Source organism: Euprymna scolopes, chromosome 34 (assembly GCF_053919585.1).
Source record: "Euprymna scolopes isolate OS-2025 chromosome 34, ASM5391958v1, whole genome shotgun sequence".
NCBI lineage: Eukaryota > Metazoa > Mollusca > Cephalopoda > Sepiida > Sepiolidae > Euprymna > Euprymna scolopes.
This window is the reverse complement of record NC_136515.1, coordinates 20486291-20551254: the sequence shown is the minus strand read 5'-3', so window position 1 is coordinate 20551254 and position 64964 is coordinate 20486291. Positions and strand designations below refer to the sequence as shown.

Below are 64964 nucleotides of genomic sequence, written 5' to 3'. Positions count from 1 at the left end.
GGGAGGCATGGACCTTCAATTGGGAAGTCATAAGTGGGTGCCGAAAAAAAAGTAATTCAAAATGCAAAAACTTGCAATGTATAAAAAAGGTGACAAGAGTTCAGCCATGAAAAATGTCATTTATTTTTAACATACAGTGGTACCTCTTGTGATATTCATCAAAGAAGCAAGCGGCCATGCGTTTGTGCCTTGTGTGGCTGTACAAACAATAAATAATCAACACTCACCTCGGAAACGTCCTTATCTCTTTCTGTCCTGCAGGCAGAGAAGAAAGAAAAATCAAAAAGATCCAAGATGCTGTCCGTGATCTTTTAAAGTCCTCGATCTCGCACAGTTCTTGCATGGTCACATGACACACCTGCTAATGAGGCATGCCCGGACATGATAAAAGCAGGAGGAGTTGGGGGGAAGCGTTCAGACCTGTGTACCGTGAATAATGCTCTGTGTCTTGTCAGACTTTTTGATATAACCTGTGTAGTGAAATTTTTTCATTTGATCTAGCAGGTTTTGAACATCTCGGTCAACAATATTGAAAGAAAGTTAAAAATCTAGCGGTTTTCTGGTGATTTTATTTAGCACCCAGGGTAGCCAGGTTGGCTTTTTAAAGGCCAAATTCGTGAAATTTGGCCTTTTTAAAAGCAGTTTGGCCTTCAAAATTTCTGTGTGGCCTTTTTTTTCAAATTTGGCTTAAAATTTAACCTTTTTCTGATCATTTTATATAAATATTTTTTTATGATTTTTTAATATTATTAAAACAAAAGTCATAATTAACTAATTTAAAAAATAGTTTCAAAACTTGTAAGTTTTTTTTAATTTTGGCTTTTTCTTTTTTTTTTCGATTCATGGATTTGCATGAGAAAAACAGCCCGGAATCAACATCTGCTAACATTTGTGATATCAGAAAAAATATCTTTTTCTAAAGCCTTAACCCCCCACCCCCACACGCACTGAAAGAATCTAATACCTAATGTTTAAATTTGTTTTCACACTTACTAAACGTTTATATGGAACCTCTCAGAGAGTTCACAGTTGTAGTAGACTAGTGGATATATCATATATATCCCCCAGTCGTACAAGATAGGAAAAATGAATTGAATTGAGAAAGAAACGAACAACGCGTTTATTGAAATAAACAAACTAGAATTTATTTCGTGAAGAAACAAATGAAAGAAAAGGGTACAGCACGTGTTTAGTTTGGCGTGCGTCTCTCGCTGTTAACTGGTAAGAAGGAACGTCTATTGTCGTAGAGAGAGAAAGAGAGAGTGAGAAAGTCAATCCAGGCCATGGAGAGAGAAAGTGTGTAAGATGTACATACTGTCTGTTGGCTCTTGCCCCACACATAGTAGCAGGGGACGTGATGCGGGAGCGATTGGTCTGTCGACCATCCAGGTTGGAAGCTGAATCAAAAAGAAGGAAACAGCTCAGGTCTCTTGCTTTTGTATTTTGCGCATGTGTGGATTTCCTTTAAAGGGGAAGTGACGTTGCCCATGTGTGCGTACGTGTGCATGTATGTGTGCGTATGTTAGCATGTGTGTGTATGTACATGAATGTGAGTGTATGTACGTGAACGTGAATATATGTACGTGTGTGTACGTGCACACGTATGTTTGTGTGTGCGTATGTGTATGACAAGAAATGTGGCTTGAAATGTGAACGCGTGTTTTGTGTGAGACTAGAAAAGGCTTGCACACAGTTGAGTATGAAACCGTTTTGAAAACTTTTTTTTAGTGCTTAGCTCTGTCCACTCAGGTCACTCGGTCACTGAGTATATCTCCTCTGAAATAATTAATGTTTGTATTTTTCATTTGAAATTCTTTAAACCTAGTACTTTGAAATTAATTAAAGCAATTTATGGAAATTTATGGAAATTTGAAAACTTATAACTGTTAAACTATCTCTCAAATGGCTATTTAAAGTTGTATTTAAAAAGAAATGTTTAAAAATAATCATATACTTTTTCCTGAGTAAATCCCAAAGTTTCATTAAAAATCAATGATTACAGATTTTTCTAACTATCTTGGATTAATAGGCACATTTGTCTTAACAATAATGCATAGATTGTTCTTGGAAACAAAATCTACTTTTAGAGTTAGGACTAAAATTAAATTTATTTAGAGGTATTTTAAGTTTAACCCCCCCTCCCATGAGTACATTTGGTATTGTGGCGACTGAAATAATTCTTCTCTAAGAATAGATAAATAGAAACTCATGTACAAATTGTATCAATGAAAATGGCATGGAAGAATTGGCACTAGTAAAAATGGTAAAATTGGTTAAATGTGGAAAACATAGCAAGAGTGAAAGATATAGACTAAAAATCTCATAATACTAAATAAATGTTACTTCCAAAGCATTAATTATGCCATAATCTTTAAAAAAAATTATAATCAATGCTTACGTTCTGGCACTATACTTTATTTAGTATGTCCTTGGTCAGTGAAAGAAAAATTCTTCTAAACTGGGGCATATTTTTGCTATGGGAGATAAATTCTGTGCTTTTTACTTTTTAAGGCGATTTCATCTGATTTTATGATGTTGTTAGTCAGACTTAGAGATAGAAAAAAGTTACCTACCCTAAAAAGTTATGATGGCCCGAAAATGAAGGATCATTTTATGTTTAATTTATATGCAAAACTAATTAATTATTAAATTTTTTTTTTTTTCGGATGTTCACATGTAATCATTTAAAAAAGTAGAATCACATCTTTAGGAGGTGATAGCTACTTTAGAATATATATATATAATTTAATTTTAAATTGATAAACTTCTTAATGTTATCCTGGTGCTTATCCATAAAAATACACACGTGAAAATATGAAAGTACTGTAGGTTTGCAACAACAGATGACACATACAAATTTATTGTCTTGACTATTAGCAACTATCTTATGTAACTTTAGAACCACATTTTCGACACATTTAGTCGTTATGATAAAATCCTTCATTTCCTCCTAGAAGCAACATCATCACAATCACAGCATCTTTAGAGGAAGTAGTTCCTATTTCCCCCTAAATAATAAGTCCTTCTACCGCCCCCAGTCAAAACTTGGAGGAAAAATACACATTCTACAGATATTGTGCTTGCATCTTTCGTAGCTGGATCATAAATTCATAGACATAACATAAGCTTTTCATTTCCTGATTCAAAAATAATAAATTCTCCCTTCTCAAATTCCGCCCATTCTCATTGGCTGAGTGCTGACAATTCGATTATTCTGAAATCTACCTCTTAAGACATAAACAGACGCTCCAGAAATTTTCAGATATGATGACAGGCAATCGTTAAAAAAAAAATACAAATATAACCTCTCATAAACAGGAAATTAAATACTAATAACCTTACACTTACCTATGCACATATTAACAACACGCTACTATCGCCCCTCCCCCCAACAAAAACAAACTCTTAAAAAAATATGTACAGGTATCATTTTTATTTTTCGGTTTTCGTTTTTTGTTTTCTTTTACATTGCCATCCCCCAATTTTTTTGTTGCTTTGTAGTATTTGTGGGTAGGTATCCTGATAACGATTATCAAGGTTACGCTTTGAGGCGAATACTTTGACCCCCCAGGGGGGGGCACGCTTCCACTGGGCAACACCAGTTAACGAGTCCTGCTAGTATTTAAATAATTTAAGTTAATAATCTTGTAAAAAACATAATTCTATTTATGCTTTTAAAACGTTAGAAATGGGTGATCACCGTATGTATATGCGAGACTGATCTCTCACTCTGAATTCTAAAATAATTGTTTTACCCAAGTTTTTCAAAATATTCAAACATAATCATCTACAAAAGTAGATCTGTTCGTTATTTGCTGGGAGGGGGTGGTGGACGCACCTTAGAGTTCTCACCTACAAATTTACCAACTTTTCCTTAAATTATTTAATATTGAAATAGTACTAAATATTCTTTAACGTTGTCTTGTATAATGTTAAAAATATCTAAACTGTAGAATGTATGGTAATGAAATTATTTGCCTAAATATTAAAAATAAAACAGTTCCTTATTAAGTTAAAACTGAAAAATATGCTTGGGGGAGGAGGCAAAGCATATTTTTCAGTTTCAAGTTCATAGGTAACGTTTTTGCCAAGAAAACACGACAACACTAATACAGAAAAAAACTGTTTAAACACTTCAATATAGTCAATTTTTCTTTAATTTTCAATTTGGCTTTTTTGGGGCCTTTTTTACCAAAATATGTGGCTTCGCGGTTGAATTTGGCATTTTTTGGCCTTTTTACCTGAAAAATTTGGCTTCAAGTCTGGCAACCCTGTTCGCACCAATCTAGCGGGTTTTGAAAATCGCAGCAAGACTGTGCGACTTACCTCCCTTGTTTTGTTGTCAGTTTTATATGTAAACAATTTTCTTTTTTAATTCTCTCATTTTATTTTATATCGGAGATATTTTTAACTTCAAACTTTATTATTTTTTCCCCTCTCACGTGAGATTTGTTCACTTTTTTTATTACTTTAATTTCGCCGAGCATTTTTAGATTTGTAATTGTAATTATTTGATTAACACGTGCTGATGGAGACCGTTACGTACTATTTTTGAACTCTGGAAACTTTATTTGGCAGTTTTTAAAGTTTTCAAAATTACTTTTAAATACGGAAGAGTCACGATAGTAAACACATGTCAGACATTTTAAAAATAATCTAATACACTACAGTTTAGTAGTATTATTAAAAAAAAAAATTATTTTAAATTTTTATTATTTTTTTAAAACTTGGATTTTCATTTTATTTTAAGAAAAAAAATATATTTTTGAAGAGTAATCACTCCCGTCTTAAAAAGAAAAAAAAAAAACAACGTAAAAATAATAATAAAAAACAACAACAAAAAAAACGGTACTAGTGCAGAGAGTGATCCACTCCAGACGTAAATAATAACGTTATTATTTCAAAAGCCATTCTTAACATGGGGAGGGGAGGGTGTTTTGTACCTATTCTATACTTAAACCTTACAATTGAAGATAAAAACATATCATAAAACTTTAAATAAATTTGGAAATACGATTTAAAAAATAGCGCGGATACTGCACTAGCACCAAAAAAACAATAAAACAAAACGAATATGTTATTTACATCTATAGCTTCAGACTTAGGGTTAGTATTGAGGTTAATGAAAGACATAAAAATCGTCCCCAGGACACGCGAAAAACAAACAAACCGTCAAAAACGATTCTATACAATTAGCATTAAAGCAATTTGTAATATAGACTACAAAACTAAAAAGTGGTAAAAAATTAAATATACAACAAATAACTGTTACCAAAGGCAAGCTAAGTTACTCTTCTCTTCTACCTACCTGGATAATGGTTTTAGAGCTTTAACTTATTTTAAAGCGTTTATTTAACTTGAAAAAACAAACAGTGTCAAGTATTACGTTAGAATAAGAAAAAAATGGCACGCATAAGATAGTCACATATTTGGAGTCTCGATAATCGCTTAAATATAAAAAATAAACAAAATATTGGTAGAAACTGATCCAATAACTGTCACCGTGAGATTTATTATTAAAAATGTACACATATAATTAAAAAAAAATTTTTTTTCTTTAATTTAGCATGCAAAATTAAAAAAAAAAATAATGTGTTCTTGAATGTGATGAGTTGAAAAAACAAAAACAAAAAAAAAATGGCGTTTTATTTAAGACCACCATCAGGTAATATTTCTTTGGAAAAACTCGAAACTTTTGCTTGTCGACGTCTCAGTTTTCTAATTAAAGTTTTGGAAACTGACAAGAACGAACTCATCTTCACCGATCTACTGTACAACGATCTTTCTTTAATAACTGATTCCGACTGTTTGATCGAAGGGACAAAGAAAGACAGGATATCACACTTTATTCTCAGGTAAGAAAAGGATTTGGGTAAAACTGTATCGGCAAACGTTAAAAATCGCGGCCAGAGCAGACCCCCCCCCTACTCTTTATATGCATTAAAAATAGTTTTGTTGTTTTGTTATTAAATATTAATAAATGAGGAATTATTTCGGGTTAAAATCCAGGTGCTAATGCACTTACTGATCCATCCACGCTATTTTTTTAATCGTATTTCCAAGTTTGATTGAAGTTTTATGATATGTTTTTTTTATTCAATTGTAAGGTTAAAGTACAGAATAGGTACAAAACAACCCCCCTCGGCCCTCCCCATGTTAAGAATGGCTTTTTAAATAATAACGTTATTATTTCAGCACGGATCAATAGTGCACTACTGCACTAGTACCAAAATCCATTTAGTATTACGCCTGTAAAATTGAGAAAAAAACACATTTAAAACGTGTCAAGTCGGTACTCCCAAAGCAAAGCGCACCATAGAATAAACCCCCGCCCCCAAATAACATGATGTAACGTTTAATGTTACGATCATAATTTTCGTACCATTCAAAAGAATAAGCCTAAAATAAACTAATAATAATTAGGTACGGACAAAAATGGTGGCGAAAAAAACAAGGGGACATATTTTTGAAAGCCGGTTTATCATATTTTTGTTTATTTTTTAGGTTTCCGAATACTTTTTGATTGTATTTGAAAGATTAAAGACTACATTTTGAGCATCGGTATTCATTTTGCACGTACCTAATAATAAGTAAAATTTTTTTCCATATACGAAAATAATGAAAATGCAAGACTAAAATCGTGTTTACATTATCGACGCCTTAAAACAAAATTTGGCACTTGTGCATTATTGCCACGGGAGAACTTTTTTGGTTTCAGTTTGAAGAGCGCACATCAGGGGGAGACGCTGCAATTTCAAGACAAGTAGCAAAATTCCACCCCTTCACTGGTGAGGTGGCTAGATACTGGAAAGCCACCTACTCTAATAGTTTCTTGCCTCGAACTTCTAGACTTTGGAATTCCCTCCCTGTTTACTGTTTCCCTGACTGTACTAACTTGCAGAAGTTTAAATATGTGAAAAGACATTTCGCTATCCATTTCCTTACATTCTGCTGTTGGGCACTTATAGAATAAAAGACAACGAAATGGAGTTTCATTCTATATTCAAAAGCAACTTTATTTGTCATCCTCGTTAGTAGCATTTATAAGAGAGAAATGCGTTAGTAGGTGGAAGTGTTCTTGTGTAAAGATAGAATTAACATATTGCCGGCTTGTTGAGGGAGAGAATAGTTCTGTTTACATGTGTTTATAGCTAGTAGTTGTCGGGACAAAGGAGGTTGGCTAAAGGAGAAAGAAAGAGAAATTGTTTCAGTGTATTTACTTGTTGTCATGGGTGTGTGTATGTTGATGTATCGACAAGAGCAGTTCTATATGTTATTCCTTAATTGGAATTCATTTTTGAGATGAGCATTATATATATTAATTTATTTTTATTTCGGACGACTAGTCTCATCTTTATTAGTTGTTATTATTACCACCCGACGAAGGCCAGAGGAATTAGTTGGCCGAAACGTTGTGAATAAACAAACCAATAAAAGATGAAAAACAACAACTAATAAAGATGAGACTAGTAATCCGAAATAAAAATAAATTAATATAAGAGCAGTTCTGTAGCATGATAAATAAAGTTTGTGTGGGTACCGCACGTTGAAACCAATGGGAGTTAGAAAGTCGCCATATTAGCTTGTTGTACTCATGTTCGGCCTGGGGCCAAAGCTCCAGACTAATGTCATCTGCCAGCTGAAGCCAGGAGGAAAAAAAGAGTAAGAGTTTCAGATTTCACCTTTTATGTACTCGGTTATATGATTGAAAGCTGGCTTGTGATTAGACAAGCCAGGGGGAAAAAATGGATTTCAAATCTTGAGCCACAAGAATTAGCTCCTGCCTGTGATTGTAGCAAGTTTCAGCTGCTACACACTACCCGAAATATTAGCCCCCACTTCCCTTACTTCCTAGTGGCAATATGTTTGGGATGAAAAAGTGTAATGATAAAATATAAAAAAAAAACAACGGAGACAGATGAGAATTCAGTTATGTTAACAGTTTTTTGGATGGCAAAACTATCGGAATTTTCAAGAAATTTTATATTGGCGATACCATTGGATCACAGGGAGGATGAGGTACAAGTGTGATCGCAAGAATTAGGTGTGGATGAAGTAAGGTCAAAGAACTTTTGCCATTAACCAGCAGATTTCCATTGTCAACAAAACGAAGAGCATATCCCACGTGTATGCAGCATGATGATGTATGGAAATGAAATTTGGCCATGTTGAGGACATGTGTTGCATGGAGAGAAATGATACGATGGCTGTGTAATGCAAGTCTAAAAAACAAGCTTAGATCTGATGACCTCAGATGAATATTTGGTTCTTGGCCAGAACTCTCCCCATCTTAAAAAAAACAAAAATAAAGAAAACTTTATGATATATCTAGCCATGATGAAACAGAAACATCATATTCCAAAAATTATGTAAATTGATCAAATAATTTTATTTTCATAAAGAAAATCATTTTTAATGAGAATTTGTAGGCATTAAAACATAAATTTAGTAAATATGAATTATTGTTGCGTTATCATTCTTGTTCTTTGAGATTTTTTTTTCCAAAGTGGCGGATGAGGCAGTCACTTCTTGGATACTCATAAAATTTGCTTTCTTATTTAAAAATAAAACTACTTGATAAGTTTATGTGATTTTTAGAATATGATATTTGCGTTGATCTTGGTTATGTATATCATACTGATTTTTCTTTATTTTGGTTTCTTCATGAGAAGTGAATCTAGAACAAGAACCAAAGATTTATTCTGAACAGTGTAGAGAGCCGCACCGTTTCGGGGCCTTCCAGCTTGTAAAACAGACGTTAGATCAAATATGACGTGAGTGTTTTTTTGTTTGCACATAATGCCAATAATAAATATATATATTTTTTTCTTTTTTTTGCAGGATGGCTTTTAGTGAATTTGACGATCTCTGGGAATGGTTTGAAAATGCCGAAACGATTCTGTTCAATTTCCGCTTCCTCTGTATGAGGCCGGATGAAATACTTGAATCTTTAAAACCAGTTTGGAGAACAGTTGGTCAGTGTAATTGGGACATTGATATCAATCTGCTGTCTTTGGAAGGTGCTCTTCAGGTCCTGCAAGACATTCCATCCACTTGTGGAACGTGGTCTGATGTGATCGATAAATATTTCCGTGGCAGTGATTCAGAATATTTTATTGTCCCTTTTCTATACACACTGGATTTGATACGGAAAAGGAATGTGATCATCGAGAAAGGAAAAGCTTTGATCCCGTTTAGTAAACTTCACAATGTTATGACTTCCATATTCCAGAAAATGCTGCATTTTAGCCGACCAAAGCTCCAAGAAGTCCTGCAAAATCTTGATGATGAACGAATATTTAAGCTTTTTCATCAACTTCAGGTAAAAGTTTTGTTTCTTCACATTCTTCATTCCATCCCAATATTTTGGAATAGATGTACATCAATGCTATAAATCATATAAAAAAAAACATCATTAACCCTAAGTCCAGGTGGTAATACAAAAAATAAATTAAAATTTCTTATTGTCTGTTTGCTTTACATTTTTTTTTCTTTTGTTGTAGGTCAGCCATTTTTATTTGAGGTTGTTCAATTTTTAAGGATCCTTAAAGCTCAATTTCACCCAATTTATTTTTATTTTCGTTTTGTTGTCTTAATATTTTTGTCCCCCCCCCCCTCGACAAAAGGAGGGTGGACCTATAAATTCACCCTTCTCCGTTCGTCCATTCACCTTTTCTCAGTAACTAGGTCTTGGAATTTTTTGAAATTTTCCACAAGCATTAAACATGATATGACTTAAAAAGTAACAGAATGGATTTTCCGGGAAAACTTCCCCCCCCCCCCCTCCAAGGGATGCGTTTTGGGTCAAAAGAGCTAAAATTGACACTTTTGTGTTTATTAAAAAAAAAATTGATGCCTTGGATTTTTAGAAAACTTTCTGAAAAGTTGTAACTAACTGATTTCTATATAATTTTGTTTGTCTATACTTCGTGATAACTCTTGGATGTGCCCCAGGGGCTCTTTTAGGGCTAATAAAAACACTCCATTTTTGGAACTTGAAACAAAAATGTAGTAGGCAAAAAAAAAATAAATAAATAAATGTTCTGTCAGCAACAGTACAACTTCAAAATAGTCAATATTGCCCACCTCCAGAAGAGAGGGAATTCCTGTCCGTGATAACCGTGGTAAAAGAAGACACACTCCAATCGCCAGAAACACCCACACACACAGTTTGCAGGACACTGCCGACTCGTCTCTAGCCTCCTGCTTTTATAGTGGCCGGGAATTATCCATTTGCATAATCACATGAGACAGAAACGTGATTTTCCGAGAGTTGCATGGGGTAAATGCTAATAAAAAACCCCGGACGCCATCTTGGAATTCTCTTTTTCCCCCCAACTGGTGACACAACAGACGTACCCGAGGTAAGCTCTTTTTCCCCTCATTTTAGTTATTGCTACTTCTGCTACACTCCCCCCTGATCTCATGATCACAAATGGGGCAGGGGGGCAGTCGTCTCTGTCTGGTACTTCTCCGAAGAACCGGAGGCAGCACTTCCTCCCTGCCATCCTCCTCATCGCCATTATTGCCACCAGTCTGCTTCATAGGCGGTGTTTCACAATCAGGGCAGGGGGGCAGTATTCGTTTCTGTCGGGTACTCCTTCGTAGAGGCAAGACGGGTGGTCCTTCCTCCGCTTCTTCAGTATGTACATTATATGGCTCAAAATCCTCTTCGTCGTCCTGCATCATACTCTCTGTCTTTTCAGAAGACATCATACTGTCTGAGTCTGCCTCTTCCTCCGATGTAACAACATAATGGCGAGGGCGCAAATCCTTCACGTGACGAGGCACACCGTCCACCAAAATCGACTTAGGGCTGATCACCTTGGTTACCTCACCCTTGCCGAACCTCGTGGTACATCGATTTTGCGGTCTTCTGACCCATACGCGATCTCCAACCTGGTAAAAGCTGTTCTTGGGACCTGGGGACGCAGTTGCGAGATTGGCCTCCTTTACTCGAACTTCGTATTGATAAATCCTGTTGGCAGGCGCAGTGGAGGGAGATGTGTCGTCTCTTGGTGTGATGTTATACCAGTAGACAGCCTCCTGTATGGGACAACACATTCTAGCCGCTATTCGTTTCACTGTACGATGACATCGCTCCGCTATGCCATTCCCGGCTGGAGCGTATGCACAACGGAATCGCAAGTGAACTCCCCATTTACATGCAAATGCTTGGAACATATTGCTGCAGAAAGCTGTGTCATTGTCTAAAAGGAGTTCATGCGGCACGCCACGCTCGAGGAACACTGCCTCCAACTGATGAATCACACTTGCCGAGTCCTGCCTTGCCAATTTCCTCCAAATGGAGAAACGCGATGGACCACAGTCTGTTAAAGTTAAAAAATGGAAGGTGCCATAATGCGTGATATCCATTCCAATTCTCTGCCAATTCTCGTTAACTTCCAGCTTTCCCTTTTCCCACCTGACTGGCGCTGGGTCAATGGACTGACATTCCTCGCATTTCTGTATGACCGTTCTGACAGTTGCTTTTGTCCTGGTTGGACATCTTCTCCTGACAAAGTAGGTAGTGCGTCGCACCCCTGGATGTCCACTATCTTTGTGAATAGCCATGATTTGACTCTCATCCAGCTCGTCTGTGTGGACCGCGCCTATCACTGGGTCAAGACCGTTTTTCTTTTTCATTGCCTCAAACCACCGCTGTGGCACTCGTGTCAGTCGGTCAGCAATGTTTCGTGCTGATGGAACCAGCGTCACATCCACTGTCAGCCCGTACTCTTTCACGAGCTCCTTAAGAGTGCTTAATCGCCTCCTAATAAGCATCTCGCTTGCTGCTTTGGTGCGTACTCGCGCCTTTCCAGTTAGCATGTCCGAGACCCAATGGTATACGCAAACAGAATCTGTCTTTATGTGTAGCACCTTGCTCTGCCACTGGAGAGCCAAATTGATGCCTTTCAATACGGCATCCAGTTCAGCCAAGTTGATATGTTGAGAGTCATCTTCAGGTCGCAGCCAACATGCATCTTCCAGCACAGTTTCACACATCTCCAAGGCTGCCCCAATTGCTAGGGAGCTAGCATCGACCCATACATTCAGCTCTTTGCCGTCCACACACCAATTTCCCTCTGCCGGATCGTTCTGCTGTGCAGATTTTAAGGTTTCGAACATCATACGATGTAGTACGGCGTCCCTTGCTTCATCATCCCAGCCCTTCGTTACCGAACTTACTCTCCTTCTGAGTATTCCGCAAGCCACACGAAGCCAACCGCACACCGGAAAGTGCCCGACAAGTCGACCACACAGGGAAAAGATTGTTCGTCGCGTAACAATACTGGGAGCCTCCGGAATTGCATTTCCTCGCTTCCACCGCAGTTCATTGCGTTCCATCCTGACTGCCAATCCCAGCACCCGTGCACCGTCCTTCAACTGCTCCAGGTTCTTGCACTCCAACCCGAACTGCGCGAGGTGTTCTCTCACACGGGTCGCGGGCACCACGTCTTCATTGACAAAAATGTCATCAATGTAAGCAGATGCTGCGCGGCTTATAACTTCTTTCTGAGATAGTACTTCGCTGACAATTGCTCTCATTATCAAGGGAGCCACATTCAAACCAAACCCCAGACGGGTCAGACAGTATTTTTTCCCATCGATTTCCACAGTCTGGTATGGCCACAGTGTCTCATGGACCCGGACTTGTAGGTATGCTCTTCTGAGGTCCAGTAGAGACACGTTAGCACCTTTTTGTCTCCACTCACGCAGCTTAGCCGCACAAACATCTGCGTTGGCCGTAAATGCGTCTACGTAATGATTTAGCTCCCGGTAGTCCATTACCGGGCGCACTTTGGCTTTGTTCTGCTATATCACAGCCATCAGGGGAATTAGACCTTTGGGGGGTCCCAATTTATCCTCTGGGTATGGCACGAGCCAACCATTATCTATCCAGGTGTGGAGCTCCTGCGTGTATTCTTCACGAATTTCTGCTGGCACTGGGTACTCTGACACTCGATTATGCAGCCTTTCAGGGGGGTGGTCCACAGACCATTTCCACGATGCGGTCCACGTTCGGTTTTGATGGTCAAAGGTAGCAGTGAAATCTGGTTCATCGATAGAAATGGCTGCGCATTTAATACTTTTCCTGGCGCCCAGCCGCACTGATCCTGTAGGCTTGACAACGACACCTCCTAGAGCTTTTATGGCGTCGATCCCTAGAAGCAAGTCAAATCCCAGTGGCTTGCCATGCACCACCAACACATCGACTCTGGCAGACACACCTTCATCAGTGGATACAGAGACTGTTCCAACACCGCAGCACGCATGGGACATTCCACCAATTGTGTTGACATTTACGGTTGTTTTTCTCCAAGACCGGCACCGGTCTGCATGTAAAATTGTCCTGGAGCATCCTGTATCAATAAGCGCCAAACATCGCGTCCCGTCAACATGGATGCTTATCACCGGGAGCGTCGTGTTCACATCTTGGTTGGGAAGGAGACTGGCGCTTATGCGTCCTCCCCTTGCTCGTTTCCCGAGCAGTTCCGAGCCCAGTGTCCACTCTCACCGCAACGGTAACACCGTGTTCCACGTTTTCGACAGTCCCTTGCAAGGTGGCCTTTAACATTGCATTTGAAACAGGTCACGTTAACAGGATTATTCTGGGCCCTGTTGTTGGGTGAGCGTGTGGCCGCAACCACATCCTGATTTTGTTCGCCAGTCGTCGTCAAAATTCTCGCTCTCGACATTAGCTCCCCCATGGTCAGGGCTTTGATGTTCGGCACCTGTTGAAGAGCAATTGAGATGGTATCAGGGAATCCAGTCACAAAAATTAATTTTGTGAGTCTCTCTGAGCTTTCTCCTGTGAATCCGGCCAATCCAACCAACTGCCTGATTTTGTTGGCGTACACATCCACACATTCACCAGCCCATCTAACCATAGTTATTTTTCTATATGCTGCAAACGCGTCATCAGTAAATGCCTCCTTTAATCGAGCCTCAATCTGGTCTATTTTCTTTTGATCGTCCTCCTCCATTTCCATGTAGAGGGCCAGCGCATCGCCTTCCAGGTATAAAGGTAGCAGACTCGCTACGTCATCCACCTGCTGAAGTTGTGCGACAAGTCTCACTTTTTTCAGCCACGCTACAACGTCTCCCTCGCCAGAGAACGGCTTGATAATATCACTGCTTATCCGCACCTTCGCCATATTCGGGCCGAAATAGCTTGAAACAAAAATGTAGTAGGCAAAAAAAATAAAAATAAATAAATGTTCTGTCAGCAACAGTACAACTTCAAAATAGTCAATATCGCCCACCTCCAGAAGAGAGGGAATTCCTGTCCGTGATAACCGTGGTAAAAGAAGACACACTCCAATCGCCAGAAACACCCACACACACAGTTTGCAGGACACTGCCGACTCGTCTCTAGCCTCCTGCTTTTATAGTGGCCGGGAATTATCCATTTGCATAATCACATGAGACAGAAACGTGATTTTCCGAGAGTTGCATGGGGTAAATGCTAATAAAACCCCCCGGACGCCATCTTGGAATTCTCTTTTTCCCCCCAACTGGTGACACAACAGACGTACCCGAGGTAAGCTCTTTTTCCCCTCATTTTAGTTATTGCTACTTCTGCTACAGAACTATTTTACCATATTTGTCTAAAATTTTCTGTGTATGTCTATTTATCAGTTTTGCATGGTGCTGAACTCAAATTTAAATATGTTAAAGCCTTGGGGACATTTAGGGCTAAATGGGTGGGGGAGCAAATCATGGACTTGTCATTTCTTTTTGTTGCATGGTACAGAACTGAAATGTACATATGTTAAGGCCTAAAACTGCACCATTTGTTCATTTTCACTAGGATTTGACGTGCCCTGGCAACTTTTGGGGCTAAATGGGTGGGTGGGGACAATGCTGAACTTAGTCATTTTTTTTTTTATACCTCGTTCACTGTGCAGTCACGGTGGACCATGCATGCTTCACTTGTTTTTTATAGAATCACTCCTGTCTGTGACAGTGTTCCCCGACAAAGACATACAGGCAGGCAGATACATAAAAGACAAGGCCATCAAGCCAGATATAGTAATATGGAACAAGCCCGAAAGGACTGCACTCATTATCGACGTCACAGTTCCAAACGACTTTAGCCATAATAGAGCAGAACGGGGAAAAGATAACAAAATATCAGGACCTAAAAAATGATCTAAAAACAACATGGTCTCTGAAAGAAATAAACATTATACCAGTTGTGACAGGAGCAACTGGCCTAATAAAAAAGAACCTTCATAAATACTTAGAAGCAATCCCTGGAAAACCAAGCTGTAAGGAAATACAGATAGCAGCCATAAAGGGAACAGTGTCTATTCTTAAAAGAGCCCCGGATATAAATTTAAATTATAATAGAATCAAGTGTTAGCCCCAGGAAGGAGCTCCTTGATCTCTTCAAACTAACAAAAGTAAAATTGAGTCCCTATGTATTTGTGACCATTAAAAACATGTTATTTAAATCTATCGCTCTGGACTTAAAGTTTGTAGTGGGGTTGGTACTTATACAGTTTAGTCAAGACATTAAAAAATGAAAATATCGAAAAAAGTTTAAATTGTATGTAACCGTTATGGAACATCTCTGAAAAAAAATTTCACTTAATTTCATCAAGTAGTTTTTTTTTTTTTTACAGCGAAAAAAAAAAACCAATTTGTTATGATACCGAGCAAAATTTTCGATTTTTAGGAAGAAAAGCTAGTATTAAAGATGGGGAGGGGTGTCAGCGCTTTAACTGGAGTTATCTCCTTTTGTCATTTCTAAAATTCAAACAAATTGTTTTTAAATCCAAGATGGTGGCCTTCAATGCGCTTTCATAAAAACATGTTTTTCCGCTGTAAAAAAAAACAAACTACTTGATGAAATTAAGTGAAATTTTTCTTCAGAGAACTTCGTTCTATAACAGATACATACAATTTAAATGTTTTTCGATATTTTCATTTTTTAATGTTTTGATTAAACTGTACAAGTACCGTGGGGCCAATAAAGCATATCAAAAACATTGTCAGAGCACTTGATAAACATACAGATCATAAAATACATCTCAAAAACCATCTGATTCAAAATGATTGAAAGTAAATTTTTTGTTTTTATTATTATTATTAGTGCTACTCGTTCATCATTCCATCCCAACATTCTTTCAACGTAACCATAGCATCTAAGTGTTATAAGTCTTTTAAAAAAAAACACCACTAACTCTAAGTCTGAGTGGCAATGCAAAAGTAAATAAAAATCTTTCACTGTCTGTTTACCCTATGTTCCTATTTACTTGCCTCCCCATGAGGGCAGAGTTAGACACAAGGTCATTTTTTTTTTTTTTAATGCGGAGAAAATCCAGCTCCCCCTAAAAGGGGGCACTATGAATTCAAATTTATAAACAGTTTTGCTTTACAACCTCTTTTCTGGCTTTTAAATAGTCTCATTTTAAGATATACAGAGTATTTTTTCCCTTTATTAAGCTACTAGCCTGGGTGCCTGACGTTGCCCGGGTGTCTGAAGGTGTAAAAAAAAAAGTGATAGTGAGCAGGCAAGAAGGCTTGAACCCGTGACGCGAAGACAGAAAAAGAAAGTGAAAGAAAATCCGACGTCTTACCGCTACAAAGCGTTCAAATTTAACATACTCAATCAAAAAGAAAAGATGACTTGCAGAAATGGTGTTGCTTTTAAACCTCCCATGAAAGCAAGTTAGTTTAATGGGGAGGGGGGACCAGCTCCTCCAAAAAGGGGGCACTCTGGCAGTATCCAAATAAATAGTAATTGTCTAAGTATGAAGGGTTTCCCCTACATTGACGAAGGACCAATTACAGAACAGATACTACCCGGATGAAGGATAGGCGTTTGCGTTCCAATAGTTTTGCTTTATTTATACGAAAAGACAGACAAACACTGGAGATGACAGCGCAGTGGAAATTTTGTTTAACTCGATCAGAGGCTACTAAGCTAATTAGGGAATGCATAAAACTTAGGAATATCATGATAGTTAGACAATGCAGAACTCCCAAAATGTGACAATGATACATGTTTATTCACACAATTCTGAGGCAGCACGTTCAGGACTACAGAACACAATATGAAAAGAGATCACCAGTACAGACGGAATCGTAAATTGTAGGTATAGACAATTGTATACCCTCGAAAAAGTTCTAGCTAAAACCTAACAGGCAGCCATGGTTTTCTCCAGAATATGCTACTGCTATTGCGCACAGAAATCACTTTTTCCACTGCTTCCAACGTAATAGATATATGGAAACTAAAGCCGCTTTCAGGTCTGCCAGCAACCATTGTAAGAAAGTAATAAAGAACGCAAGAGAGTTGTATGCTCAGTCCGTCAAGTCCAAAGTAGCTGAGCAGCGGCTTGGTTCCCACCAGTTTTGGCAAATAGCAAACAGGACCCTGAAGAACAGAAGCGTGTGCTCTATCCCAACTATCATCAATGGACCTAAGGTAATCTCGTCAGCATCAGACAAAGCCAAACTCTTTGCCAAGAACTTTGCAGCTAATTCTACCCTTTGTGACCAAGGCAGCCAACCCCCAATATTTCCTCCTGTATCAGAAAACACACTATGTGATATACAAATATCTGTACGTGATGTTGCCAAGCTAATCAAAAACCCTTGATTCCAGTAAAGCAACCAGCCCTGACGGTATTCCAATTATAGTACTCCAAAAACTTCAACCAGAACTAGTGCACATATGTACAAAACTGTTTAAACGTTGTCTTAAGGAGAATTGCTTCCCATCACCCTGGAAAATCTCATCAGTATGCCCTATATTTAAGAATTCAGGTAATCGCTCATCTCCCTCTCAGTACAGGCCAATAAGTCTCCCGTGCGTCATGAGTAAGTTGCTGGAATCTGTATCAAATAGAGAAGTAATCAACCATCTCAGCAAAAATAACCTTCTAACCTTCTTAGTGACACACAATATGGTTTCCATTCTGCTAGATCTGTGCTTACATTTATATCTCATAGGATTAGCGAATCTCTCGACAGAGGCAATCTTTCTAGGGCAATTGCTCTTGACATATCAAATGCCTTTGATGGGGTATGGCATAAAGGTTTACTTCACAAGATCTCCAGCTATGGTATAGTTGGAAATGTCTTCTCAATTATTAAATCATTTCTCTCTGATAGGTTCATAAGAGTAGTAGTTGATGGGCAGAAATCAGAAGCTCACATTATTAATGCTGGAGTCCCTCAGGGGTCCATCCTGGGCCCAACTCTTTTCCTGATCTACATTAATGAGCTTTCAAATCACATGCTTACATCATTCGTAAACATTTATGCTGATAACACTACCATCTATGATAGCACATCTAAGACTGTAAACGACTAAGTTCTCTCCGATTCTCTCTCCTCTGATCTTGAGTATGTGGTACAATGGGGAAAGGAGTGGCTGGTTACTTTTAATGCATCTAAAACCAAGCTTTTATCTTTACATCATCAACACTTTGATCCCTATCTGGCATCAATTGAAATGAATGGCTCTCGTCTTGGGTAGGCCTCATGTTTTGACAAGCTTCTGGGCTTGACCTTTACTCCTAATCTGAAATGGAACATGTGTATCAAATCTGTTGCCAAGACTGCTGGAAAAATTGTGGGATCCTTCTATTGATCCAGTAGATATCTCACTGCTGATGCAATTCTCTATCTATATAAGAGCCAGGTACATCCAAGGATGGAGTACTGTTGCCACTGGCCCTGTCGGTGGGGCATTAGAATACGCCGACTGCCCCCCTGCAGAGGGTAAAAGTCCCTGAATGGAGGTCCTGGATATGACCTTAAACTATATCCAGTGGTGAGGCCCCAGCTTGTGGGCTTTGGGAAGTGTGGAGCCACCCTTTAATTATCATTGCTCCCAGGTCCACTCTAACCCGGAGTGGTAGTACCTGTTAGGGTCCCAACTATGGGTTAAATAGAAACTGACGTGAAAACAACAAATATATTCTATTAAAAGAATTTTTCTTCAAAATCTTTGGATTCGGCATTAAATAACCCGAAAAGGGTTGATATGCCGTAAAACAAAAACAACCAACCAACCAACTGTTGCCACATCTGGGTAGGAGCTACTAAAAAGGACTTGTCCTGCCTTGATAGTTCAAAATAGATTTTGTAGCCTCATAGATGTCCTTTTCTCTTCCCTGCAACCTCTATCTCACAGAAGAGATGTTGCGAGTTTGTCTCTGCTTTATTATTATTTTCATGGCAAGTGCTCAACTGAGCTTCAATCTCGAGTGGCCTTTGGGTGTTCATAAGTGGTGACCTGATTAGTAAAAAAAGAACTTAATCTTTGGAAATAAATGAAGCCATAAAAGTTGCATTTTAATCCTTACCCAACTATTATTTTATTTACTTCCTTTCCAGGAGGTTGGGCACAAGGTCAAGGGGAGGTTTTGATGAAGGTGTTACTGTGAAACAAATTGGATTTGAACTTGGCACTCTCGGGTTTTCAGTTTGTGTCGTTAAGCACTTAACTATCATTACCTCTTCTTTCTTTGCTGTTATATGTGGTGCTATAGAAACACTCGTCTAGCTAAAAATACTATCAATAATTCCCCCCCCACTCTTTATCTGTGCCTAAACCTAAACATAGGTTCCATGAACAAAGCTTCTTTCTTAGAAGTGCACACCTGTGGAACACGGTAGTCACCACTTATCAAGGCCCGGAAGCCACTCAGGGATAAGGGTTATTGCAAGTACAGTACGTTAGTGTGGAGATTTGATGAAGTTTACTTAAGGGGGCGGTTCATTAGGAATTTGTTAATGTTGGACTTGAAGACATCCAAGTTGTAGTCAGGTGGGAAGCAGGCAGATGGAACAGAGTTCCACAGGCGTGCAGTTCTAAGAAAGCAACTGTTAAAATGTGCTTATTTTAACAATTGCGGTAGCTTATCTAGATAAATAAAACAGTAGATGTATGTGTGTGTCTATTTGTCTCTGTGTAAACGTTTAACTGATAAACTCTTAAACTACCGGTCACATAACACTGAAATTAACAGAAAATAGCAATCATAAACCAAAGATGGTTTATAACAAGTAAAATCTTTGTTTGGATGGATGAATAACGCATACAGAAATGTGTCAGCAAGTTTAAATGCAAAATGTTCATCTCAACTTGCCGACATATTTCTGTTTCTTTCTGTGCGTGCTCAAATTCAAATCATTTCTTTAAATTATTCTTAAATCTTTCTTATCTATCACTCGATAGCTCAAACAGTAGGAAATGCAGCTGGAGTGCTAAATGTTTTGGTTTCGATTCTAGCTGATTGTATCCAAGTCATTTTTTAAAAACTTTTGAAATTATCATATATATTAGGTACAATATAATATTCAATAGAGAATTGGCTCTGTAATAATAAATTTGAAATCTGCATGAATTAAAACATATTTAAGCATATCTTATAATCCGACAAGGTTGAGTGCCCTCTCCCCACCCTCCCCAAAGTTACAGATAAAACAGGATAGCTGACATCTATAAATATAAAAGCGAAAATGTATGTATGTATGTGTGTTCGCTTTTTCTGTATATCTACAAAAGGCTTCTTTCAGAGAAGTGGTCGCTCGCTTCACAACTTTTTAAAACTTTTTATATCACATATAAATCGTAATATCTCACAGTTAACAACGAAGCTCGCCTGTCTATTTGATTTGCTCGATTTCGGGAAGATAAATATTCAACATTTGTCGCTCGCCGCATGTGGGTTAGTCTTTTTCCTATAACATCTGGGGGGGGGGGGAAGCGTTCAGCAGCAAATGAATACTATCCCGCAGTCAAACTTGACCTCATTAACTCATTAAAACGGGCACCTGCTAAATCCAAGTAATTAAATAAATTCAAACGTGTTTCCATTAGCATCTCGTGGTGGGGCAATGGTTAACGTCGCACTTTTTTTTTTTCACACTTTAATTTACAACTTTGCCTCAACGGTTCGGGTTCGATCCTCATACTTACTTTTTTTACCCCCCCCCCACACACACACTCACCTCCAAACACCCGGGCAATGCCGGGTACCCCTCGCTAGTTTATAATATAAATCTCACCTGTCTGCTTAAATGTATGCATATATGTATGTCTGCCTAAAACTTTGGACACAGTCAATGGATTTTTACAAGATCGGTATTGTTTTGAAGCTCGACCCTTCAAATGACAAATATTGAAATATTAATTCCTTCACCCTCAACTGAACATTTTTCTACAGGGAAGGTTTTCTTTTTTGCCGATATTTTCGATTTTCAAAAGTCATCCCCTCTTTTTGATTGACTAGCCTTAATTTAAACCTTTGCCATTTCCGGTTTGGCGATGGACGCAACGGCAAAGATGTCACTTTCTTTTTTACACGTTCTTCTTCTCCTTCTCAGTACGGGTTTGAGCCTGCCTACTACCACTTTTTTTTTTTTTTTTTAGCTCAACACACACCTCCAAACACCTCAGCAATGCAGGGCACTAGTAATAAATATACTTGAATGACACAATGTACACAATTCATGCTACCACAAACCAAAAAGTTTGTGTAACACAATTATCGAAGGGCAACAACCTCCTGTGCTGACTGCAAGTGCACATCTGACTATTAATTAAGATGTGTTGGCTACATTTAACTGTCAAAATCCGACTTGATATATAGCAATATATATATAATATGCTATCACGTATGTTTATTGCATAATAACTAACAAAAGAAGATATACGAGATGCCTTCAATAAGTTTCCAGACTTTTTTCGTATGGGCACTTTTATTGATAGTACACACATGGAACTCTAGTCCTCTTCGAAGTAATCTCCACCGGCTGCTATGCACTTGTTGTACTGTTCCAAACAACTTCTGGAAGGTCCCATGAAAGTCTTCTTGTGTGAGCATGTCAATGACCCTTGTCACAGCCTTTGTCATCTCTCCAATTGTTTTTTTTTTACATGGGTGTCACCACTTATCAAGGCCCAGAGGCCACTCGAGGATAAGGGTTAATAGGTATACATTAGTCATTGTGATTTTAGCATAGTAAACAGTGGGAATTTTGTAACTTGGATTACTTAGGGGGACGATTCAATTAGAACTTGTTCGCATTGGACTTTTTCTTTTTTTTTTTTTTTCATAGGTATCAACACATTATCAAGGCCAAGAGGCCACTCAAGGATAAGGGTTAAAGAGTGTACAGTAGAAATTGGACAATATAATAATAATTAGTAATGAAAATTTGTTAAATTTGATAACTTATATGGAACGGCTCATCAAGAACTTATTTACGTTAGACTTGAAGACAACCATATTGTAGTCAGCCGGAAAGCAGGAAAACGGAAGACAATTCCACAGGCGTGCAGTTCTAATAAAAAAGTTTTGTTCATGGAATCTACGTTTAGGTTTAGGCACAGATAAAGAGTGGGGGGAATTATTGATAGTGTTTACAGCTAGACGAGTGTTTCTTGTGAAAGTTTTGCGAGGGGGGACCATAGATTGAAGCTCAGTCGAACACTTTCCATGAAAATAACGATACATCAAAGACAAGCTCGCAACATCTCTTCTGTGAGATAGAGGTTGCAAGGAAGAGAAAAGGATATCTCCTATGAGGCTATGAAGTCTATTTTGAACTCTACCAAGGCAGGACAAGTCCTTTCTAGCAGCTCCTGCCCAGATGTGGCAACAGTATTCCATCCTTGGATGTCCCATAATGACAACATCTAAGGTTTTCCTTGAGCTTTGCGAATAACCAAAAGTCACAGGGAGCAGGGTCTGGAATATAGGGAGGGTGAGGAACTGTCTTGATGCCGATCTTAGTCCTGACAACGTCTTTCTATCTGATCTTCTCTGAGCACCCTTGGGACAGACTTTGTGCAAATCTTCCGAATATTCAGTTCCTCGAGAATAATTGTGTGTTGTCATATAAGGACGTCTTTTCCTCTTAAAATATGGAGAAATTACAATGTCTTACACAAAAGAATATAATTAACCAAATATAATAATTAATAAATATAATATATAATGAAAATATTCATTAATATAATCTAATTTTATAATAAAATAATAATAATACTTGAAATATTATATAATAGAATGAAACATAAAATACAATACAAAAATAAATATTAATCTATAAATATAAAAGTGAAAATGTTTGTGTGTGTGCGTTTTCGTGTATGTCCAAGAAAGGCTTTTTTCCGAGAACCGATCGGTCGCCTCACAACTTCTTAAAACTTTTTATATCGCGCCTAAATGATAATATCTACGAGTTAACAACCAGGGATCGCCTGTATATTTAATTTGCCTGACTTTCAAAAGATAAATATTCAACAATTTTCGATTGCCGCATGTGCATTAAGCTTTTTTGTATAAAAAAAGAAGCGAACAGACTTGCGGTAAATTGTCCCACACTCAAAGTTGATGCCATTAACTCGTCAAAAACGGGCACCTGCCAAGTCACACGTTTATTTTTTCACACTTTATTATTTTCAAACTGCACGTCAAGGCTTCGTTTTTTTTTAAAACAACCAACGATTTTTGTTTTCATTTACCCAAAAATACACACACCTACACACACCCGGGCAATGCTGGATACCCCCCCCCCCGCTAGTAATATATAAATTAAAATAATATATAAGATAACATAAATAATATTACTTTAATATTAGAAAATGAAAATATCCTTTTAAGCATTTCTAGAGACTTTTTAAATATAACTGAAAAAAGTATTCTTTTTTCGTTGGTTCTAGAACATTTCTGAAACATTTTCCAGCGATTACTATAAATAGAAGTATACGCGTTTGTAAAACCAGTTATTGATTCATAAACCGAATGAAAGGGATGCAAACTTGGGGCGACCTTCTTGCTAAAATCAATCAACTCTGGCCACTAACGAGAAACTGAAATAAATCTTGATCGTAAATAAGCATACTGAACGTCAAGCCAAATAAAACCACTCTTTCAACAAACCACAATGGACAACATTTTGGTAAATATAAATTTTCCTGAATTTTGATATTGACCAAAGTAAATATATCTGTGTATGTTGTTGAAGTATTTTTGACTTATGGTAATTGCTAGAACAAAATCCTTTATTCATCGGCCAGAGATCATTTTGTTTACTGTAAGATAGTTTTCGTTATTTTTATTTATAATAAACTAGCGAGGGGTATTCGGCGTTGCACGGGTGTTTGGAAGTGTGTGTGGTTTTGGGTAAATCAAAACTCCGGGGGGGGGGAGGGGGGCTTAAAATAAAAAAAAATGTTTTGGTAGGTAAGTATGAGGATCGAACCCGAACCTTTGAGGCAAAGTTGGAAATTAAAGTGTGAAAAAAAAAGCCACCGCGAGATGCTAACGGAAAGACGTTTGAATTTATTTAATTACTTAAATTAGCAGGTGCACGTTTTAATGACTTAATGAGGTCAAGTTTGACTGCGGGATAGTATTTCATTTACTGCAGGAACGCCGTTTTTATTTTTATTTTACCGAGATGTTGGTGGGAGGGGGGGGGACCAGCTCCCCTTGTCCACATTGAATAGCAATTATTTGATATATGAAAAATATTTCCACAGTGATCAAAGCTGATTGCTTTCGGACATTTCCGGCAATTGAGACTGGAAAAATGCCGCCAGAATGAGTGTCGCTTTTATTATAGGATAAGGCCTAACCCACATGCGGCGAGCAAAAACTGTTGAATATTTATCTTCCCGAAGTCAAGCAAATTAAATAGACAGGCGAGCTCCGTTGTTAACTGTGAGATATTACGATTTACATGTGATATAAAAAGTTTTAAAAAGTTGTTAGGCGACCGACCGCTTCTCTGAAAAAAGCCTTTTGTAGACACACAGAAAAAGCGAACACACATACAAACATTTTCGCTTTTATATTTATAGATTTTATTTCATTTTTTAACTCCATTCTCTGTTTTCTTTTCACTCTTTTTTTTTATTAATAATACATATGTTGCAGTGAATACCTCTAGACACACAAAAACGTAACAGTGTACAGTTCCCACACTGATATCAAACTGCACACTTATTATTTCTGTAGACACACGACACTCCTTATCCATGAAATACTTTATTTGATCAATCAACTCTGGTGTTCTAACTTCCTTAGTTCTCCCACAACTCTCATCATCTGTTACAGACTCTCTGCATTCCTTGAATCTTTTATTCCACTCAAAAACTGGTGCTTGATTCATGCGAGATGGTCCAAAAGCAGTCTGAAGCATTCCATACGTTTCTTTGGCAGGTTTAAAACAAAATTTTACTGCATATTATTCTTCTAAGGTCGAGATTGCATTTTTGTAATCCACCAGCTGTGACAATCAGGCTTTAGTAGGGTGTATTCCAATTCCTGCTGTAATTTTTAATTTGAACCTGAAATCATAAAATTAGTCATCTCATAAGATGTATAGCAATAACATACTGAATTTTCAAGAGTCTACGAAAATTTTAAATGCCTGTACAAAAAAGTCTGGAAACTTATTGAAGGCACCTTGTAAGTCACACAATATTAGAAATTAACCATGAATGCATATATGTCTTTATGTACAGTATGCAGATCTCTCACATCTTGCAGCTCAATTCCCTACTTAGGCTACTGTAAGCAATTCACAGTAGTTGTTTATACTTTAGTGGCAATGCACCTTGTTTGAGATGAATAAAAAAGGGAAGAGTCTAGTAGATGGTGTATCTAAGTGAAACCTGGTCAGTGAGAGTTGAGGACATGTGTTGCATGGAGAGAAATGGGTTCTTCATTATTATAGCGAAATTTGAAAATCGAAATATTTAATTTCACATGAAACCAATGGTATCTATTGAATTGCCATGTCACAGTATTGAACATATCTAAAAATTACTAAAAAACGATAAGGTAGAAAATTAATGATTAATGAAAACATTTTTCAAAGATAATTAGCAAAAATTAAGTTTTGCTAAATTGGCCTAAGATTTTCAGTTTTCAGAAAATATTTACCTCCCTTTTGTTACAATTCAAACTCTCCGGTTTCTTTTTTTTCTTTTTTATTGCAAAACTTGATTTTTGCTAATTGTCTTCAAAAACTATTTTCATTAATAATTTATTTTCTACCTTTTGTTTTTTGTAATTTTTGGATATGTTCATTACTGTGACATGACAATTCAGAAGATACCATTGGTTTCACTTGAAATTCAATATTTCAATTTTCGAATTTAAATAAATGGTTTGATTTTCCAAATATTTTAAATATAAATACATATTGTGGAAAAAAAATTATTTTTAATTTGACGAGGATGTACTTTGCTTGAAACATTGTGCATAATGTAAATATGTTTGAAGGCTATTACAGCTGGTGGTATACACTGTGGATACGAGTCAGTGTATACAAGAATAATAACAATACTGAAGAAATTTCAATAATTGTCAATTAAAAAATATATATTTATCAATATAATGTGTCATACAGGATGGTAGTTGTTGGTGTCCCTAAATTTTGAGAATAAAATCTCTTCATTCGGGGAGAAAAACAAACATGTGCAACTGTTAGGGTGAGGCTTTCCTTGTTTATATAGACATATATTATTTATTCTTTTGTACACTGACTCATGTCCACGGTGTTTCCCACAAGCCGCATTGTAATAGCCTTCAAACACAACTCGTTATTTTTAATTTCTTTTTGCAGCGATAAAAAAAATTAAAAATATTTTATTTTTTTTATTTTTTAAGAGGTATCTGAAATCAAAAGTTTTGAAAACCAAGTTTTATAGCGAAATGAGTTTCAGTCCTTTAAACCATGATGCTGTTGACGATGAAGTCCAGTTCTTCCCACCTTGTATGGTAAATTCCCATCGACAACTCCGTTTAAAACACAGACTGAAACATCACGCAAGGGTAAGTGGTGTCTACAAGTATTTCACGTTTTACAGGTAAATATTGTAAGATTTGGGATGGTGAATCGCTGTCCCATTTGTGGGTGTTTGATAATATTTAGAGCTGTATCTGCAATTCGATTGACCTCACCCTATCTTATCTGCAACCTCTCTCTCACAGACATAATTTTGCTAGTCTGAGTCTTTTTTATAAATACTATTATGGCATGTGTTCCTCAGAATTGCCTGATCCATTCCCTGCTTCTTTTGTTCCAGCTTTTTTGACTCGTTGGTCTAGTGGTCTTCACAAATTCACTATTTAGATACCTCAATATAATACAGCTTCTTATTCCATAAGAATCTGTCCAAAAATCATCATTATCATCATTGGTTTAAGATGTATTTTACATGCTGACATGTGTTGGACAGCTTTAAGAAATTGATTTCTAAACTAACCAATATCTGACCAGGCCTTTATTTATCCTCCTTTTTTTCAGGTTCAATTTTATCACCTTTTCTCATGTTTTCCTTGACCTTTTCCTGTGACCTGGACCTACCTTTACTGTTCTACTGACCCAAGAACTTTTATCCATTCTTTCAATGTGTCCATATCATCAATTTCTCTGTCCTGTATACATCTCTCCATGCAATGCATGTCCTCAACTCTCACTGGCTAGATTTCTCATCACATTGTGTACTGTTGTGGTCCGGTTTAAGGGGTTACAATTATAAGGTAAAAGAGTCCTGGGATTCACTGCAAGCGGTTAAACTATGAGTGTACTGTCTGCTTGAAGGTAGAAATGTCTGGCATTACATAAGCCAGACAAATTCATATTGTCCATGTATATAGGGGTGTTAACTACCCCAGAAGACCCCTCTCCAAAGATTTATTTCCCTGAAATATCCCTATAATTTTTCTTTCTCAGGTTGACCTCTAAGGGGTCCGTCCGTTTCCTTTTTCTGCCAGAACAACATATTTTGGTACTTGTTTGTGGGGATTCCAGGTCAAATGCCTCATACAGTAGGTCCAACATTTCTTGTTTCACTTTACTCGTCCAAAGTGTGTTTGCATATCTGGTTCAAGTATTTCTTATGCGTGACATGTGGTCCTTCCACCATGAAGACAATACGGCTGATCCTGTTCTTGATCATTCTCTGTTTCCAGAAAGTCTTGTTGTCCTTGTGCATCTGGAAGAATATTTTTTCTCCTGTCATGTATTTCTTTGTAGGAACAGTTGTCTTTGCATATTTTATTCGTTTTAGCAGTAATTTGTCAAAGACTGGCCGTATTTTTCTAGCTGGAGACATCTGGGATGGTGTATTCTTGTTAGGTGTTATGCGACACACCTGAAGAAATTGTTGCTAAGCTTTCTCAGATGAAGTGTTCTTTACCTTTTTCAAAACCCTCTTTAAGGTGCCTACAAATCTTTCCACTTGTCCATTTGACCTGGGGTGGTATGGCGGAGTTGTGATGTGGGTCCACTTGGAAGTCCTCCATGAACTCTTTAAAGTCCTGGGATGCAAACTGAGTGCCATTATCTGACACAGCAAATAACTCATGAAGAGTTTTTATAGTGAAGTCAGTAGTAGGGCTTTTACATCTAAAGATCTCTGACCACTTGGAGAAACTGTCCACTACTATGAAGTGGTCCTGCATAGTCCATGTGTATCCATGACCATGAGTAGTCCACTTTGGGCCATGGGCTAAATTAAATTGGTGGAGCTTTAGCAGCTAGTGCACATCCCCTGCATGCTTTCACCTTTTTTTCAATATCTTCGTCCATGTTTCTCCGATGCACGTATGAACGAATTAAACTTTTCATCCTGGTGGTGCCAGGGTGTCCTTTGTGAAAATCCTTTAAGATTTTCTTTTGGAACAACTATTCTCTCCCAATACAATAATACCTGGTCGCATGTTGAGAAAACCTCTGCTACTTGTTCATCAGTCTGTAGTTTTTCCTTTGTTTCTCTTATAAAGTTGTTGCTTTTGGCTTTTCATTATATCTTCCAGGGTAACAGGGAGTTCTATCACAGTGTTGCACAGGATCAAATTGTAATCTCTCTCTGATATTAGTGATGCAATCACCGAGTCTTCAAGTGGTTCACCAGTCCTTGGTATTAACCATGATAGGCCGTCTGTGTGTCCTAACTTCTTTGATAGAAGGAACTCCATATCAAAGTTGTAATTCCATAGGATTGTTCCCTAAGGTACCTGTTTACTGTATGTTCTTGAGTGCAGTATCAGAGCAGACACCACACCTTAAAAAAAAAAGTGGTAGTAGCGAGGGGGGGGGGTAATCAAAACAACAGTAGGCAGCCCGGGTGGAGAGAGGTGTTTAAAAAAAAGTAGTAGTAGGCAGGCGCGAACCTATAATGCGAATAAGGAAAAAGAAACCTAATGCCTTAGCTGATGTCACGCAATACTTTTTTTCCATCACGAGTATGTACAGGATACAGATTCTTCTGTGTTTTTTGTTATTTTAATATAGGAGGATTCCTGGACAACCAGAAGTCAAGAACGTTGAAATTAAGCGTAGTCAATCCAACGGAGATGATGACTTGTCGACGAAAAAAACCATCCCTCCTTGTACAAAACTGCCCGGTTGAGAGTGAAGGAATTTTTCGATATTTGTCGTCCGAAGGATCGAGCTTAAAAATGATACCGATCTTGTGAGGATCCGTTGCGTGTGTTGAAAGTTTTTACGGGACATACAAATACACACACACACATTTTTCCTTTTATATATATAAATTACTACTTGATGCTTTTTATCTGTTGCACCACAGCTCAAAGGTAAATCGACCGAAACGTTATGAAAATAACAGGCAAAACAACCATTTTATGGTCTTAAGGGCAGCAATTCTGTTCTGCAAGTGAGAAATTTTTGGAAAGAAATTCTGTTCATGGAAATTCTGCCTGACATCAAGAACATAAAAGAAAAAAGGAAAATTCTTTTCAGTTGTGGTAGGAAGACGGTTCTTGCCGTGAATGTTTTACGAGAAGGAACCCAAACTCTTTTATTTAAACGATAAGGATAGATTGTTTTTGTTTTGTCAACCATGACTTTGGTTACCTGATGTTCTGATGAAATTGTTGTACTTGTGTCCCGCTCGACGTACACATCCCCGACAAACTTGCTTAGCAACAAAATCACACCCCTTTACCGTTGAGGTCCCTAAATGCCAGAAAGTTTTCTACTCTAATAGTTTCTTCTCTTGGACAGCTAGACTTAGGAATTCTCTTCCTGCTACCTACTGCTTCCCTGACTGTACTGATATGCAGAAGTTTAAATGTAATGTAAACCAACATCTTGTTAATAATTCATGCGCACGGTCCCAAATAGTAGCCCTTTAGTCTAAGTGGTGATATGCTTTGTTAGAGGTTAACGTGAGTAAAAGAAAAAAAAAACCTCAGACCTTCTTCAGGTGTGGCTTGTCAAACTTGGAAATCTTTGTCGAACTCTGGTATCTATAAATGATTTTGTACTGAACCTTTTATTTAATCCATAGGAGTAGATTGTTATTATTTGAAGAATAGAAAGCCTGTTGTTTCTGGTTTGTTTATGGCAGAAAACAAGCAGAAACCCTGCCTCTATATCAAAACATATTTATTTATTTATTGTTTAACTTACGAGTTACGCCCCTTGTTTTAGAACGGTTTGTTGTCAGGCGTAGATTTAAAAAGCTACAAGTTTGTTTGTTTTTTTAAAGTTTTTTTATTTTATATTAAAATTGAGTTTTGCTAAAAAAAAAAAAGAAACGGAGAGTTCTGATAATAATAAAAGGGAGGTAATTATTTTCTGAAAATTTGAAAATCTTAGGCCAATTTAGCGAAACTCATTTTTTGCTAAATGTCTTCGAAAACTGTTTTCATTAATAAACAACCTTATTGTTTTTTGTAATTTTTTGGATATGTTCATTACTGTGACATGGCAATTATGTAGATAAAAGATTCACTTGAAATTCAATATTTCGATTTTTGAATTTCATCATTATAATGAAATAGCACCAATTATTTTAGCAACACATGCTGGTGATACTATTTTGTACTATTTAAACTAAACTTAACTTGAAGAGGAAACTTTATCCGTCAGTTTAAAGTTTTCAAAATTACTTTTAAATACGAAAGAGTCATGATAGCGAACATGTGTCAGACATTATTTAATTAATCAGAATTCATTATTGAGATGAGTAATTTGTATTATTTATGCATTTATTTATTGCGGACTATCATCCTCATCTTCTAGTTCTTATTTCACAACGGTTTGGCCAACCATTCCTCTGGCCTTCATTAGGTGGTTAATTGCTGAGGATGCAGTTAAGAGATTCGGTATTTCTATCCCTTCGTGGTGTGTCAGACATTTTTAAAAACATATCTAACACATTATAGAGTTTTTGTGTTTGTTTTGACGTTGTTTTTAATTTGATGCTATTGTTAAGAAATAAAATTATTGCAGGGGTAAAAATCACTCCCATCCATGATCAGAATAAAGTCTTGGTGCTTCTCCAGAATTTCCCTTGTATTAAAAAAATAAAAGAAAAATCTGTATGATGTACATACCACTGACAGAAAGAATATATCATATTCCAAAAGTCATGTAAATTGATGAAGTAACTATATATTATAAAAAGATCATTTTTAAGTGAATCTGAGTTTTTCCAATATCCCCATGTTAAGAATGGCATTCTAAAATTTTGCAAGTTTGAATTATTTGGAGTTGTCGCCCTTGTTTCTTCAGACTGTTTTCAAGATAGCCTTTTGCAATTGTTGCTGTTTGCTTAGCCACAAATTATGATTTTCTTATTAACAAATAAAACTACTTGATACATGAGTTTACACGCAATACTTTTTTTCCATCACGAGTATGTACAGGATACAGATTCTTCTGTGTTTTTTGTTATGTTAATACAGGAGGATTCCTGGACAAATGTCAAAGTCTTTAGTGATTTTTATTTTATCCTTAGTTATTAGTTATTGTAGATAATCTTCAACTTCTAGAAGACTGGCACCTCAAACTGATTGTTATTTTTTTTTTTACAAGGGAGTCATCACTTATCAAGGCCTGAAGACCAGTCGAGGATAAGAGTTAATGAGTGTACAGAGGTCACCGGGACAACAGTATAGTAAACGTTAGTGGGTGGAAGTTGGGTATAATTTGATTATTTAAGAAGGATGGTTCAACAAGAATTTATTTACATTGGACGTGAAGGCAACTATATTGTAGTCAGCTGGAAAGCAGGCCAGCAGAACAGAGTTCCACAAGTGGGCAGTTATAAAAAAATATTGGTACTTGTACAGTTTAATCAAGACATTAAAAAATGAAAATATTGCAAAAAGGTTATATTGTACGTATCTGTTTTGGACTGAAGATCTCCCCCAAAAAATTTCACTTAATTTGATCAAGCATTTTTTTTATACAGTGGAAAAACACATCTTTATGACAGTACGTTGAAGGTAGCCGCCTTTGAATTTTTTGAACATGCCATGGGGAGATAACTCCATTTAAAGTGCCGACACTCCCTCCCCATCTTTAATACTAACTTTTCTTCCTAAAAATCGAACCTTTTGCTCAGTATCATAACAAATTGTTTTTTCGCTGTAAAAAAGAAAAAAACTACTTGACGAAATTAAGTGAAAAATCTTTTCAGAGAACTTTATTCCATAACAGATATGCACAATATAAACTTTTTTTTTTAATATTTTCATTTTTTAATGTCTTGATTAAACTGTACAAGTACCTAATTTTTTAGTGTTTTTATATAATGTAACACGTTTATTCATCTCAAAAAGCATACAGTGTTTACTGATATATCTGAAAAATGCAAATGGCGGCAGATTCTGTGTTGAATACGTAAGTTTGGGAAAATGAGTTAAAACTAAAAAACTGTACAAAATACTGTAAGAAACCCACCGAATATCTATCAGCCTATGTTACAGTAACATATATTGAGTGGGTTTCTAACAGTATTTTATATAGTTTTTTAGTTTTAACTCATTTTCCCAAACATACGTATTCAACGCCATTTGCATTTTTCAGATACGTCAGTAAACACTGATACATACAATATAAACTTTTTTCAATATTTTCATTTTTTATGTCTTCATTAAACTGTACAAGTACCAAAATATTTTTGTTCATGCAATTTACGTTTTGATTTAAGCACAGATAGGAAGTAAGGAATATTGCTGCTTGTGGTTGTAGCTAAACAAGTGCTTTTTTTTTTGTGAAGGTTTGGCAGACAGCAACAAAGACGACCAGTTTATAAACATTCATTTTTGATAAAAAGGAAAGGGTTCAGTTAATTCTGTAGGCCTACTGTCCTTTGATTTTTAACTCCCCACAGTCCTTCAAACACCTTTATCCGTTGTACCATGTGTCTATTTTAATGTTGATTTTTTTTTTTCTGTCTTTTATTTTTCAGATTCGTTACACTTTGTTTTTGAAGGAAGCTGGTCTTTCCATTCATGAGGCGCTAATGTTTTGGCGCAGTGAATATTCCAAGAAATGCACGGATCATAAAGAAATACAGTGTATGCATATCTGGGAGAAAGATGCCAAGCGATACATGTATAATATCCGTCACCTGTATGGCATGGAAGGAGGTCGTAAAAACTATAGGGCTCACAATTGTCAATCGTTGCAGGTAAATTCAAATCAAAACCTGTAAAATCTTTTACGTCGTAAGAATTTGATTACAAAATTTGCTTTTATTTCGATTAGTCAGGATTGCTCCTTTTTGAGTTCCGGTTTCTGTTGTCCATTTGGATGGACGATTAGACATGGTCAAGCGGACAAGAAAATCCGGTTAAATCCAAAAATTCAGTTCCCAAAGTTAAGATGCCGGAAGCGGACACGGTTTAGTTAAAACGGAACGAAAGTCACTAAACATGAAACGAAATGCAAAATCATTTGGAAATAATTTATTTCAAAAAATTATTTATTTATTTACAGGAATCACCACTTATCAAGGCCTGGGGGCCACTCGAGGATAAGGGTTAATGGGTATACATTAGTCAATGTGATTATAGCGTAGTAAACATAAGTAGTGGGAATTTTGTAAATTGAATTACTTAGGGGGACGGTTTGGAGTCTATATTCGTAACACCCCCTCCCTGACTAGAGAAACTAAACTAAAATCAGACGATCAGGCCTTTATGTGCTTCAGACTAAACATGCAACATAATATTAGCTACTTGTATTTTCTCTACCGCTCTCCCTAGACCCAACACTGTACCCTAATAAACAAAGTCTCTGACAGTATAGGTATAGCACTCTCCCTCGATACTAGTGCACAAGTACATGTATTTCGTGAGTTTAATGTCCGCCACAGTAACTGGCTTGGGTTCTCTACTTACACAGACGCAGCTGGTAGCACAACACATAGCTTCCCTATATCTTATTCCTTATCACAGATAGTTACATTTCTGACATATTTCCCAGACCAACAAGATCAACATGCCCCTTTCTAGATCTATTTCTGACCATAGTTCCCGACGATTGTATAACGAATGCCGACAGTCCACAGCTGATCATGCTTTAATAATGGTAGAAATTGCTCTTAATTTTCGACCCAAAACACTAAGGTATTATAAAAAAGCTGACTGGGAAGCCATCAGGGATCTCATCAGAGATGCCCCATGTGGAAATATCTTTTCTCTTCCAGCTGAGCAGTGCGCAAATGAGACCACCGAATGGTTCAAAATTGCAATTGAAGCACATGTTCCCACATGGAAATTCTATAGCAAGCCCCACTCTTCCCAATGGTTTACTTCTACTTGTGCAGCTGCCATTGCTCAAAGGCAGCATGTGTACCGCAGATTCAACTGACATAAGTCCAGTTTAAACAGACAGAAGTATATAGAAGCTAGAAGTAATTGTAAGAGAGAAATAGTGACAGCTAAAACAAAATACACTCAAACCACCAGAAAACTCATTGAAACACAGAAATTAAGAGTCCGTAATTTTTGGAAAATCTACAACAGTGTAGTAAATAATGGGCAATCAAGCAATCATGAGGTTATTTGCATGGCAACCGAGGAGGCTAACCTGCTTGCCAGTCGGTTCGCCTCTAACTCAAGATTGGACCCGGCACACCACTCCCTCCCTGACTTTCCTTTGCGGACAGACGCCAAACTAGATGATTTGAAAATCACCCCTTCTCAAGTACATGGTATCATAAAAAACCTAGACACCTCAAAAGCATGCAAACCCAATCTCATCCCGGCTGTGCTATCAAAAAAATGCTCCGCTGAGGTTGCTCCAGTTCTCGTCAAACTTTACAAATCTTAACGAATCTTGCTTTCCTGACTGCTGGAAACTGCTTCTGTGGTACCAGTTTTCAAGAATTATGGCGAAAAAAACTGACCCATTAAATCATTACCCCATTAGCCTTCTCTCACTTTTTGCCAAAATATTTGAGTCCTTAATTAATCAAGCTCTAGTCCATCACCTTACAGCTGCTAAACTCCTGACCGACAATCAATATGGATTTAGGCAAGCCCATTCCACATCAGATATCCTAACTGTAATCTCTGAATGTATATACCGTTCACTGGATAAAACAGGGGAGAGTAGAGCGGTAGCCCTCGATATATCTAAGGCTTTTGACAGAGTATGGCACGATGGTCTTTTAAGGAAAATTAGATCATATGGTATCACTGGAAGAATGCATAATGTAATTAAATCCTTCTTAAGTAAGAGAAAAATCCAGGTTGACCTCGATGGTTGTACATCTAAACAATATGATATAAATGCGGGAGTACCTCAAGGGTCTATCCTTGAACCTTTATTATTCTTGGATATTCATAAATGACCTCCGTGAGTAAATTGTTTCTGAGATGGGTATATTTGCTGATGACACCATTCTCTATAGCAGGCACGAGGGGAAAACAAATGAACACATATCTAAGGAAATGGCAGAAACACTAGAGGATGACCTCCAATCTGTAGTGGAATGAGGACAAAAATAGATAGTCACATTCAATGCTGCCAATACTAAGCTTGTTTCCTTCAATAATTACAAGAAACCTTCTCTACCAACAATAGCAATGGCCAAGAACACATTACCCGAAAATACTTTCTCTAAACAAACAACAATATCTTTCTGCTAGTTTTCAATAAGAAATTGTTTATTTACGCTAAAAATTGAAATATTACTGTTTTACACTATAACGATTCGATGTAATATAAAATTAAAATCAGAATTTAACTGTAGTAACAGGATTATTATCACCAGAAACAAGTATTATATTAAAATGAATTATTCAGTTTTTATTTTTTACTGACCATTTTTCTCCAAATTATCTGCTGAATCAGAATTATCTCCCCTTACCACTAAATATTTGGTGTTTGTTTACATTGGTGATCTTTTAAACCAGGGATCTCCAAAGTTTTCAAACAGGAGCCATATCAGTGACTTTTTTAGAGCTACATCCCCCCCCCCCAACCCAAAAACCTGGATGATTTTTATACTGTTTTGCTTTTTAGTGAAACTGGTTCTCCAAAACCTTATTCTTTAAATCATTTTCTGAAAAAAAAAAAAAAAAAAAAAAAAGAAAACCCACCACACATTTCCATTTTTTAATATTTTTTATGAATATTTTTTTAAGAGTTCTGCTGGCCAGCTTAAAGATTTTGGCGGGCTGGATTTGGCTCGTGGGCCATAGTTTTGACACCCCTGTTTTAAACCAACATATATCAGGTGAAAACATTATAACATACTTATGTGTCATGTCGAAATTAGTATAAATTCCCAAAAATATGAAAAACGATCCAGTAAAAATAATTACAAGCAAAAACAGAATTTATCAAATTATTGAGTTTTAACAGATGGTTTTTATGTAGAAGATTTCTGTGACCAATTCGGTATGACAAACTGACTTATCTCTCTTGATTTAAATTTACAAATTAAGAACTGCAATTTTTATACCAACGCATTTCTAGGTATATCAGAAAGTGGCCATTAAAAATGATGATCAGAACTTTAATAATTCAACTTACTATTTTTCGAAGCTGTAATTCAAACCCTAATTTTTTTTCAATTAAAGGAGCAAAGACCAAATTTAAAAAAAACTGTTTTCAAACCTATTTATGCTTTAATAGCAAATTATGCAATATTTTTTTTTTAAACCGATTTTCTTAAAAAAAATATAAAGAAAATCAACATATTTTGACGTGCTTATAAATATATGTATATATATATATATAAATGCCAAAACATCACTTACTTAAAAAATATGCTATTAAATGGGTAGTTCCATCCTTCATTGTTAAGAATTTATCCATATTTATATTTTAAATTCCATGTATTTTTTAAATGAAAGGATTTTTTAAGGCGAGGGTCATAGAAAATCGCATTTTCGCAACATGTTTTGCGTGAAGCTGTAAATAGCTGCTGCTGCTAAAATGAAATTTATGAAGTATGAAGTCCAAAGGACATAAATAAGGTCTCTTTTTTATTGCGTGTGTTAACCAAAGTTAGTATTTTTCATCCTCCGTAGTTAAAAAGGAAACGAACAGTCACTTATAAGTTTTTCCCCTAGAACAAAAAATCCGCTTCGTCAATTTTTTTTTTTTTTAAATTCTTTTAATGAAATACATGAGTTTTTGATTGATATATTTTAATACTTCTTTATCGACTAAATTTTCTTTTTTTTTAAATATCTAAAAAAAGAAAAGATTCTATGAAATAGAAATATTTGCCGTCACCGGTTGGTATTTACTTGACAATGTAAGCATAACATGAGCTTTCATTAAAAAAAAATAAAAATCAACGTGGTTTTTTTAAAAAAAAAAAAGGTTTTACACTTTGGACTTTACATGTAAATTTAAAAAAAACTATTCTTTTTTTTTGTTTTTTTTTTTTAAATTAGAATATTTTCTTTATTGATCTTTTATCTTCAATTTGTGATATATAAAACTTTGGCACATAAATTAATTATTAAAATTTTAATAGACATTTCAAAATGGGGGGGTTGAATTTGAAAAAAAAAAACCGTATCTCTAAAATATTATATTTGGTCTATTGGAAAGAGCATAAAATTTCACATTGACCCTGAAAATATCGTAAAAATTGAACCCATAGAAAAATTTTGATAGATTTTTAAAGTTTAAAAATTGAAAAATATTTAACTTGTAAAATTCTATTGATTTTATTACGTAAAAAAATGGCTGCATGAAAGTACGCCGGCATTTTGTAAACATTTTGTAAACACTGTTTTTTTTTAAATAAAAAATAATATTTCTATTACTTTTTAAACAACTTTAATAGTTTATTTTGGGAGTATATTCCATACAGAAAATAAACAACCCTACTTTAAAAAGAGAAATTACGAGTTTTTTATATTTTATTCGCAGTTTTCTGTTAGAGGTGTCAAAAATTCCCCCAAAATTCGGATACACCTAACGCATTTCAGAACATAATTGTGGCTGACTTTTTGTTCAAAATATATCATGTACTCGATTATTTTTCAGAATTTTTGGAAGTTGTGTTAATTTCATCATGACACGTAAATACGTAATAATGTTTTCACCTGAAATGTGTTGACTCGAAAAGATCGCTTATCTACACAAGCATCAAATATTAAATTATTTTTTATTTTTTACCGACCAATTTTCTTCAAATTATAATCAAGTAATCAAGATCGTAATTATCTCCCCTTACAACAAAAATATTTGCGACTGATACTTAAAATAAGAGTTACTCCCCTTTAATTGTAATATGGCAATTTTAAACATAAATACAAGCCAATTTTCCGGTTGCATATTTTTGCTAGCCTGGGAAGATTGTAACCATGAAAAATGAACACATACTACACTATCTACCCCACCCCCTCCAAGAAGAGGTAATGCTTGGGAGGATGACATCATAATGAATGAGCATATAGTATCTCCCTCCCTCCCTCCCAAAGAAGGATCTAATACCTAGAAGAAATTGTCTAATGACAATAGAACAGATACTACGATACCCTGTCAAAGAAGGAGGTAATGCCTAGGAGGATAGTTTAATGATGGCAAAACAGATACTAAACTACTCTTCTCCCCAGAAAAAAGGTTGGAGGTAATACCTGGAAAGATGTTACCATGATCACAGAACAAATGCTACAGCCCTCCTCCACTTTGCAGTTTCGGCCCCTATTCCTCGTATGCTTTTATGAAGTGATGGAACTCCTCTGTCAGGAAGTGGTTTTGCAGCATTGGTTTTAAAATTGAAAAAAAATTCTTTGGTGGTCAACTGAGCTAGGTTTCTTCAGGGTAGATGTCAATTTTTCAGCCATTTTGTATACTAACTGAAAGATGTACCCGGTGTTGTCCAGTATTAAACATAACTTTAAATTCCTTTAAAAATATGAAGGAAAAAAATGGAAAGAAACCGAGACATGTGCATGTGAGTATTATAGTTCACTTCTTGTAAGTAAAAAAAATACTCAAGCTGAAATCGAAATCAAAAACTAAAAACGAGTCAAGTACGATAACCATTAAGCCAGCTTGACAGGTTCTTTAAAAAGTGTTTTCAAACCTACTTATGCTTAACATAAGTAATCAGTCATGTGAATGATTCACGCATGTGCAGCTGTGACACAGTTGACAAACAAATAAAAATCCGATGACCCCCACCAAGTACCAAATTTCCAATTTTTACCCCTTAGCAGCTCTTTTTTTCTAGATGAAAACTGAATCAAAAGTTTTTCACATGTCTGACTACCATATATACCAAATTTCAAGTCTGTAAATCAAAAATTCATTGAGTATATAGGTTGAGAAGTGTCCTCACACACACCCACGTTCTCACTTTTATATATAGATAGATTTGGAAAGAAAATGTTGATTCATTCCTCGAACAATCTATATAGAATTATCTATGAGAGAGGAATGGGCTGGGGTGAGAATAAGGATGGAAAAACAAGAAAGGGAAAAGGGAAAAGAAAAGAGAAATGGATAAAGAGAGATAGAGATTAACGCCCAAATTTTTTTTAGTTAATTTGTTTGGTAATTATGTTTATTTTTGCTTGAAAATATTGGATGAAATGGTTACAAAATGAATTCTACCTATATTTAATATTCACATAGATATTTAAGTGTTAATTAAAAATTTTTCTGGAAAAAAAAAATAACTGTTCAGTAAATATTAAACATTTTATGTGTGGGCCTTAAAAAAGGATCATGGGCGTTAATGGGTTAATAGAAATATGTTAGACTTTTGCCGCGGGCAAAACCAGGTAGCCTTTTTAGTCTCATATATATAAAGAGCAGTTCTATTTCTTGTTTCATTTTTCTTCAGTCGAAATTCTAAAAAATCAAGGGGCTCCATACCTGGGGCTAACGTTTCACCTCTATATAAGACACAGATAGTTGAATATAGTTCATTAAAGTGTCCTTTATCTTTTAAACATGGAGTTAGTAAAGAACCTCCTATATCCATGACAAATAGCACCCTACCTGAGAATTCTACCTTCAAACTCCGCGGCCTAACATCTGCGGGCAATATGAACTGGAACAAATACATAGAGGACATTGCAAAGGCTGCTGCAAAGAACGTGGGTTTCCTTTATCAAGCTAGAAGACTACACATACCTAAGAGTATCCTGTACCTTTACAAGGCCACGATTCGCCCATGCATGGAGTATTGCTGCCACATCTGGCTGGTGCATCTACCACTCGTTTCTCCCTCTTAGAGAAGGTCCTGGATATGACCTTAAACTATATCCGATGGTGAGGCCCTAGGTTGCGGGCTTTGGGGAGTGTGGAGCCACCCTTTAATTGCCATTGCTCCCAGGTCCACTATGACTCGGAGTGGTAGTACCTGTTAGGGTCTCAACTATGGGTTAAATAGAAAATTGAAAACAACAGATATATTTTATGAAAAAATTTTTCTTCAAAATCTTTGGATTTGGCATTAAATAAACTGAAAAGGGTTGATATGCCGTAAAACAAAAACAACCAACCAACCAACCCTCTTAGATAAAGTCAAAAAAGGAGTTGTCAATCTAATCAGTCCCACTTTATCAACTAAGCTCCAGCCCCTGTCCCATCACCGCAATGTTGCATCACTGTGCCTATTTTACAAATATTTTAATGGAATGTGTTCTGATGAACTTGTTTCACTTGTGCCCCCTCGACGTGTATATCCCCAACAAACCCGCTTAGTAATAAGATCTCATCCCTTCACTGGTGTCCCTTAATGACAGAAAGCTTTCTATTCTAATAGTTTCTTCCCTCAAACAGCTAGACTTTGGAATTCCCTTCCTGCTGCCTGCTTCCCTGGCTGTACTGATATGCAGAAGTTTAAATGTAACATAAACAAATATATTATTTTAATTGGAATTCATTATTGAGATGAGTATTATTTATATTAATTTATTTATTGCGGACTATTATTCTCATCTTTATTAGTTGTTGTTTCACGACGTTTCGGCCAACAATTCCTCTGATATCACCTGACGAAGGTCAGAGGAATAATTGGCCGAAACGTCGTGAAACAACAACTAATAAAGATGAGAATAATAGTCCGCAATAAATAAATAAATATAAACAAATATCTTGTTAATCTTTCCTAGACATGACCCCAAATAGTAGCCCCTTACGTCTAAGTGGCGATATGCTTTGTTACATGAGTAAAAAAAAAAAGAAGAATTTCCTCTCACCGGTTGACCATTTTAATGTGTTATATTATACTATTCTTTGTGGTCTTACTGGATTCCAGAACAAAAATGCATGGTGGAGTGTCCAGCTTCGTATTATTACTTAAGATCAATTGGAGAAGGTGTATCATTCCTTGTAAAAGCTAGTCTGATTTATCCATACCGAGGCGATCTTATTTGGGCTGCGAATACTATTTGATTTTGAATATTTAGTCAAGGTTTGCGTGTAGGGAAAAGTATCCTTGCCAGATTGTCCCGACCCTTCACAAGTAGTTGGTGTGGTGCCAGTCTATATCATCTACACTTTTTTTTTTTTGCACTTCACAGGGGAACATGGACCCTGCATAAACGGGTTTTAATTTAATGGCTGCTCCCTAGGGTTTTCTTTCACTTTCTTTGCATATATCTCATACACTTTTTTTGCAATCGAGCGTGTATTTTATATTTTTGAATTTTTTAAATTTCTTTAATCAAATTTGATTCATACTTTTATTTTGTGCTTGTTTTTTATTTTGTTTTCATTTATTTTCATTATATTTTCTGCACTAATATTTTTTTTTTGTTACGTTTATTTTTTAATCTATATTCAAATAATGCGTTTGGCCTTTTTTTTTTCCTCAAAAAAGTTTTCGTGATTAAATAAACCAATGAAAACTTTTTGCGTATGCGCTTTTTAGGAAGCAACCATTAAATTAAAACCCATTTATGCAGGGTCCACGTTCCCCATCAAGTACCTTTTTTTATTATTATTGTTGTTGTTGTTATAATAATAATAATAATAATAATAATAATGGTGTTTGTGCAGTGTATGCACCGTGCTATATTTTAGATAGGATTTTCAAGTTAAATTTATGGTATCTTTTTTTTTTCATTAAATTGTTAGGTGAAAGTGCAGAATAGTTAGAAAGCCCCCCACTTGTTAAGAATGGCTTTCTAAATAACGTTATTATTTTAGCACGATAAGTACATGGCACAAATACCAAACAATATTTATTTATAAGATAAACACAAGAAAATAAGTTAACTAAAATTTAATGTACTCTTTATTTTTAGTTTATATCAAAACTTTAATTAAAACTGATTAGTTAATGAATTTTTACGATGAATTTGTGTTCGTATGTCTCGGGAGAGAATAGAGAATTTCCTATTTCAGTCATGGAAATTATTTACAGATAAAATGTTACAAAACAAACAAACAAACAAAAGCTTGAAGTTTTAAATAAATTTCAAAGAAATAAATTACGCCCGGTGCTAAAATATTGAATTCATCGATCGTTTTAGTTAAAAAAAAAAATTGCTGTGAAAAATGCTTCTAACTTTAAAATATTTTGAAATATTCAATGAAAAGTTTTATTTATTAAAAGAACTGACTGAAAAATATCCTCATATAAAAATTGTTTGTTTTGCAGTTTACAAAAATTAACAAAATGAAATATTCGACTTCCTTCGATAGATATAAAAGTTAAAAAACAATCCACTTACTGTTATATTTTGTTAGATTAAAATTATCCCAATGTGCAATTATTATAATAATTGCAATTATATAATTATCCAAATGAAGAATTGTTTTTTCTCTTTAGGAGAATAAAAAAACATGAATATTTGGACTACTTTCATAAAATTACCACAGCCACAATTTAAGGCAATGAAAAATATTTTTATGTCCATGTGGTTGAACACCGGAAACTTTAGGCACCTTTACCTACATGTTGATCTAGTAATGACGTCACACTGTCATGTTCACCGGCCTACTCTCTTAGTAGCCGTGGTACAAGTGGCTTGCTTTTGTTTGAGCACATTCCATTGAAGTACTTGTAAAACAGGCAAAGCGATTCAACATTTCGACTATGGGTTAGTAGTTAGAGCTTGGCCGATAATGTGGGGCCTATTAGACTTGAGATTCTTTTTTGGGCCTTGTCTAAGACTGAGAAACTAGTGGCAGATGCAGCAGCCCAGATGTGGGAGTAATACTCCTTGCATGAGTGAATGGTGGCTTTGTATGGATACGGGATACTGTTAGATGTTTTCCGCTTGAGTCTATTATAGAGCGTGGTGTCAGCAAATATAGCCATCTATGAGACAATTGTTACCAGGGAAGCCTTTTATGAATACCAGGAATAATAAAGGTTGCAGGATTAACCCTTACAATATCAGTGATGGGATGATTTTTTTTCCTGACTGATTCTGATTCTAAAATCGACTAAAACAATTTTTTTTTTGGGGGGGGGGAGTAGTGAAGAGTCCGCATCTACTTTTAAATCTAGATATCATTTTCTTTCTTTTTAATTTGACAAATGTTTTCGGTTCATGTATCGCCTCCAAGATTTTGGTAATCTCATTCCAAGATTTTGGTAATGTCATTCTAAGATTTTGGTAATCTCATTCTAAGATTTCGGTAATCTCATTCCAAGATTTTGGTAATCTCATTCTAAGATTTTGGTAATGTCATTCCAAGATTTTGGTAATCTCATTCTAAGATTTTGGTAATCTCATTCCAAGATTTCGGTAATCTCATTCCAAGATTTTGGTAATGTCATTCTAAGATTTTGGTAATCTCATTCTAAGATTTTGGTAATCTCATTCCAAGATTTTGGTAATCTCATTCTAAGATTTTGGTAATCTCATTCTAAGATTTTGGTAATCTCATTCCAAGATTTTGGTAATGTCATTCCAAGATTTTGGTAATGTCATTCCAAGATTTTGGTAATCTCATTCAAAGATTTTGGTAATCTCATTCCAAGATTTTGGTAATGTCATTCCAAAATTTTGGTAATGTCATTCCAAGATTTTGGTAATCTCATTCTAAGATTTTGGTAATCTCATTCTAAGATTTTGGTAATCTCATTCCAAGATTTTGGTAATCTCATTCCAAGATTTTGGTAATCTCATTCTAAGATTTTGGTAATCTCATTCTAAGATTTTGGTAATGTCATTCTAAGATTTGAATCTGTATTTTTTCATTTTTGCCAACAATATAAAATTACATTTTAAATAAAAAAAAATAAATAAATAAGTAAAAGAATCGTTTTTAGAATTGGAAATTTGGCTCAAATTTTTCTGATCCTGATACTCCAAAGAGTCCTGATATTTTTTTTTTTGCTACTTGATTCTGATTAATTGCCCATATATATGTAGTAGCATTCATGTTTGTGGGTCTATGTGTAAAAACTCTCCTACAGCCCACACCACTGAACCGATCATGACCAAACCTGGCATGATAATGCACCTAGGGATCGTGCACATGCTTTTTAAAGGTTAAGGTCAAAGATCAAGGTCATAGCCTATGTATACGTACTCTCATATAGCCCAAACCACTGAACTGATCATGACCAAACCTGACGTGATATCTGACCTAGGGATGGTGCACACTATTTTTCAATTGCAAGGTCAAATGTTAAGGTGGTGACTTTGCTGTATGCTCGGGTAACCAGAAAGCAGGTACTCGAGCGTACAGCAAAGTTCAGTGCAAAATCTTTGCTAGTATATATATATATATATATATATATATATAAATGAAAATTACAATTGAATTTACCAAAATGATCCAAGATGGTAAAATTAAAGTAAATTATAAATATTAAAGAATTAATATTTATAAAATTATCTCAGCCAGATATAAAAGCTCGATAATACCAAATAACTATTTGCTCATATATATATATATATATATATATATATATATATATATATATATATATATATATATATATATATATATATATATATATATAAGATATTGGTATTCTCTTACTTTAACTGCAACTCAACATTCACCACTAAATTGATCACTTTTATAGGTTTCTGAGTATGCTGAAAATGAATATCGTATTTAAATTTGGTGCAGAAAAATAGTTTCCTGGGTATTAAAACCTTTATTATATGATGTAATCCCTTATGTTTTCACTGATGGGCATGTTTTTCCCCAACTGAACAAGTACTAATGCACATGTGTGTTAAAACCCCATTTCCCCATTTAAACTTTTGCTCGTGGCAATGCCAGATCACCCTGCTATTATTTTTTTCCCCACTCCAAACAAGGTGCTGTGTCACTTAGATCAGGGGCTTATATTTGAAGCCAATTCAGCAGGGATTTGAACAGCAAAATTAAGAATGGTGACCGCCACTGAAATTCATTAAGTAACACATTGAAAAAAAAAATTGCTTGATATCCAGAAAACTACTTGTCTGTTCCAAATTTGAATGTAATATTCGCTTTTAGCATACCCCCAAACCTACAAAGGTTGTCAATTTAAATTTGAGTTGCAGTTAAAGTAAAATTTTATCAAAATATTTTTGCTAGTTTTATTAATGATTCCATTAGTGGCATTTATTTTTAAATCACTCTGTATAATACATTACTGACATTTTTGTCTATTTTTTATATCGACTCTTTGCAGACGAGTTGTGGTGGCTGTCCGTTTGTTGAATTCGACGAAGCCCATCTTAAAGATTTGCTGAATGATGTAAAAACAAACTCTGTCTATGGAAACATTATATCGTTAGTAAGACAAAACAAACCTACAAAGGCATGTTCAGTGTTTTTCTGGGAAAAATTGAAGATGTTTACTCGATCAGAAGAGGAATTATCTAGAAGGAACTGTGAAAGACGTTACTCTTCAGGTAAGTTACTAGGTTACTCGCTTACGCCTACTATACAAATTTCTCAACTGTGTTACCTTTAACAGTTTTGACACTATATGGCTGTTTTTATGCTACGAGGTGTCTTCAATAAGTTTCCAGACTTTTATCATATGGGCATTTTTATTGATAGTACACATATGAAATTATATTCCCCTTTGAAGTACATCAAATCTGTTGCCAAGGCCGCTGGAAAAATGGTGGGATCCTTCTATCGAGTAGATATCTCACTGCTGATGCAATTCTGTACCTATATAAGAGCCAGGTATGTCCAAGGATGGAATACTGTTGTCACATCTGGGCAGGAGCTGCTAGAAAGGACTTGTCCTGCCTTGATAGAGTTCAAAATAGACTTTGTAGTCTCATAGGAGATATCCTTTTCTCTTCCCTGCAATCTCTATCTCACAGAAGAAATGTTGCGAGTTTGTCTCTGCTTTATCGTTATTTTCATGGAAAGTGTTCGACTGAGATTCAGTCTATGGTCCCTCCTTGCCAAACTTTCACAAGAAACACTCGTCTAGCTAAAAATACTATCAATAATTCCCCCCACTCTTTATCTGTGCCTAAATCTAAACATAGATTCGATGAACAAAGCTTCTTTCTTAGAACTGCACGCCTGTGGAATTGTCTTCTGTTTTCCTGCTTTCCAGCTGACTACAATATGGTTGTTTCAAGTCTAACGTAAACAAGTTCTTGATGAGCCATCCCACTTGTTAACAAATTTACCGAATTTCCATTACTAACGATTACTATATTGTCAAATTTCTACTGTACACTCTTTAACCCTTATCCTCGAGTGGCCTCTTGGCCTTGATAAGTGGTGATGTCTATGTAAAAAAAAAAAAAATAATCTCTTCCGGCTGCAATGCACTTGTTCCATCATTCCAACAACTTCTGGAAGGTCCCATGAAAGCCCCCGTGAGAGCGTGTCAATGACCTTTTGTCACAGCCTCTTTCATCTCCTCAATTGTTTCGTACACTTGAACTTGAATCGCGCCAAGCGTATCCATTATGATTGGCACGATGGAAGTTTTCGTATTCCACAATCTATCAATCTCCACCTTTAATTTCTGATAGTTTTTTTTTTTTAAGGAAGTCACCATTTATCAAGGCCCGGAAGCCACTCGGGGATAAGGATTATTGCGTATACAGTAATCAGTGGGATAATATCGTAGTAATCGCTAGTAATGGAGATCTGATAAAGTGTCTTACTTAAGGGGGCAGTTCAACAGGAATTTGTTTATGTTGGACTTGAAGACATCCAAGTTATAGTCAGGTGGGAAACAGGCAAACGGAAGAGAGTTCCACAGGTGTGCACTTCTAAGAAAGAAACTTTGTTCATGGAATCTGTAGTTTCTCATTCTTTTTGCCTGCTAAGTTGATGTCATTTGGGCAAGCTACATCAATAATTTGGCACTCGTTGGTCTTTTTCTTTAGAAGTACAATATTCGGTTTCCTATGAGTTATCCCTTGGTCACATTGAACCATAAAACCCTAGAGAATCTTAATGTCCTCATCTTCCAATGCCACTTCTGGGTGATGTTGGAACCACTTGTTTGTCACTTGGATTCCAAACTTTTGGTACAAACTCCAATACAGATTTTCACATACTTTGTCATGCCAACGTTTAATATCTGTATATTAAAACAAACAGATAGTAAAGAACAGCGCAGATTTAAAAAAACAGAATAAAAGAGAAGAATAGTATTTAAGATGCATGGGGAGAACGGTATCTCAAAAACATGGAACATTCACTTTTCAGATGATGGTCAAAAGAAAAGAGCCCCCCCCCCATCCTTTCCAAGACATATCTTTCTCTCCTTTGCTCCTCCAAAAATAGGAGACATCTGATCCAATGTTGGGAGGTTCTCAAGCTGCCATCTTGGTTTTGACTAGCAAAGCTAAGAACGTGGATACACTATTTCAAAATGAAATTGGACAAAATTTCATATATAAATCAAATATTTTCCATCATAATGGTGAAACATGTGTAAGACAGACATTACGCATCCATCATATTCTTCTCATATGGTTTCTCTTCATGCAATTTATATCCTCAACTTTACAGGTTTCACTCCCAAGCATCATCACACATATGCTCGATAGATTCTTTCCTTGGTCAACAGTGGTAACGCTTCGCTAGTTGATAACGTCAGAATTTTTCTGAACTTAATCTATCCATTCCTAACTCATTGCAGTCATACTAACAACTGCTTCAATGATATCATCTGGATAATAAAACTTATCGACAACCTCAATAGCTTCACCATCTAAATATAATTTCTCCACATCTGAATTCTCATTCATTTCTATTGTCTTACAATTCTTGCACACAAATTGGTTATCCTCTCTCAATTTACCAATTCCACTGCACTTTTTGTGTACCCAATACTTACATGTATCACAAACGATAGAATTGGATCTGATTACCTTCCCACAAACTGAGCATTGGAAATATTTCTTTATATATTTATAAAGTTACATTAGGTGAGAAACACGCGCACATAACATAGATTGGAGCTCAGTCAAGAACATAATATATTAGTTCGCTACTGGTTAGTTATGGCTGAAATTCTCTGAGATTACTCTGTCGACTCATAATTATTGTAATCATACTAGCACCTGCTTCAACCTGTGCTCCAATGGCATCACCAAAATGACAAAACTTCTGTTCTTCACACATCTTCCAAATTTAATCTTCTCTGAAGTCATCAGAACTAAACCTGTCTTTAAGACTCACATTATGCATCTATTGTAATGCTATGCTGGTTAGTAATGGCAGAAGTTCCTTGAACTTACTCCATCCACTTCTTATTCTTGGAATTATGTTAGCATCAACTCTACACTGTGCTCCAACTGTTCTTGTTCATCCTAACCTTAAGCTTAACCCTAACCCTAACCCTAACCTTAAGCTTAACCCTAAACCTAACCCTAACCTTAACCTTAAGCTTAACCTTAATCCTAACCCTAACCTTAAGCTTAACCCTAATCCTAACTCTAACCTTAACCCTAACCCTAACCAACCTTTACTTGAACCCTAACTCTTACTCGAACAACCTAAATAGCTCCACCATCTAAATATGAGCTGCCTTCAATAAGTTTCCATATTTTATCATATAGACACTTTTATTGATAATACGCACATGAAACTCTATTCCTCTTTGAAGTAATCTCCTCTGGCTGCAATGCACTTGTTGCACCATTCCAACAACTTCTGGAAGGTCACATGGAAGTCCTCTTGTGTGAGTGTATCAGTGATCCTTGTCACAGCCTCTTTCATCTCCTCAATTGTCTCATAATGACAGCCTGTAAGGTTTTCCTTGAGCTGAAGAAATAACCAAAAGTCACAGGGAGCAAGGTTTTTTACAATAAAGAAGATGAGGAACTGTCTTGATGCCTATCTTGGTCAAATAGTCTATGACAAGGATGGAGTTGTGGACTGCCCCCTTGGGACAAACTTTACGCAAATCTTCCGCATCTTCAGTTCATAGCAAATAATTATGTTCGATTCATGCAAGATGGTCTAAAAGCAGTCTCAAGCATTCCATACGTTTCTGTGGCATTTTTTCCAAGTTTAAATCAGAATTTTATTGCATATCATTCTTCTAAAGTGTCCTCACTTCCAGATTGCATTGTTGAAAGTCACCAGCTGTGACAATCAGGCTTTAGTAGGGTGTATTTGAAGTCCTGTTATAGCTGTTCATTTGAATCTGAAATCCTAAAAATTGGTCAGTCATCTCATAAGATGTATAGCAATAACATACTAAATTTTCAATTGAAATACCTGCACAAAAAAAGTCTGGAAACTTATTGAAAGCACCTTGTGTCATTTCTCCATGTCTGAATTTTCATCTTACAATTTTCGTTATCTTACACTTTTAGCACACAAATTGGTTATCCTTTTTCAACCAACCAATTCCACTACATTTTTCTGTACCCAATACTTACATGTATCACAAAATATAGAATTGCATTCGATTCCCTTTCCACAAACTGGGCAGGGGAAACATTTCTCTTTATATATATATATATATGAAAGTTACATACACAGGCTGTCCCAATAAAATGTATACCCTCTTTAAATGGCTATAACTCCAACATTTATTATAAACAAGAACAAGTCTTTGTACCGGAAAAATATCCAGTAAATAAAACGTTGTTCAGTAAATCGTTATTTTTTTTTTTTTTTTGCATTTCCATGCACCAAACATGGATATAAATATCACTAAAACATCTGCTGGGTCATAAGCTTCATTTCGGTACCTTACTTGCCTGGGTGGGTTGCCTGAAGGCTGAGATAAACCGTGTCACACACACACACACACACACACACACACACACACACACACAGACATTAGGAAAATTTATAATAAGATATGTTTTTACATTTGTGAATAATGGCTGAAGCAAGACTAAGGAAAAAAACAAAAACATCCGCTAAATTGTTAACAGAAGACTGTGAACATAAGAGAAGTGCAAAAACGTTTTAGATGTACCAACAATGTTCACAATTGCTTGTTTCCATCATGAGTTTGCGTAAGAAGGAACAGTTAAAAATGTCTTTAAGAACCACTCTGGAAATGGAAAAACACGATCATCGGCCAGCTTCACAAAAGCAAGAGAAGTCATTGAGAGATGATTTCACAAATCGTATAGAAAATCTGTTCAGCAACCAGCTCGAGAGACTGGAGTTCCAAAATTTTGCATTCAATCAGCAAGCATTGTCGGCTGGGCATGGATCACAGTGGCCACCAAATTGAACACTTTTGATGATTGGTTGGTTTCTATATTTGTTCACAGTATTTTGATGTATGAAACTTTTCTTTATTACGAGTATATAGAACGTTGATTTCATGATCATGTAAAGAGTGTATACATTTTATTATGACACCCTGTAGGTGAGAAACACACACACACAAGATAGATTGGAGCTCAGTCAAGAACATTCTACGAAAATAATAGAACAAAGAAAGACTAGTACCGGCTCTTCTTTGAGAAAGTGTTACAGAAAAAAGGGCTGTCCCCTTTTCCTATAAGTAAGAAGAACATTAGATAAGTGGAAAATGAGATTAGGATAGTGTGGGAGGGAGGGGTTGTGTCGTTCGATTGTTCGCTGTTCAACTTAGGAAGGGGAGAAGGGAGGTCTGTTTGGCTCATATCTATATATCCATTATGATATAAGGAGGGGGGTACATATGTTTCTCCTAACAATAGACCGAGATTCAAACTTTGTAAGCAAGGTTCAGAAATATATTCAGGAAATGGAATGTTGGGATTTCGCATTGTTAAATTTTCATATAAATTAGTTTAGATATGTTTGTTTGTAAAAAGAATTTAATTGTGCATTCTTTTATGGAAAGTGAATTAAAAAGGTCAGCTAAAAAAATTATGAACAATACAATTTAAAAACATATTGAAAAATAAGTTAGGTTGAAAAATAGGTTAGTGAGAATTCTTTGTTGCAGAAGTGTGTTTTGGAAATGTATGTTTAAATCACATGAGTCGATCACGTTTTGAGACCACACGTCTGACGTCATAGCAAAAATGAATTCTCAATATAGGAGCTAAAGTCGAAGATCAGAAGCAGTTGAGTCCGGATCTTTAGAAGCGAAGGGAGAACGTTTAATCATGTAGATCGACTTTGAATTCCTTGACGTCATCATCATTCGACCGGCCGATCTGATAATAAAGAAGTCATCATGTTTTTGTAAAACTGTGTCGTGTCATCATTCAACAGCAAACGATAATGTGTGAAACATCCTTAATATGAACTTTGTTTCCTTCATCGTTATTATGAACTTTATGTAACTCTCCCAAGAATGTACATCCCCTATCTCTCTCCTCGTCTATATGTGTTAAGTAGAAGCATCACAGAACTATATAAATGTCATCTACTTTTCTCACTCATCATCGTAAATCCTGTATTACATGTCCCCGTCTCTTTAAAATGTACTCGAGATATGTCTCCCAATATGACCCTGGCTATACAACAAAAGAAGCTGTAGGGAGAAGAGTTCTGCTTAGGAAAGAAAATTATGTACAGTGGTTTTAGCTAGATGAGTTTAGTTGTAAATGTTTTACAGAGAGGGGTGATAGCTTGAAGTTTGGTCATGGAGCTACCATGAAAATAACAATAGAGTAGAGAGAGACTAGTAATGTTTCTTTTTATGAGAAAGGGGTGGTAGTGAGGAGAAGAGGACATTCCTCGCTAGATTACTATGGTGAAAAATATGCACCAAAATAGATAGATTGTAGCTCAGTCAAAGAACTTTCTACGAAAGTAGAGAAAAACTAATAACATCTTTTTTATTAAGAAGGGGCGATAGGGAAGAGAATAGGACATTTCCCACGAGATTTCAAAGTTGATTTTGTACTCTGCCAAGGCAGCAATGAGTGCTATGAGTGGCACCTGATCAGATGTGGCAAAGTACTCCATCTTAGGATGTATTTCACTCCTCACCACAATGCCTACACATGCCTGATAGACTCTTCCTTTGGTTAACAATATTAACACTTTGTTGGTTAGTAAAGTCAGACTTGCAATCATGCTAGCACTTGCTCCACCCTCTGCTCCAATGATATTACAAAAATGACAAACCTTCTGAGCAACCTCAATAGTTTAACCATCCAAATATATTTTCCCCACATCTAAATTCTCATCCATCTCTTACATTGTTTTTACACTTTTTGCACACAAATTGGTTATCCTTTTTCAACCAACCAATTCCACCGCATTTCTTGCATACCCAATACTTACATGTATCACAAAAGTTAGAATGCATTTGATTTCCTTTCCACAAACTGATTAGGAAAACTTTCATCTTTTTTGGAAATATTCCTCTTTCTATATATTTCCTGATCTGCCAGATCAGGCTGTGTTAAGATATTATCTTCCTGACCTAAAATGCACCAAGCACTCATGTTATTACTGTTTTTCCTTTCCATTTGCAAAACTCAATCATGTTCTGCAAAGTCAAAAACAAAAATAACTGTTTTCTTCTACAAAACAACTAAACTAAACACCATAAATAAATATATGAAGATATAAAGAACTTTAAGCATAAAAACTTTTTTCCAAAATTAAATTTGTCATTAAATAACCTGAAAATGGTTGATATGCCACAAAACAAAACAACCAAACTTTCTGTAAATCTAAAAAATGATCCCAAATTGTTTGTTTCTAAAAATATAATCAACTCTTTCACTTTTACAGATATGGAATCAGAAAATATCCAATCAACTTTGGAACTTTCATCCACGTCTCCTCAACAATCCGCTGAAAAATGTTGTATGCAATTGTGTGAAGTTAAACAGGAAATTCAAGATTTTACTTCATGCGCAATTCAAACAAAAAATTCTTTGCTTACCGATTTCAAAGATGATGACTGTGATTTACATCAGGAACAAAAGCCGCTTGGTAAAAATATGTCCAAGAAGATCCCAGAAATGCACCAGTTAAAGGAGTCTGTGTCTGAAGAATCTGTGACGTGTCTCCTTTCAGAAAAACTTTCTGGTCTTTCGTCTTCAGATCGGCTTTCAGAGTCTCTGAAGAATGCCGCCAGATCACCGAGTTCTGCACTAAAGATAAATGCAAATCTGCATTCTAACATTACAGATTCTGAATCAACAAATCGCTTAGCAACCTCAGATTCACACAACGGTTTACATTTGACTGATGATGTAGTTTGTGTAAAAATCTCTCACACGCAACCTTTTGAATTTTATAAAAAATTAAAAACTTTTCGTGAACAACTAAAAACTTGATGGATTATGGTCAGCTAATGTACTTCCTAACTTCTGGTATGGCTGTTATTAAAAAAAATGCAGTTTCAGGTTCGAGCCCAGTTGCCACAGCTCATTTTTTTTTTTTTTTTTTTTTTCAGTTGCATGGACACTCGCTATTTTGATTGAAAGAAAAGTTGTTTTGATTCATTTGTTTTTTTTTTTTAAGGGAGGGGGGTCCATTGCACTGGCAACAAAAAGTGCTCAATATTCAGAGAATAACTTCTCTTTATATCCCTTCTGCCAAAGTATCTGGTGGGGAAGTTGTCATAAACTTCTTCTTTTGGGTGATTACATTTTTTTGTGTTTTTTATCTGTTCTTTTAGTTTGTAAATTGTTGTGGGGATATTGATTAAAGTGCTCAATATCTTTCGTATAGCAGGTATGTCCAAACTGAACTTCATGTCAACCCAGGCAACGTCAGATATCCATGCTAATCTATCTATATATCTATAAAAGTGAAAATGTCTGTCTGTCTGTGTGTGTATATATAATATATACTAACTCTGTCAAATTTCGGTCTACAAACTCAAAATTTTACATGGAGGGGGGGGGTATTGCGATTCGAGAAAATCTTTTTCATCAGTTTTTGACCAGAAATTTGGCTGTCAAGGGGTCAAATTTCAACGATTTGACCTTTGAAAACTCTACCAAAATCCTCTGCCAATTTTGGGTCTAAACACTTGAAATTTTAGATATAGGTTACTTGACATGGATCTAACTTTATAATTTGATTTGAGCCCAAAACATTAAAGGTTAAGGGGTCATAATTGGGGTCAAAGTTAAAAAAAATTGATCTCTACGGTCTTTACCCAATTACCCAACCAATTTTTCATCTAGACATTTGAAATTTTATATATATTTTTTTTTTTATTCAATTTTTTTTAAAATTCAATTTTCATCCCAAACAAGGTACAGTGCCACTTTGAAGTAAGAAGCTACTATCATGGACATAAGTTGCAAGGGTATTATGAAGGGAGATGAGTAGCAAGATGTCTGTTCACATTACACTTGAACTTCTGCATGTCAGTACAGTTGGAAAAGCAGAATCCCGGAAGCGAGTTCCAAAGTCTATCAGTTCTGGAGAAGAAACTATTGTAGTAGAAAGCTTTCTTCACCTAGGGATCTTTACTGTGAAGGGGTGGGATTTAGCTGCTTGTCGGGTTTGTCGGGGGGTATTCACGTCGAGGGGGTACAAGTGCTTGTAGTTCGTCAGAGCATTCACCATTAAAGTACTTGTAGAACAGGAAGAGGGATGCAACATTTCGTTGATGGGACAGAGGCTGAAGCTTAGATGAAAGTTCAGGACCTATCAGATTGGCGACTCTCTTTTGGATCCTGTCAAGGAGTGAGAGACAAGTAGCAGATGCACCAGCCCAAATGTGACAACAGTACTCCATACATGAGCGAATGGTGACCTTATAGAGGTACAGGATACTTTGAGGCATAAGTAACTTTCTAGCACGGTAGACAGAGCCCACCTTCTTCGCAGCAGCCTTGTCAATGCTCTCAATGTATCTATTCCAGTTCATGTCTCCTGTAAACGTTAGGCTGAAGAGTTTAAAGAAAGTACTTTCGGGTAATGTGTTCTTGGCCATTGCTATTGGTGGTAGATTTCTTGTAACTATTAAAAGAAACAAGCTTAGTCTTGGCAGCATTGAATGCGACCCTCCATTTTTGTCCCCATTCCACTACAGATTGGAGGTCACCCTTTAGTGTTTCTGCCATTTGCTTAGATATGTGCTCATTTGTTTTCCCCTCGTGCCTGTTATAGAGAATGGTGTCATCAGCAAATATACCCATCTCAGAAACAATTTTATCAGGGAGGTCATTTATGAATATCAGGAATAATAAAGGTCCAAGGATAGACCCCTGAAGTACTCCTGCATTTATATCATATTGTTTAGATGTACAGCTGTCGAGGACAACCTGGATTTTTCTCTTACTTAAGAAGGATTTAATTACATTATGCATTCTTCCAGTGATACCATATGATCTAATTTTCCTTAGAAGACCATCATGCCATACCCTGTCAAAAGCCTTAAATATATCGAGGGCTACTTTTTTGTCCAGTGAACAGTATATACGTTCAGAGATTACAGTTAGGATATCTGATGTGGAATGGGCTTGCCTAAATCCATATTGATTGTCAGTCAGGAGTTTAGCAGCTGTAAGGTGATGGATTAGAGCTTGATTAATTAAGGGCTCAAATATTTTGGTGAAAAGCGCGAGAAGGCTAATGGGGCGATAATTTAATGGGTTAGTTCTTTCACCAGAATTCTTGAAAACTGGTACCACAGAAGCGGTTAAAGTGTATTCAAACATAGGGCAAGCTTTTTAATCATTTTTTGCTGAAAATTTGGCTTCCAAGGGGTCAAGTTTCAAAAGATTTTACCTTTGCGGTCTCTAGAAAACTATTAAGCCAATTTTGGGTCTAAAAATTTTACATAAAGAATATTCAGACATGCAGCAAGCTTTTTAATCAGTTTTGGGGCGAAAATTTGGCTGCCAAGAGGTAAAAATTGACAGAGTGGACCTTTGCAGACTCTAGTAAACTCCTCCACCAATTTTGGGTCTAAACACTTGAAATTTTAGATGTACTTTACTTGGACATGGGTCAAACATTTTAATTTGATTTGAGCCCAAAACAATAAACGTTAAGGGGTCGAAATTGGGGTCCAAGTTAAAAAAAATTCAACCTCTGTTTTCTCTACCAACTTTTCTCTATGGTAGTTAAAGAAGTCTATTATATGGAAAGGCATTACCGTACATTTGCACACTTTTTAATATATGCATATGCACATAAAGTAATAAACAGTACATAGGGCCCAAGCAAAGCCGGGTCGAACTGCTAATATATCTTAAAAATGAAATCGTCTCTGTATGTGTGTGTACATTTCTCTACCAAACCACTCTGTCAATTTTCAGTCTACAGACTCGAGATTTGACATTGAGATTTGGGAAAATCTTTTTAATTGTTTTCGGCCAGAAATTTTGCTGTTAAGGGGTCAAAGTTCAATAATTTGTCCTTTGAAAACTCTACCAAACTCCTCTGCCAATTTTGGGTCTAAATGCTTGAAATTTTAGATGTAGGTTACTTGGACATGGATCAAACTTTTTAATTTGATTTTAGCCTGAAAGGCCTAAAGGGGAAAAATTGGGGTAAAATTTTAACCCAAAAGGGCTTAAGAGGTTAAAATTGGGGTCAAAATTAAAAAGATTTGACCACTGAGGTGTTTACCAAATTACTCAGCCAATTTTTTGGTCTAAACATTTGAAATTTTACATAAAGGGTATTCAGACATGGGGAAAGCTTTTTAATCGGTTTTGATCCAAAAATTTGGCTACCAAGGGGTCAAAGTCCAAAAATTTTCACCTTTGCAGTCTCTGGCAAACTATTCAGCCAATTTTGGGTCTAAACATTTGAAATTTTACATAAACGGTATTCAAAAATGCAGCAAGCTTTTTAATCATTTTTGGGCAAAAATTTGGCTGCCAAGAGGTTAAAGTTGAAAGAGTTACAGACACTACCAAACTCCTCCGTTAATTTTGGGTCCAAACACTTGAAATTTTAGATGTAGGTTACCTGGACATGAATCAAACTTTTTAATATATATATATATATATATATATATATATATATATATATATATATATATATATGCACATGAAGTTATGAAAAGTTAAAGTTATAAAAAATCATATCCAATATATAATATTCTCAAAATAGTTTAAAAAGACTTAAAAAGTGTTTTCAATAATTCTTTTAAAAAAAAAGTGCAAAAAGTGTTTTCAATAATTCTTAAAAAAAAAAAAATAATTTCAATAATTTTTAATTAAAACAATTAAATAATAAAAAAGAACAATCAGAAAAACATAATAAAAAAAATTGTACACGCATAGGGGAGATATATATGTGAGAGAAGAAAGCAAAAAAACTGATTTCTCTTGTCATCATTTCCAGTAGCAAGTTAGCTGCATGCATGGTATATCTTACTCCACATCTCCCAGAAACTTTATCATAAGGATCAACTGCAAAGAGTTTCCACACTATGCAATCTCTTTGCAGCAGTTCTCTCCTAGGCAACAGATTGGCCTCCATCCTGCCTACCAGGGACTTCCAAATCTTGTTGAAATATATTCATTGTTGCAACGCATAAGAAATGTAATGAGAGTAGATAAATAGTAGCAAGTAAAAATGGATGCCACCTTTTTTAGAAGATTTTATTTGAGAGAGTTCGATTATCTGGAGAAAATATAATAAATATTGGAAAAAGACAAATTGAATGCATATTTTCTGGAAACATGCATGAGGGCTTAAGTTTAATTGGATGGCGGAACAGATTAGAATATGAAAGTTTCAATTATCCTATCATGTTTTAATGTGGATGGAAAATAAATCCACTAGAGTGGGGGATGTTCTTTTCTCTTCCCTGCAACGTCTTTCCCACAGAAGAGACGTTGTGAGCCTGTCTCAGCTTTATCGTTATTTTCATGGCAAGTGCTAATCTGAGCTTCAATCTATGGCCCCCCCTCGCCAACTTTCACGAAAAACACTCATCTAACTGAAAACACTATCAATAATTTCCCACACTCTTGATCTGTGCCTAAACCTAAATGTAGATTCCATGAACAAAGCTTTTTTCTTAGAACTGCATCTTCCGTTTTCCTGCTTTCCAGCTGGCTACAATCTGATTGTCTTCAAGTCTAACATAAACAAGTTCTTGATGAACCATCCCCCTAAGTAATCCAGTTTGCAAAATTCCCACTACTTATATTTACTACACTGTAATAACAATGAATAATGTATACTCATTAACCCTTATCCTCGAGTGGCCTCCGGGCCTTGATAAGCAGCGATTCCTCTGTGTGTGTTTATATATATATATATATATATATATATATATAATAAAGTAAAGTCGATTTCCATATTTTAATCTGTTCCGCCAATTAAACTTAAGTCTTCATGCGTGTTTTCAGAAATTATGCATTCATTTTGTCTTTTTTGTTCAATATATATTACATTTCCTCTGGATAACTGGACTCTCCCAAATAAAATCTTCTAAAAAGAAGGTTGCATCCATTTATTATTTACTACTATTTATCTACTCTCACTGTCACTACATTCATCTTATGCCAATTTTTCATGGAATAAAAATCAAACAAACACCAGTTATTCCAGATTACATAACGAATGTTTCACATTTGGATTCTTGAAAAACAAATGTTTGTTAAGAGTTTAGACATCTACGTTAAGTTTTTTGGGGTATTTTTTTTAAGTACAGTTTTTTTTCTTCTCATATTCTTCATGTTAAAATGTAAACATAGCTGGCTTGCTGCATGCATGGCATATTTGACTCCACACCTACATGCTATCAGATATTTCTGCAAAATTCTTTCCAAGACAAGGTAGCTCCTTGCTCCATCTAACAGGGATGTTCAAATCTCAAACTATTGTTACATTGGGGCCATTAAGATAGTTATACAGATTGGAACCCTACAGTAACGAGTGAGTCGGGTTAACTAGCTAAATATGTAATTTGAGTGACTGGCTATGAATGCAGCTTTAAAATTTAAATAAATGCAAATAAAAAAATTTGAAAGCAAAAGGAATGTACAAACAAAAACAAACAATAACATTGCTGACGTCAAAGAATGACAAAAGAGGTCAAATTTAGAAAACAAATGAAACTACAATAATAAATCACCTGATCTTGAATGTCAAAGAATGATGCTATTGTCTCATATTGAAAGAGTTCAAAGATTTAGAAAACAAAGAATGAGTTGATTATAGATGTAACAACCAAATTGAATAAGACAGTTTTGACTTGGAGGAAGAATTGTTGGCTTGGTGTCAGTTTCATTTTGGTGAGAGGTTTTGGTTCTTCAAAGGCAAGAGGGCGCAATCCATGTTTGAACTTACAAAGGCTAGTGAAGAGAGCTTGGCATTGTGTCCTGGGCGTCATGGTGTATTGACGGCTGAAATAAAACCGGAAAGAAAGGAAGTTGTCTTTGTGTTGATTAGTATGCATCTGATATTGGAAAGGTCCTTTATTCCAGCGTCTACAAGATGAGGAGGAATTACCATCATGAAGCAGTGACAAAAGAGACCAGACTAAAGATATATCCATTTGTCTATGCATCACACACACCTGGAGTTGTTATTACTGCTGCTGCTGATTGTATATTTGGCTTGGAGATAGTACCTATTTACAATGCCTCCCCACGGGACAGAGTTAGACACCAGGGTCGTTTTTTAACGTGGAGAAAAGGTACAAAAATTAAAATTGTCTCAGTCGTGAAGGATTTCTCCTCCACTGACAGAGAACAAGAAATTGAAGTGCAGCATCTGAACAACAGATACTACACTTTAAGGTATTTATTTGCTCCCCCACTGAGCAAATTAGGCACAAGGCTGATTTTTAAAGTGAGGAGTGAAGGGTAAATGGGGACCAACTCCCCGGAGAGTAGGGGAGCTGGATAGTGGCAATTGGTATGAAGGGTTGCCCCTACATTACCCAAGGTCTGATATGTGGGGTTACCCCCACATATGGTCTTTGCTTGCAGTATCTGCCGGAACAGATACTACACTTTGAGGTATTTATTTGCTCCCCCACTGAGCAAATTAGGCACAAGGCCGATTTTTAAAGTGAGGAGTGAAGGAGAAATGGGGACCAACTCCCCGGGGAGTATGGGAGCTGGATAGTGACAATTGGTATGAAGGGTTGCTCCTACATTGACCAAGGTCTTATATATTTGCTTGCAGTATCTGCCGGAACAGATGGTATTTATTTGCTCCCCCACCGAGCAAATTAGGCACAAGGCCAATTTTTAATGTGAGGATTGAAGGGAGGGGGAAGGGAAAAAAGGGACCAGCTCCCGAGAGGTGGGAAATGGGAGCTGGTTAAAGGTCTTACATGTGGGGTTGCCCCCACATCTGGTCTTTGCTAGTCATAGCTTGCAGTATCTGCCGGAACAGATGGTGTTTATTTGCTCCCCCACTGAGCAAATTAGGCACAAGGCCGTTTTTAATGTGAGGTAAAAACCAGCTCCCCTAAAAGTAGGCAAAAAGGGGGGCACTCTGGTTACCAAAAATAATAATTGTCCCAGTATAGAGGGTCTCCCCTCCACTGACTGGCACAAATCATCCTAAGTGCAGCATCTGCCGGAACAGATACTACACTTTGATCTTGTTTATATATTTTATTGCTTTTAAAATTTTTGAGAATACAATTACGTAAAAAACAAAAGATTTTTAGACAACAAAATTAGGCACAAGGCCCTACAAGAAGTTGGGGAGGGGGAGGGTTCAGGGTCTTTGTGACTACAGTGATTAAAAGTAATAAATGTAGACTTTGGAGTCTTACTCTTGACTGGCAACATTTACCTAAATATCCCATTCATAATATAATAATATACCCCCATTATAAACCTCTTATGATGGGATGTCTCCTCGCGGCTTCGGCTGCATGGAGACAGGGTAGTACCAGTCAAGGATTCGTCACTTGACACTCAGCCCAACAGGTGAGGGGCTGGGAACCGGCCCAGCACCTGTTGGACTGAAGTACACCGCCTGGGTAATACCTAGGAGGTCCACCCTCCCAGGCCTTGCCACCGGGTTTTCCGGTGGGGCAAGTTTATTGCTTGCTGCCTGAGGCGCCCCGACCGGGGAATGCTGATGGGGTTACTCAGGCAATTTTTAAAATTGCAGTAGTGCCCCTCCTTTAGGGGAGCCTGCGGGGTTCCCACTTTCCGGCCTTGTGCCACATTTTGCTGAGGTGGGCAGCAAATAAATATCCACCCCATTCACTCTATAAATACCCCATTCACTACACTTTGATCTTGTCCCGAAGGCCAAGTTCTGTAGAAAAGAATTGTTATTTTAACTTTTAGTATACCATTATTTAACCTCTTTTGATATTAAACAATCACGTCATTCTTTGACGTCTGAGGTCAGCAATGTTGTTGTTATTTATTGTACATTCCTTTTGCTTTCAAATTCTTAATTTTTACTTATGTGTTTCAAATTTGTATATTCTAAATTTACAAGTTCTCCCTGTCGGTCCTTATATCTTTAAATATGAGTTGTGGTCCCTTACTTCCCAACGGATCAAAACCTCTCATTGAATGAACACTCCGTTGCCAAGTGAACACTCCCTCTCTAAGTCAAAACTCAGTCAGTTGTTAACTATGATAATAGACTGTTTCCTTTGTCTTGCTGAATCTCTTAGTGATGGCGGGCAACCAGGCATGACCATGGTTGCTGCTGATTCTATATTCAAGCAATCTCTGCACGCAAACAACAAAATGGATTTAGTCATGATATCCAACCATAAAGATTATATGAAATCAAAGGTTTACTTTTAACAAAACCTCCAAAGATATTTGCCAAAAATAAATGTAATACAACAAAAATATCATATTCCAAAAACTATATAATTGATCCTATAGTTTTATTTTTATAAAGGAAATCATTTTTAAGTGATTAATGGGAATTCGTAAGCATTACAACATAAATCTAGCAAGTTTGAATTACTTTTGAGTTATCTCTATTTGTTTCTTTTTTTGTAGCTTGTTTTCAAAATGGCAGACAAGACAGCCGCTCTTTGGTTACTTGTAAAATTCAATTTTCTTATTTAAAAATAAAACTACTTGATCAATTTATGCGATTTTTGGAATATTATATTTTTGTTTCGTCATAAGTACGTAAGTTATACAGATTTTTCTTTATTTTTGTTTTTTTTTTAATATAGGGAGGATTCTAAATAAGAACTAAAAGCATTTATTGATATGAATACGTGAAACGTTTGATTGGGGCCATTAAGATAGTTATACAGATTGGAACCCTACAGTAACGAGTGAGTCGGGTTAACTAGGTAAATATGTAATTTGAGCGTCTTGTTAGGAATGCAACTTTGGAATTTAAATAAGTATAAATTAAGAATTTGAAAGCAAAAGTGACCTTGTCTGTCTGTGTGGAACGGTCTCTACTAAACTACTCTGTCAATTTTTGGTTTACAGACTTGAAACTTGATATATAGAGGATTTGGACCTGTGGAACAAATTCGATTTGGTTTTTAGCTGGTAAAAATAGTTGCTGAGAGGTCAATAGTTTTAAAAATTGGAACTTGGTAAGCATAAGTCGATTAATTTTTTATATTTCTACATCTTTTTTATTACTGTAACAACATTATTTTTAAAGTTTTTATATATGTATGGATTTAGATCAGATAGTAACAAATGGAGAATTATGTTTTGGTTTCTAGCTGATGGCACCAAAGTCTTTTTTTTTTTTTACTTTTGAAATCACTACTATGTAATGGATACAATATAATATTATTATGTAATGGATACAATATAATATTATTATGTAATGGGTACAATATAATACTACTATGTAATGGGTACAATATAATACTACTATGTAATGGGTACAATATAATACTACTATGTAATGGGTATAATATAATACTACTATGTAATGGGTATAATATAATACTACTATGTAATGGGTACAATATAATACTACTATGTAATGGGTACAATATAATACTACTATGTAATGGGTACAATATAATACTACTATGTAATGGGTATAATATAATACTACTATGTAATGGGTACAATATAATACTACTATGTAATGGGTATAATATAATACTACTATGTAATGGGTACAATATAATACTACTATGTAATGGTTATAATATAATACTACTATGTAATGGGTATAATATAATACTACTATGTAATGGGTATAATATAATACTACTATGTAATGGGTATAATATAATACTACTATGTAATGGGTATAATATAATACTACTATGTAATGGGTACAATATAATACTACTATGTAATGGGTATAATATAATACTACTATGTAATGAGTATAATATAATACTACTATGTAATGGGTATAATATAATACTACTATGTAATGGGTACAATATAATACTACTATGTAATGGGTATAATATAATACTACTATGTAATGGGTACAATATAATACTACTATGTAATGGGTACAATATAATACTACTATGTAATGGGTACAATATAATACTACTATGTAATGGGTACAATATAATACTACTATGTAATGGGTACAATATAATACTACTATGTAATGGGTATAATATAATACTACTATGTAATGGGTATAATATAATACTACTATGTAATGGGTACAATATAATACTACTATGTAATGGGTATAATATAATACTACTATGTAATGGGTATAATATAATACTACTATGTAATGGGTATAATATAATACTACTATGTAATGGGTATAATATAATAATCAATAAAAATAAAAATATGCATATGGTATCGATCTTCTGTTTTGTAAAACACCTTTTTTTTTTCACTAATATTAACAATTAGCATAGATATCTCGAAAAATTGAATCATAGGAAAACCCTAAAAATATATCTTAGTGACCCCTGAAGATTGAACTTTCTTTATGATCTACGGACACACCCTTAAACCCACGATTCGAATTCTTGCAATGCAGGGCTTAACCCCTCTTTTCCTTAGTAGAGGGAAAGGAAGCCTTTATTCAACACCTGAAGAAGGTCGCAGGGTACAGCGACAGAAACATTGTGCTAATAATACTCAAAATGAGAATAATTGTCCAATTAATCAAAATAATACAAACATTCACATTTCATCTCAAAAATTCAGAATTACATAATAATCAATAAATGATTGGCTCTATAATAATACAAAATCTTCATAAATTAAAATATCATATTTTACGACCGGTTCACGTTGGGCAACCACTACTATTTATTGGGCACAATATAATAATCAATAGAGAATTTGCTCTATAATAATAAATACAAAATCTGCATAAAATATCATATTTAAGCGTATTTTATAACTGGGTAATGCCAGGCGGCCTGCTAGTTTGTTATATTGTTACTTTATCACATTTTCGGTTTATTGTCTATAGCAGGGGTTTCCAAACTATAACCCGCAGGCCAAATCTGGCCTGCCAAAATTTTTATTCTCGTCCGGGAGGCTCTTATTGGAAACGTAAAAATAGTTGGGAATTTTTTTAAATGATTAAAATATGAGGTTTTTGAGAATCAG

At 35.8% G+C, this 64964-nt stretch overlaps 1 protein-coding gene across 1 annotated transcript; it reads left to right on the top strand.

Moving 5' to 3' along the window:
• The first annotated feature begins 4307 nt into the window (after positions 1-4307).
• Positions 4308-53918, top strand: LOC145259117 (uncharacterized). The gene is made up of 6 exons (XM_080116787.1): positions 4308-5855; positions 8842-9322; positions 26658-26822; positions 33224-33445; positions 45839-46061; positions 53293-53918. Exons 1-6 carry the CDS (start codon positions 5638-5640, stop codon positions 53841-53843), a joined length of 1860 nt encoding a protein of 619 aa, XP_079972913.1. The 5' UTR covers positions 4308-5637; the 3' UTR covers positions 53844-53918.
• Positions 53919-64964: the final 11046 nt, after the last annotated feature.

What these genes read in the sequence shown, in the direction of transcription:
- LOC145259117 (XM_080116787.1), top strand. Translation starts at nt 5,638, where the DNA reads ATGGCGTTTTATTTAAGACCACCATCAGGTAATATTTCTTTGGAAAAA. An exon ending in ATATCACACTTTATTCTCAG is followed by an intron (nt 5,856 to 8,841) that starts GTAAGAAAAGGA and finishes TTTTTTTTGCAG; the next exon opens with GATGGCTTTTAGTGAATTTG. An exon ending in TGAAAGACGTTACTCTTCAG is followed by an intron (nt 46,062 to 53,292) that starts GTAAGTTACTAG and finishes TCACTTTTACAG; the next exon opens with ATATGGAATCAGAAAATATC.